Raw genomic sequence first — 72089 nt, 5'->3', positions numbered from 1 at the left:
AAGTCTCACAACTCTTTAATTTTTCGTTTCATAGTTTCCTTCTTTTCAGAATTTATTCACATGTTTCAGTAGTTTTCATGGGCGATGTAACCTAACTGCTAACTTGGATCCGCATGGTGATCCGGAAAACTTACAAGCACGTGCGCATGGCCGAAAGTTGCCGGGCTGGAGCTTTTCCGCTGGCCTCTCGGTTTTTTTCTTTTCTCCCTTCCTTTCTTTTGGACCCTTTTAAATTGACCGACCCGATTCCACACACTCACTCTTGTTCTCGTTTTTTGTCCTTGTCTCTGGTTTCCCCTTGGGCTTCCTTTTTCCTCGTCTGGGTAGTACTGGGTCGGGAAATTCTGGGTTTGCTGGCTCTGGTCCTGGGTCTTGGGTTTTTCCCGAGTCAATAGACCTTAGTTTCACTTCACGGCTCGCTCTATCTTGTCTTCTGCTCCTGGCTTGTTTTTCTGGCCTTCGTGTAAAGCGTCTGTATCACTATGTTGGTCTATGCTTATTACATGGTTATTATAGGGTTTTTGAATAATTGTTATACACTTAAGTACGTTGTTAGGAACGCTTCCTCACACTCCCTCTCTACTTCAGGGAGAGTTGTGAAATCGTAATCTCCTCCCATTTGTTAATGTGGAGGTCCACTCCGCTGGACCCGGACTAGAAACTTACGGCCCGCCCGTCGACCTGTCCGCTTCTGGGGGTGACATGATCTACCGAGGTATGGGGGAACCCGTTCTTACAGCAGCAAAGGTGTTCCGGGATCGCCTACCGATAGTGGTACTCCGGGTTCCTCCATTTCGAGGGTTAGGATGGCCAGCGCCGCGTGACTGGTGGCTGGGGTTGTGGCGTTCGCGACTCCTACGTCGCACTCCATCAAGATCAGTCAGTTATCAAAGTCAACGAACGTGTCAAACAGCAGCAAGTAAGCAACCACAAGTCAAGTCGTCGAAAGCAGCGCCGTGGGAAGCCTACAAGAAGCCAAATCGATACGCCGAGACGTTCGGGATTGGGACATCAGGAATCTCCGATTTGAGACACATATAGCTCAGGTCCTGCGGCAGAGCATTAGAGTCCTTCGACGAGTAACCATGAGCTCGGGGGAAAGTTGTCTATACCCAGTGTGCCTTGGCCAATTGAGCAGCTCCTGGCGCTAAGGACGATCGGTCGATCGATTTGTGGTTCCAAGAGGGTTTGTCCCAGGGAGAGCCCAGCGGTTACCGTCGAAGTTCCAGAACAGCATCTGAGTAAAACCTCGAGTGCCAGAAAACCGCATTACCAGCCAGGAAGGACAAGCAGTCGACCTGTTGAGGCATTTAAGAGGCGTTGTCCTGGAGAAGCCCAACTGGTTAGCAAATCCCTGAACGGCGATCGTCCAAGACCTTAAGAGCCAGAGACCGCGATACATCCAGCCTCTCAGCAACCACGATACGGAGCAGAGCAGGGAACATCGGCAGCGACATACTATGCTGTGGGTGCTACTGAGCGCCTGGTACTGTTCCCAACTTGGCTACTGCATGATTTGTTGGGTGTGGTCATGTTGAGCACCTTTGGGTACGAACAACGAGCGTCAACCGAGACCAACCGAGCCACCACCCTGCTGTAATAAGTAATTCCAGAATATACCCACATTAAATCTTTGATTTCTGTGCTTTCTAACTGATCTACGGGGCAATCACGTCATATAAATTTGGTGGGACGAACACAGAATCTACTGAGCTAGCCGCACGAATTTCGTAGCAAGCATACCAACAAAATCAGTTCGTTAAATTTGGCGCCCAATGTTATTGTCCCAACAGTGAAACCAACAAAAATAGAATGAGAAAGAAGTGGATTTACCGCCTCAAGCAGCAGGACTTTGCCCAAGTCGTACAGAAGCTCAATATCGCCCAGGATGGCAGATTGGACGACATGAGGCATTGTCAGAATACTATTCATACAGAACTATCGTCGAGCAAGAAGCAGCATACCACGACCGAGCGGGCTCGAGCATCACTTTATCAAACGCCGAGAAGGACAGCCTAGTAGCAAGTCTGAACTTTGACAATCTGGAGAGAGGAGAGAGTTAAGCCAGGATAAAAAAACAGCAGCGCTGACCTCAAAACCCAGCCAGACAGACTATCCAAATGTCGCTAAACATATCCGCGAGTGGTCGTTCAGGTTCGACTGTGCGGAAAAACCATTACAATTCCTGGAGGAAGTAGAATGGTCGCCTAACACATACATGATATATGATTCCCCGAGCGATGCCGGAATTGCTTAAGGAAAGGGCTGTGAAGTGGTTTACTCCCAACAACAAGCAATAGAGGACCTGGGCAGAGGGCCTAGAAAGCTTCCATAACTATTTTGTGCCCAGAGACCTTATTACAAGGTTAGCGGACCAAGTCAGCGAGTCGTTCAAGGACTACATAATCGACATAAAGCCGAATGTAAGGATCTTCCTAGATATGTACAAGGTGTACCTGGACACGCTGATGATTTAAGCCGACGAGTACGAGGAACTGGAAAAAAAGAGCGTTCGCACAGGAGAACAAGTTCTCTAGCAACAAGTCGGCGGCCCCAACTCAAGCCACGTGCAGATGCTGTAAGGAAACCGGCAACCAAAAACAACGCGGAAATGACAAATGGTCGCCACCGCAATAAGGCCAACGGCAGCAGACCGTCGATAATTCAAAACTCAAGCGAAGCGCTTACACTAAAAATGCTGCTTTTAAACATTTGACAAGTGATAAAATAAAATACAAAGAATGAATTGATTTAAATGAGGGTTTTCTTTCAATCGACTTCGTAGAAAAATCCGCATCTGTAGGCGCCCCGCATGATTTTTGAATATTCGACAAAGGTGATAGTACCCTAAACACTTAAGATTAATTTTGCACCAAAGGGTGCTTACATGAATAGCTTAAATTAAAATCTTATACAACTATATATGTGTAATAGTAATATAAATAAATAAAAGTGACATAAGTGCATTGGAAAAACAACTGTTGAAGCGCAGAACGCTAATCATGAAGTTTACATTATGTTAGGCTACAAATAAGTAACAGCTTTAGAGAGCCCAACAGCGTTATGTTCACCGCTTACAGGCCCAGAACTATAATGTTAGATCTAGATCTTAGATCGGATTTAGCGGGCCTGCAAAGGCTCTCACAAAACTGCGCTGCTGGGCACAATATACCAGTTGAATTTTTTCGGACATTGCGAATTTCGACCTGGAATTTTTTGGACTTTCTTTCGGAAGTTCTTTAACTGGAGCTAACATTATGGACCGTACGTTATCGTCTCCCATTTCTTTTGCTACGCCAAATGCTTTACACTTAAACAAATTTGTTCGAGCCACCTAGAAACATAACTACATAAATACACAAAAAAAAAAAGAAAACTACTGGCTTTATAGTAGTAAATTAAATAATCTTTAATTAAAATGGCACCTACAAAAACCAAAAAGAATGATAGCGCATCGGAGACAGAAGGGGAGATGGAAGATAGCTGCTTCTCGGTGCAATTAATGAAATTATTTTCACAGGTAGATAGTGTTGGTGAAGATATTACAAGAATGAGGAAAGCTTTCGCGGAGAATACACTTTCGTTTAATCCCCTTCAAATTCAATGTCGACTGGAAATTTTAAATGCATATATTGCAAAAGCCATGGCATTGCAGTCAGAAATTTCCCCAGTCAATTTTGTTCACTTGTCGGTAAGTAAATGTTAAAATGCCGAAAAGCATTGTATTTGTTGTATTTGTAGATTTTTGCTTGTTGTAAGCCCGTCAATATGTTCCCTGTACACTGTTAATTTAATCATTAAATTTTTTTATTGTCTTAATTTCAAGTTTCAGACGCAAAGCGGTTTCCGGCCTAACAATGAAAATCTGAAAATAACGAAATCATCTCTACTCTTGTAGCTCACAATATACTCAATGTAGCCTATCATTTATATGGGAAAATGAAAGGGTGGCATTCTAGCTCTACACTAAAACATATATAACCTGTATGGGTAAAACGCAACTCGAGATATAAGTAAAAACACAGATATACCAAAAAAAGTTCTTAGGAAAATTTAAAAAGAACGTGTCCAGAAAATATTTTTTTTATTTAAAGGTCCAACTCTACCAGGAACTTCTTCTTGGAGCATTTTTAAAGTGTTTCAAAGTGGCTTTTTCAAAAAGTGTTAAAGCTAGGGTTTCTTGTATCGCTATTGAAAACCATTAAAGAATGAAAAACAAAACAACACTTTCAATTTATACAGTCCTCTAAAATCTTGGTTTTAAAGTAACTTTTAAAAGGAGCATCGCTTTACGTCAATTTTTCATTCGATGAGTATTTGTCCCAAAAATACAACTAGGCTATTAAACTTCTTACTTAATCATACCATCCCCAACAGCTTTAATTTTATACATTTTCCTCATACACTTTCAGCACTCTTTCCCCCAATTCATTGGATATTTTTAAAGTCTTGAAATGCAATCCTTCAAGTTTTCGGATGTCTTTCGATTGGTGTAGACCTCGTTATGGTCGTACCATCAAACCAGATTTTTAACTCTGCGGCTATATGTTCGCGCTTCGTCACAAAATGAACTTAAATTTACACTAAGAGAAAATCTTTAAAAATTGTAAGGTTGTTCTATGGTTGGCTGTCAAGCAAGGATCACTTTACAGCAAAATGTATAAAGTTTGGGGTGTCAGCCACTGCTTTTATTCACATGTATTATTTCAGAAAACACAACATATTTGTCGCTGAGGCCTAGGTCGAGACTCGCTGCGTCTTAAAATCTATAAGTATATCATTCACTCGCCTTGCTGCTGGCAAGGTTCCCTGGAGTCGGCCAAAATGTTGGCCAGTGCTCGCTACGGCACAGGTGCCAATAAGTTGCCCTGATGACGGCAATTTCTTATTGCAGTCGACGTGTGCCGCCCTAAGCAACCCAGTACAAAGGGTGGTATAGATTGCCAATTCTAGAAGTCTCACAACTCTTTAATTTTTCGTTTCATAGTTTCCTTCTTTTCAGAATTTATTCACATGTTTCAGTAGTTTTCATGGGCGATGTAACCTAACTGCTAACTTGGAGCCGCATGGTGATCCGGAAAACTTACAAGCACGTGCGCATGGCCGAAAGTTGCCGGGCTGGAGCTTTTCCGCTGGCCTCTCGGTTTTTTTCTTTTCTCCCTTCCTTTCTTTTGGACCCTTTTAAATTGACCGACCCGATTCCACACACTCACTCTTGTTCTCGTTTTTTGTCCTTGTCTCTGGTTTCTCCTTGGGCTTCCTTTTTCCTCGTCTGGGTAGTACTGGGTCGGGAAATTCTGGGTTTGCTGGCTCTGGTCCTGGGTCTTGGGTTTTTCCCGAGTCAATAGACCTTAGTTTCACTTCACGGCTCGCTCTATCTTGTCTTCTGCTCCTGGCTTGTTTTTCTGGCCTTCGTGTAAAGCGTCTGTATCACTATGTTGGTCTATGCTTATTACATGGTTATTATAGGGTTTTTGAATAATTGTTATACACTTAAGTACGTTGTTAGGAACGCTTCCTCACACTCCCTCTCTACTTCAGGGAGAGTTGTGAAATCGTAATCTCCTCCCATTTGTTAATGTGGAGGTCCACTCCGCTGGACCCGGACTAGAAACTTACGGCCCGCCCGTCGACCTGTCCGCTTCTGGGGGTGACATGATCTACCGAGGTATGGGGGAACCCGTTCTTACAGCAGCAAAGGTGTTCCGGGATCGCCTACCGATAGTGGTACTCCGGGTTCCTCCATTTCGAGGGTTAGGATGGCCAGCGCCGCGTGACTGGTGGCTGGGGTTGGGGCGTTCGCGACTCCTACGTCGCACTCCATCAAGATCAGTCAGTTATCAAAGTCAACGAACGTGTCAAACAGCAGCAAGTAAGCAACCACAAGTCAAGTCGTCGAAAGCAGCGCCGTGGGAAGCCTACAAGAAGCCAAATCGATACGCCGAGACGTTCGGGATTGGGACATCAGGAATCTCCGATTTGAGACACATATAGCTCAGGTCCTGCGGCAGAGCATTAGAGTCCTTCGACGAGTAACCATGAGCTCGGGGGAAAGTTGTCTATACCCAGTGTGCCTTGGCCAATTGAGCAGCTCCTGGCGCTAAGGACGATCGGTCGATCGATTTGTGGTTCCAAGAGGGTTTGTCCCAGGGAGAGCCCAGCGGTTACCGTCGAAGTTCCAGAACAGCATCTGAGTAAAACCTCGAGTGCCAGAAAACCGCATTACCAGCCAGGAAGGACAAGCAGTCGACCTGTTGAGGCATTTAAGAGGCGTTGTCCTGGAGAAGCCCAACTGGTTAGCAAATCCCTGAACGGCGATCGTCCAAGACCTTAAGAGCCAGAGACCGCGATACATCCAGCCTCTCAGCAACCACGATACGGAGCAGAGCAGGGAACATCGGCAGCGACATACTATGCTGTGGGTGCTACTGAGCGCCTGGTACTGTTCCCAACTTGGCTACTGCATGATTTGTTGGGTGTGGTCATGTTGAGCACCTTTGGGTACGAACAACGAGCGTCAACCGAGACCAACCGAGCCACCACCCTGCTGTAATAAGTAATTCCAGAATATACCCACATTAAATCTTTGATTTCTGTGCTTTCTAACTGATCTACGGGGCAATCACGTCATATAAATTTGGTGGGACGAACACAGAATCTACTGAGCTAGCCGCACGAATTTCGTAGCAAGCATACCAACAAAATCAGTTCGTTAAATTTGGCGCCCAATGTTATTGTCCCAACAGTGAAACCAACAAAAATAGAATGAGAAAGAAGTGGATTTACCGCCTCAAGCAGCAGGACTTTGCCCAAGTCGTACAGAAGCTCAATATCGCCCAGGATGGCAGATTGGACGACATGAGGCATTGTCAGAATACTATTCATACAGAACTATCGTCGAGCAAGAAGCAGCATACCACGACCGAGCGGGCTCGAGCATCACTTTATCAAACGCCGAGAAGGACAGCCTAGTAGCAAGTCTGAACTTTGACAATCTGGAGAGAGGAGAGAGTTAAGCCAGGATAAAAAAACAGCAGCGCTGACCTCAAAACCCAGCCAGACAGACTATCCAAATGTCGCTAAACATGTCCGCGAGTGGTCGTTCAGGTTCGACTGTGCGGAAAAACCATTACAATTCCTGGAGGAAGTAGAATGGTCGCCTAACACATACATGATATATGATTCCCCGAGCGATGCCGGAATTGCTTAAGGAAAGGGCTGTGAAGTGGTTTACTCCCAACAACAAGCAATAGAGGACCTGGGCAGAGGGCCTAGAAAGCTTCCATAACTATTTTGTGCCCAGAGACCTTATTACAAGGTTAGCGGACCAAGTCAGCGAGTCGTTCAAGGACTACATAATCGACATAAAGCCGAATGTAAGGATCTTCCTAGATATGTACAAGGTGTACCTGGACACGCTGATGATTTAAGCCGACGAGTACGAGGAACTGGAAAAAAAGAGCGTTCGCACAGGAGAACAAGTTCTCTAGCAACAAGTCGGCGGCCCCAACTCAAGCCACGTGCAGATGCTGTAAGGAAACCGGCAACCAAAAACAACGCGGAAATGACAAATGGTCGCCACCGCAATAAGGCCAACGGCAGCAGACCGTCGATAATTCAAAACTCAAGCGAAGCGCTTACACTAAAAATGCTGCTTTTAAACATTTGACAAGTGATAAAATAAAATACAAAGAATGAATTGATTTAAATGAGGGTTTTCTTTCAATCGACTTCGTAGAAAAATCCGCATCTGTAGGCGCCCCGCATGATTTTTGAATATTCGACAAAGGTGATAGTACCCTAAACACTTAAGATTAATTTTGCACCAAAGGGTGCTTACATGAATAGCTTAAATTAAAATCTTATACAACTATATATGTGTAATAGTAATATAAATAAATAAAAGTGACATAAGTGCATTGGAAAAACAACTGTTGAAGCGCAGAACGCTAATCATGAAGTTTACATTATGTTAGGCTACAAATAAGTAACAGCTTTAGAGAGCCCAACAGCGTTATGTTCACCGCTTACAGGCCCAGAACTATAATGTTAGATCTATGCTTAGATCGGATTTAGCGGGCCTGCAAAGGCTCTCACAAAACTGCGCTGCTGGGCACAATATACCAGTTGAATTTTTTCGGACATTGCGAATTTCGACCTGGAATTTTTTGGACTTTCTTTCGGAAGTTCTTTAACTGGAGCTAACATTATGGACTGTACGTTATCGTCTCCCATTTCTTTTGCTACGCCAAATGCTTTACACTTAAACAAATTTGTTCGAGCCACCTAGAAACATAACTACATAAATACACAAAAAAAAAAAGAAAACTACTGGCTTTATAGTAGTAAATTAAATAATCTTTAATTAAAATGGCACCTACAAAAACCAAAAAGAATGATAGCGCATCGGTGACAGAAGGGGAGATGGAAGATAGCTGCTTCTCGGTGCAATTAATGAAATTATTTTCACAGGTAGATAGTGTTGGTGAAGATATTACAAGAATGAGGAAAGCTTTCGTTTAATCCCCTTCAAATTCAATGTCGACTGGAAATTTTAAATGCATATATTGCAAAAGCCATGGCATTGCAGTCAGAAATTGATATAATAGATCCAGATAACCGGAATAAGTCGGCATTAGAAGAAAATGGCGTAATTACCAAGGCATTATATATGTCATCTGCTGGTACAGGTGAAAATCATAAACAGCAGGCTTTAGTCACGGGCAGTTCACATTCAAATCTGCCAAAAATGAAGTTACCAAAATTTAGTGGCAAACATTCAGAGTATAAACATTTTATTGGAATTTTTGAGCAACTGGTTGACTCCGATAATTCGTTATCTTACATCGAAAAATTTAACCATTTGTTAGCCTGCCTTTCTGACGAGGAATTGGGAACAATAAAAGCTGTTCAAGTCTCAGGTGCAAATTATAAAAAGGCATTAGCGAGTTTAAAGAGAGTCGATGAAGGCGTCTGCCTTGAGGTTAATTATTGATACAGTAAGTGCAATTTTCGGACGAAAAAGATATTGTCAATGCGGTGATTATACATATAGTTCTTTCAAAGGTAGATCCGTACACCAAATCCAAGTATGAGGAACAGCTTAATTATGATGAACTGCTTAAATGGTCTGATTGCGTAAAGGTTTTAGATCGACGATATCAACATGTGTCAGCCGAGGAAGCGTCGATGGTAAAGGGAAAAAGTTTTTCGGAAACGCCCCCTGGAAGCAAGAAAATTACTAGGAATTGATATACTTGCTCCAGGGTCAATAACACAAGTGATCCAAAATGTTTATATTGCAGTTCTAATCATTTTATAGGTAATTGCCAGGGATTTAGCGGAATGCCAGTTTTAGATCGTTTTAACTTTGCCAAAATGAAGCAATTATGTATTAATTGTCTAAATGAGGGACATAGAGTATTTAAATGCGCATCATCCAAGTGTCGGGTATGCTCACACGCACATCATACTCCACTGCATCGATACCAAAACTTGAGTGAGCCACATCAAGGTAGAAGCTGGCAGGACCAGCAAGGGCAAGGTACTAATACTTCCCATGCTTCTACCCATTCGGCTCAGGTTCTTCAAGACACTTCGGAAATTAACCAAGTAATTCTAGCAGCAGGCGTTGTTAATGTTCGCGATCGATTTGGTCAGCTCCATCGAGCCAGGGCTCTATCAGATTCAGGGTCGCAAGTTAACTTCATGACAGAAAGCCTTGCTCAGCTTTTAAGATTGTCAAGAACAAATAAATGTCTTACTATCACATCAGTGGGAGAATCAAATTCCATTGCCAGAAGCAAAGTCACAACTACGTTATATTCGCGGCTCAATGGACACATATTTACGTCTGAATTTTGGGTACTGGGAACCATAACTAGCAATCATAACCGGCAATTCCGGCCGGCGTAGACTTAGCTGATCCAGAGTTCCACAAGCCGCAAAGAACTGATGTTTTGCTCGGAGCAGACTCTTTCTTTGATTTGTTGTGCAGTGCTCAAATCAAACTCACCAATAAAGGTCCATTGCTACATAAAACACTATTGGGATGGGTTGTTTCTGGACGGTGTAAGCAACAACAAAAAGAAGCTACTTCTTGTATCGCCTTGTCGAAGGAAGACATGGATTTAGGAGGACTTGTTGAAAGGCTTTGGGAGTTAGATACCGTCCCAGAAAATAAAGAACTTATTAAGTTTTCACCAGAACAAATTGCCTGCGAGGATCACTTCGCGTGGTCAATTTAAATTTTGAGCGTAGAAGCCTAAAGGACAACTCAATTCGAGAAATGTACATCGCTTTTATGAGAGAATATTTGGAGCTGGGTCATATGTCTCCAACATGCAGTAAGATTCCACCAGGACCGCTCTACTTCATACCACATCAATGCGTTCTGAGGCCTGATAGTACCTCAACCAAACTTCGAGTCGTGTTTGATGCGTCTGCTAAGACAACTTCAGCGCAGTCATTAAATGACATTTTAATGGTGGGGCCCACTATTCAGAGGGAACTGTTATTATCACTTGTTAGATTTCGTTTAAATCGATTCGCTTTAACAGCAGATATATCGAAAATGTATAGGCAAGTAAGTTTCGCAGAAGTAGATCGTAACTATCAACTGATAGTATGGCGCGAGAATCCATCTGATGAGCTACAAATATTTCGTCTTAATACAGTCACCTACGGAACGTCTTCAGCTCCATTTTTAGCCATCCGTTGCTTACAAGAACTTGGAGTTCGTAATAGGGATAAGCATGAAATTGGTTCATACATAATTTGCAACGACTTTTATGTGGATGACATGCTTACTGGAGCCGATGATATTGACACCTTGAACGTGATGTGTAATCAAGTTTTAGAAAAATTCAGTGGTGGCGGTTTCCAGCTGTCTAAATGGTTTTCAAACCATCTGTTCGGACCAGATCGCCAGCGCCTAGTCATGCGCGCATAGGTGTACGCTGCAGCGCTCTCTGCTTATCTTGGTCGCCTTCTTTCTTATACCACTAAAGCTGACGCTTATCTAGGTTAGGTTAGGGCGGCTGTCGGACTATAGTCCGACACACTTAGACCTCAATGGGTCCATTGTGATACCGCATGATCTCGTTTTTTCCTTCTCTAGTGTCCCGTTTCTAGTAGTTTTAGCCTGTGTTAAGCTGATCAGCATGTCTTCCACCCGGAAGATTTAATAAAGGCACTTATGTTTTTGAGATTATTTTTCCTATATAACGCCAGGATGGATTGGAAGATTTTTTTCAACCAGTTTATGGCTACTTGTCCTGCTTGTTGGATGTGAGACGGTGTTATCCCGTCCAGTCCCGGCGATTTGTATGGTTTGAAACTATGAATGGACCATTTCATGTTGCGGTCTGATAGGAGTGGATCTTATTCGATTCCCTCTCCTGCTCCTCTTTCAGGAGGATGAGCTGTTTGTTGGCTCCCCGGGAAGTGAGCGTCTAGGAGCAGGTCCGAGGGCTCTTTACTGGAGTCTGACCAAGATCCGTTTGCTTTCTGAAGATAGCCCAAAGACGCGGCTGTCTTAGAGACTAATTTCCTGAGCCTTGCAGAATCAGTTGTTTTTTCTATGTCAGAGCAGAAGGCCTGCCATGCAGTTCGTTTTGCTCTTCTAATGGCCTTTTTGTAAGAGGCTAGTTCATACTTGTAGTTCTGCCAGTTGGTGTCCTTATTTCCCGCCATTGCTCTGTTAAAAAGTCATCTGCAGTTGGATCTGAGGATTGATAGTTGTTGAGTCCACCGTGGGGGTTTTTTCCTTCCCCTTGGTTTCCCTGTGGGGCATGCACATTTGAAGGCAGTGTTGCATGCCTCTGTCAATTTATTTACTGTTCCGTCCAGCTCCTGTGGGTTTGTGATGCTTTCTGACGGTTCCATGGGGAGGATATTCGTCAGAGCTTCTTTGTACCTGTTCCAATCGGCTCGTCTGGGGTTAGCGAAACTGACCGGCAAGGGCGAACAAGGGACAATACGGTTTCTATGAATCTATGGTCCGAAAAGGAGTGCTCGTCAGATACTGCCTAGTTTTTGACTGCGCCTACGAGTGAGTCTGACACCAAAGTTAGATCTATGATCGTTTGGCACGTTTTAGTTATGAATGTAGGGACATTGCCCTTATTGCATAAGAATAGGTTTGAATTTAGAATAAAATCAAATACAGACTCACCTCTCTCGTTATTGTTTGGGCAACTCCACTGGTTGTGATGGGCGTTAGCGTCACAGCCTATTACCAAACCTTTCCTGAGCTTTTCGCATTCCTCTGCCAGTCCTGTGACCAGCGCATCTGGGGGGTTTTCCTTTTCAAAGGCCAAGTAGGCCGATAGAACCCTTATAGAGCCACTTTGCAGCTCCAGACTTACTGCGGTGTTGTCTCCGTTGCTGTAATTGCGAAGTAGAAATATACTAAGGTGCCTTTTGGCTAATATACAGGTTCGAATTGTACCTTCTTTGGGGTCAAGCATAAGCTTGTATTCCTTTGTTCCTAGTCCAGCAACCTTGCCTCCTACTACCCAAGGTTCCTGTACGAGGACTAGGTCGGCTCCGCCTTCGGTCAGGCGAAGCAGAAGTGCAGCAGACGCTGCTTTACTGTGGTGAAGGTTTATTTGTAGAAGTCTTAGTGACATCTACAGCTTCAGCCTCCACCACAGTGACGTCGGCCTCCTCTGTGTCGCTGAGGTCTACGTCCTCGATTGCCGGTCCGAGCGCTCGCATCTCTCTGCTTAGCGACGAATCGGTAGTGTAGCCGTCCTCCGGCCCACCAGGTGCCTCCAACTCCTCAGCAAGCACCTGCTCGGCTGGGTTGCCGGCAGAGCTGCTAGCGGCGTTGGAGTCGCCCTTATACACCTTGATGTGTATCGCACTGAACCCGAAGTTCAGCACTCCTCGAGCAGTCTCGATCGGAGCAACTGACTCCTTGTTCAGGACCAAAACCGCCTGGTTGACATCCCCTTCATGCTCCTCCACCTTGACGACTTTCCAGTCCTTCGTGGGGAGGTGCGGGTTGCATTCTTGCAACATGAAGAGGATGTCCTCCGGAGCCTTGATCGCTGCTGGAAGCCAGATCCTGGCTCGGGGTCTACTGGGGACATCGCACCAGTCAAGCGCAACGATGTTCGCCCCTTCGTATACCTCGCCGAGCTTGCTCGTCGCCTGTTTATACATGTCAGCCGACCGCTGACTGTCGCAGGCCACCACCTTGACGCTGCCCTGGTACCAGCCCGCGTCCATGCAGCAGGGCGAGGTGCCTGGCTTCTCCCGTACCATGCGCAGGCAAATGAGGGAAAGGTGGGACTTCCACTTGTTTCTGGGGATCCTGCCCTACGGATTTCCCCTGTCAATCAGGCCGAGTAGTACACGGTTCTTCCTGATTTCGGCGAAAGAGACCGATGGCTGGATCTAAGATCTCTTCGCAGATGGCCCGGGTAGTTCGAGGGATCGCTGCCTTTTCGCCTTGAGTGGGCTTATCCTGCCCGTAGTTTGGAAGCACCTTCCTTGCCCACTCTACCTTCTTTAGGCATTCAGGCGACGGTGTGGCAACGGTGCTCCTAGTGTGTGAGCGCTGAGTCTGGGCGGCAGTCCGCCTTTCTGCGTATGTGTATTTAGCACCAGCGGGTGGCCCGAGCGCCTTGGCAGTGCCTACCGCTGCTTTCGGCGCAGATGCGCACGTGGCGGAGGCGTTTGCGGCTGGCTTTCTGCCACCCATCATCACCAGTTTGGGATGCGGGCCTTTCTGGACCGTGCTGGTATGGATGGTGGAACCAGTGTTCAGCTTATCCATGGGTTTTTTTTAGAGAACCCGTCTCTGTGTTTTGTGTTGTGTTGTTTGTTTTCTTGATATGTTCCATAATTTGGTCCCACAAGTTGCGGAGAAGGAGAAAAGTACGCCCGGGTAGAAATCCGCGGTGCCCGGGTAAGGCGATAGTTAGAACAGGGGGTCGTCATGTCCCTGAGCACACCGTTTGAGACTGGGCTAGTTTTTGATCCGGGCCCCCAGCCACGCTGACTCTTGACACGGTCCGTATTACACCGTAGTGAGATGTTGTTTGGGAGGGGAGATGGGTAGGTGTTGTGTTGGGAGTGGGTTTGTGTAAAGCAACAATTTAGATGCGGCTGAACAACTCCGATCGTCGGTATTGCTTCGTTTGCAAAATACCCGCTGGCTGTCCGGGACTGTTTATTTACTGGAGTTTCCGTCCATGATTCTGTGTTTGACTTCCCCCACCAGCTTATTCACAGTTGACCTCGAGAGAGGTCGTCCGCTATCCGCAACCTGCTACCCGCTCGGTTGCCCCAGCTAGGCGACTTTGGTACCATCTCACAAGTTCCTCAGCCGAGGTCGCTTATCTATTCAGCAACTACTTTGTAAGCCTGCAAATGTCTATATGAAGTTCTTGGAGCCGAGCTTTTACATAGTCCGTCTGCCGCTCTGAATAAACGCTATACATTTTAATATAACCTATTCGTGCGTTAATAATTATAACTATAAGGGTGATTATTTGTTGTCTTCCCCATAAACATATATCCGCTGTTGCTAGGCAGGAAATTTATCGGCAAGAACAACAACAACCAAGTTAAAGGTTCCGTTGCATCTCGCCGACGCTTGTTATCCTACCTTTCTTTCTTTTCGATCTAGGAAGCCTCGGTTGCCAATATTTGGAAATTGCTCGTTTTCATGGATCCTACTCTGAGTGGCCGGATTTCCTTGCGACTTTCACTACGGTCATCGGAAATGATGAGTATTACAGTATTTGCGTTCGAGTTTGGGCGGCGTGGCTCTGGAAACCATACGCTCGCTTGAACCCTCGAATGTCAATTATAAAAAGGCTATGAATTTGCTGGTTAATCGATTTGATAATAAAGTTTTACACTTTCCGGCACACGATCAGGCAACATTCGGTTTAAAGGGTGTCGAGAAGGGATCTTCGAAGGGTCTTCGCATCTGCGAGCAATTCGCTGGCCAATACGCAATTCCCTGGCCAATAAGCAACAAATTTTGGATGGACTTTTAATTCACATCGTCACTCGGAAACTGGATCAGAGGACGCGGGAAAAATGGGAAGAGGATTTGTCAATCACTGAGCTGTCTACCTGGGATGCTATGGAGTCGTTTTTGGAAAAGAGGTGCAGGATGATGGAAAATTTGGATCAAGCCTTGATAACTCAAACACCAGGCCAGCAGGTGGGAAAAAACTTGCACAAATGTAACCAAAACACACTTATTGCTTCTGCTACTAACTCAAATCATTTGATATGTTTATTTGAGCACCATTCATTATTAAACATGAACCATGACCCATCCGCAACATCCACCTCATTTTCATCTCCATCATGCGATCCATCCTCGAGCTCTCAGCCATTACCATCTACTTCATCAGCATTTGTATCATGTTCGCATACATCATCGCATCCTGATCATCATTTACTAAGCTCAAAATCTTAAATATTTTGCCGATCGACTACGTGTTGCTTCCAACTGTTATTATCTACGTTAGAAATAGAATTGGAGCATTTATACCTTGCCGAGCAATTTTAGATTCGGCCTCCCAGCTAAACTTCATAACCTCTCGCTTAGCTAGCCAACTAAACTTGAATCATAGAAGATCGCAAACTTCGATTTCTGGGATAGGAGAATCTTCCATGATCTCTGATAAGACTGTCGATATTCTTGTGCAATCACGGGATGCAAGCTATCGTGCGGCATTCACAACGGTTGTGACTCACAGTATTACTGATTATCAGACCTATTTCAATATAAATGCAACATCATGGAGGATACCGCAAAAAATTTCGCTCGCTGATCCTCATTTCAATCAATCACAACGAATTGACCTTTTACTCGGCGCTGGGTTGTTTTTCGAAATAATTTCTATGGGACAAATTCATTTGGATAGGGCTTTTCTTCAGAACACCAAACTTGGTTGGATAATCTCTGGAGGGTTATCATCGAACATGCCAACTCATAAATCGGTTTTACAAGCCAGCATCAAGGACCCAGCTGATCATTCCGATGACACACTTTCCGCCATAGTAAAGCGATTTTGGGAAATTGAGGACTTCACTTCTAAGCCATCTTTATTGCCGGAAGACTTGCGATGTGAGCAACTTTTTACTGAAAATTGCACTAGACTTGAAAACGGCCAATACTCTGTTCGTGTCTTGTCCACTTCCGGATTCGAATCTCTAGGTGATTCTTATTGCCTGGCTCTTCGTCGTTTCAAGAGTTTGGAAGCTAAACTAGATAGAAACCCAGCCCTGAAAGCTCAGTATTCAGCATTTTTGAGTGAGTATATCGATCTAGGTCACATGTCTCTTGTAACTAAGGAACTGTCAGAAACACAATTCTTTTTGCCCCACCATTGTCTACATAAGCAAAAGAGCACGAGTACGAAGCCTCGTGTCTTTTTTGATGGATCTGCTAAAACAACTTCTGGTAGCTCTCTGAACGACTTACTTCTGGCAGGACCAACAATTCAACAAAAAATCTTCAATATACTGCTTCGCTTTCGATTTTTTAAAGTTGCCCTTTGTAGAGATATATGCAAGATGTACCGTTGCGTGCGTGTTTCGTCCCCAGATGATTTTTTGCAATGCATCGTTTGAAGAGAGAGCTCCACGGAAGAGTTGAGTGTTTTTAAATTGAACACGGTGACTTATGGAACCAAGCCAGCTGCCTTCTTGGCTATAAGGGCCATGCATCAACTCTCTTAGGATGAGAAGGATTCCTTTCCTATTGCAGCACAAATTGTTCGTAGAGATTTCTATGTGGATGATTTAATATCTGGTGGGGACTCAGTTGAGGAGGTGAGAAAAACAACAAATGCTTTCGGTGTTTTCGAATGAAGCCTGTTACTTGGAAGCACGTCATGGGTAGCCTGCCAGCAAATAGAGTGCAGCCCAATCCAGCTTTTCATACCACAGGAGTGGACTATTGTGGGCCATTCTATCATAAGGCAAAGGCCAGAAATAAGGCACCCCACAAGTGCTATATCGCCGTCTTTGTCTGCTTTTCCACGAAGGCTGCTCATTTAGAAGTGGTCCAGGATCTCACGACGGATTCTTTCATCGCAGCGCTGAGGAGATTCATCAGCCTTAGAGGCAGTCCGCGTACCATTTGGAGCGACAATGCTACAAACTTTGTCGGTGCAAAGAGCGAGCTTGCCAGGCTGAAAGAGCTCTTTTTGAGCGAGCAGCACACATCATCGATATCTTCCGTCTGTTTAGCTGATAAGATCGATTGGAAGTTCATCCCTCCGCGTGCCCCGCACTTCGGTGTTTTATGGGAGGCTGCTGTGAAGTCAGCTAAATTTCACTTCTACAGAGCCGTCGGTGCATTCATCTGAGACATCGATGAATTAAGAACTCTTTCATATGAGATTTCTGCTATCCTTAACTCTCGTCCACTCTGTCCAATTTCAGAAAATGATGTGAACGGGTGTTTCTGTCGATTTGGAGAAGCTGGACAGCTTTTTTCTGGCGACTCTGAGAAGCAGTGGACAACAGCAGTTTTAACAGCGAATGTTAGATTTCTGCTGCTAATGTTAGCAGCACCACACTACGAAGAAGACATAAGGAGAAGCTGGTCGCGTATATAACCGAGCTTTTATATTTCCTAATTTGTAAATCAAAGTTAGCAATAAGTCAAAGATTGAAAGTATACAAATGAATATAGCTAGTGAAGTTCAACATATTTCTGAGTTTTTATTACAAAGTGTGTGAAAGACCCCCAGAGTAGAATTCTGCTCAACTTTGACGATCGGGTGCGAATCGTCACAACATTTTGGTGGCCCATGAGGGGAACATACACTCATAACTTCATCAGCTTCCAATATTTGTAAACATACTTCAATCTTTGTGCTTACTTGTTTGCAAATCTATTATTAATTTAAACCAGCAAAGTTACGCAACCTTTGCCACGTACATCGCCATAACGGAGCCTCGAATAACGGAGGAATCAAGAAGTCGAGGAGAATAGCGGATTTAACCCATGCCTATTGCCATCTCATGCGACACACTAGTCTCGTGAAGTTTGCCGTCCCCTTCCTTCAAAGCTTGATCGCAACACGAGCGGAACGACTGAAACAGGTGAGTGTGTTTGTGAGAGTATTTGTGCGTGGTTTCTGAAAGCAGAGTGCAATAGGAAAACATTAAAATGGGTAAAAATGAAAGTAATGGTAGTGATTTGGCGCAACAGAGTTCGGCACCTTTGGCTGTGGTCGAGCCTTTTGCAGACATGTACGCAATGCAGATGGACTTATCTTCCAGGTTGACCCAACTAATTAAAAATGCTAAAAAGGACGGTCAAATAAAGAAAACTAAATCCTACTATGAGTTTCGCCTCAACAAGCTCAACGAGCTTTCAAAACTCAAAACTCAAGCGCTCATTTTACAGCAATGTCCACGATCGCATCCATATTTTGCGGATGCTGTTGAAGACAATTTTGAGCAGGCATACAGCCACATTTATTGTTCTTTCGCCGATGAATACGAAACCAAGTTTCCAGTCCCAATACAGGTGATCAATCCATAAACAACACCCTTGTGCCCATTCCTGTTTCCACAATTCAGCTGCCCAAATTGCCCGTACCCCACTTTTCAGGAAATTTTGCGGATTGGCCATCTTTTTATGACAGCTTTACGCAGCTAATACATGAAAATCAATCTCTTTCAAACATTCAAAAATTTCATTTCTTGAAGCAAGCACTACCGCACGGACGAGACCAGGATATAAACCATATGGCATTAACAGAAACCAACTATTCAGTGGCATGGAACCTTGTGGTAAAACGATACAACAACCCTTGACTGCAGTTCATGTACAATATGAATGCACTGTACGGAATCGAGCCACTGTCCAAGGAGATCGCGGTGGACATTAGGAATTTGTTAAACTTGGCAAATGTATGTATTAGTGAATTCCGACGACTACACATTGCCATTGATTCCTGTGATCATTGGTTGGTACATCACTTACTCACAAAGCTGCCTATCAGCACAACACAGGCCTGGGAACATTCCCTGGGCAACAACGTGGAAATCCCCACCTTCACAAAGCTGAAGGTGTTTCTTCACAATCGATTGGTCAGCATCGACCTAATCGAGAGTAGGAAACCAGCCGTTCCAGTTAAATCATCTATACAATCGACCAACCATCGCCAGACAACCAGACCATCGGAAAACTCCACTGTTAGGGGACACAGTTTCCACAGTACTCTTGAGTCTGGATCCATCAGGTGCTCGCTCTGCCAACAGAATCACGTTCTAAGACGGTGCCCGGACTTCCTTGCCAAGGATTGTTTCGCGCGAAAGGTTATAGTCGACCGCTCGAAGGCATGCATCAACTGCCTTAGTGCTTCCCATTCTCTCAGTCAATGCAGCAGCAACCGAAACTGCTCGCAATGTGGTCAACGGCACCACACTTTGTTACATTTCCCGAATGCTCAACAAAGTCCTTTATTGACTCCTGGAGTATCCCGACAGCATACTTCAGACTCTGGTCGGAGCGCAGACGCAATACAAAATGCACCATCAACGCAACTCTTCAGCGCAACTCTACTGCACTGGTTCGGATCGTTAATAACTCCACCGGGCAGTCAGCTTTAGTTCGAGCTCTCATCGACCATGGCTCGGAAGGCACCCTCATCACGGAAAACATCGTTCAAGCGCTTAGACTCAAACGGCATCCTGTTCGAGCTGAGATCACGGGAATTGGTAATACGTCGCATAATCAGTGCAGGCACAGCACCGACTTCACCATAATCTCATGCTCAGGATCGGATTTTAATGCCTACGTATCCTCAGCCTTCAACCTTCGGTCACTAACAGGTCATTTACCAAAACAAAATGTAAACATTAAGTCCTGTAAACATCTCCAAGGGTTATCATTTGCAGATCCTAATTTCATCAAGTCGGGTCGCATTGACCTACTTATCGGTGTCGACATTATCCCGCAATTAATGCTTCCGGACATACGCAAAGAGACGGTTGCAGAACCAATTGCACAAAACACACAACTGGGCTGGATAGTTTTTGGACCAGCTGAAGCAGCCCAGACGACATCAATCTCCATTCGTTGTAATTTGGCAAACCTAAACAACATGGTACAGAGGTTTTTCGAATTGGATCAGGTCTCCACAACACGACAACTCAACGCAGAGGAAAAATGGTGTGAAGACCATTTTCAACAAACTCATATCCGTCAGCCGAATGGGAAATATCTAGTTCGTTTGCCTTTAAAAACGTTGTTTGACCCCACACAGGTGATCGGCCGGTCAAGGCAAATCGCATTAAACCGTTTCCACGCTCTGGAAAGGAAACTTAATCATCGGCCAGATTTCAGTCAACAGTATGCCAGCACTATTCAAGAGTACTTTGATCTAAAGCAGATAAAAGAGGTAAAAGGTAGTGAGGAAGAACACACTAGGATCAACGCTCAAAGGCAACTCTCAATCTCTGCGTGCACCGTTCCACATCATGCGGTGATCAAAGACGACAGTTTAACTACAAAGATGCGCGTCGTATACGACGATTCATGCAAAACGTCTAACGGGAGGTCTTTGAATGATATTTTATGCACGGGTCCCGCCCTACAAAACGATCTTGGAGGAGTTATACTCAACTGGCGTCTCCATCGGTATGTCTTCGTGGCCGATATAACGAAAATGTATCGCTGCATAGATATGCATGAAGAAGATGCCCAGTATTAGCGAATTTTCTGGCGCGATGAAAAGGGACTCATCAAGGAATATTTTTTGACTACAGTAACGTTTGGCACTGCCTCGGCACCCTTCAGATTGCGTCCGACGAGCGCAAACGCTATCCTCTGGCCGAGCATGTCCTTAAAAAAGAAATCTATGTGGACGATGTTCAAACAGGACACGAGACCATCGACGGAGCTCTAAAAATTCGCAATGATGTCATCGCAGCTCTGCAATCAGCAGGCATGGAGCTCAAGAAGTGGGCATCCAACCATCCAGATATCTTAGAAAGCATCCCAACTACAGATCTCTCTAACAGTAGCATTTTTGAGATAGACAATAAGGACTCCATTAAAACTTTAGGGTTATATTGACATCCAAACAAAGATGGTTTTGGTTTTAATCTTAAGTTTTCTCTCAATCCTATATTCACCAAACGTTCTATACTATCCACAGTAGCACGCTTATTCGATCCGTTGGGATATCTGGCACCAGTGATCATCGCTGCGAAAATCCTGTTGAAGGAAGTTTGGAGTTTTCGTATCGAGCGCAAGGATGAGCCCCCCGCATCATTAGATTGGGACGACCCATTGCCAGATCAACTCGCCGAGCGGTGGCGACAGCTCATTAAAGAGCTCCCCGACATTGAAGAGATCCACATCCCTCTGTGGTTAGGCTTCGATTTAAGGCATGTCTCGACGTTGCAACTACACATGTTTTGTGACGGATCATCCATGGCGTATGCAGCATGTGCTTATCTTCGAGCTAGTTGTATGGATGGTTCCGTGCAGGTTAACTTATTAGCCGCCCGCAGTCGAGTCACACCTGTTAAACCGCTAACAATTCCGAGAGTTGAGTTATCCGGAGCCCTGCTGTGTACACAATTAGCCGACTGGATTGTCAATCAACGTCAAGCATCACATCACACCATATCAGTACACTACTGGTCGGATGCAATGATAGTACTGTATTGGATCAGCGGTGACCTTAGGCGTTGGAAGACATTTGTGTCGAATAGAATTGGAGCAATCCTGGAGGCAAGCTCGCCATCACAGTGGAGACATGTTCTTACGCAAGAAAACCCAGCAAATTGTGCCACACGCGGACTCACCCCTTCCCAGCTGAAACACCACACACTTTGGTGGAACGGACCACATTGGCTGCATCTTTCAGAGGAGCGTTGGCCAGTCAATCCAGTTCAGTCCCCAAAATCAGAACTTATTTCAGGAGAGCAATCCTTAAAGCACATCGGAGCCCACATTTGTATAGAAGTGCAACCATTTATCGAATCATATTCCTCCTATAATAACCTCTTATTCGTTACAGCCTACGTCAAACGATTCATTTATAATACTCGTCACAAAAAAGCGGATAGACTCACCGGCCCTATTCAGGTATCTGAATTTCAACAGGCTTTGTTCGCACTGGTGCGGATGGTTCAACAAGAAGTCTATTCGGAAGAATTATCAAGACTACGATCCAACAAATTTCTATCCAAACACAACAAACTCAGCCAGCTATCACCGTTTCTCGACGATGAGGGGCTCATGAGAGCACTTAAGAATGCTTTGCAGCTCTCCATGTCTCAACGCACACCAATAATCCTTCCAAAGGCCCACCACCTGACGATTTTGGTTATAAGGAACGCTCATCACAACACCTTACATGGCGGTGTGCAACTAACTTTATCTACAATTCATCAAGTTTTCTGGATCGTCAACGGTAAACAGGCAGTAAAAAGGATTCTGCGACAGTGCGTAACCTGTTTCAAACACCGGCCGTCACCATCAAGCCAACTGATGGGAGATTTACCAGCGCACCGTGTCAATCCGCCCAAACGGGCGTTCGAAGCAACTGGAGTTGATTACACTGGTGCGATTGAGATAAAGTCATCCAGATTCAGAGGTCACACTTGCTATAAAGCATACATTGCAGTTTTCATTTGCTTAGCGAGCAAAGCGATTCATTTGGAAGCAGTCACGGGAATGTCGGCACAGCATTTTCTGTGGGCGCTGCAGCGCTTTATCGGACATAGGGGTTTTTGTCAACATATATACAGCGACTGTGGAACCAACTTGATCTCATCCGACAAGTCTCTAAAGCTGTGGACCAATGAATTCTATAAAGGAATTGAAGAGACAGTAGTTCCTGAACTTACTCGTCGAAACATTCAATGGCATTTCAATCCTCCACATAGTCCAAATTTTGGAGGACTCTGGGAATCCAACGTAAAAGCTGTTAAAACCCATCTTTATCGATCGTTTAATGGGATTCGAATGACGTACGAGCAGCTGTCTACCATTCTTGTCCAGATAGAAGCGTGCTTGAACTCTCGGCCATTATGCCCCTTAACGTCTGACTTAGATGATTTGCAAGCTCTCACCCCTGCACATTTTTTAATCGGGGGTTCGATTATGTCACTCCCTGAGCCTAGTCTTAAGGATTCTTCATTAAACACAGAGTTCCTGAATGGTCAAAGGATGTTTCGCCTCTTTTGGAGAAAATGGAGTGCAGATTGGCTATCTCATCTACAGGCGCGCCCCAAGTGGCGCCACGAAACTGACAATCTTCAGCGTAACGACATGATCATCATCAAGGATGATCGAACTGGTCCTTCTGACTGGAAATTAGGGCGAATCATCGACTTACCTCCTGGGGCCGATGGGCTCGTTCGAGTAGCTACAATTAAGACCTCAACGGGTATTTACAAGAGGTCTGTGTCAAAGATTTGTCGTTTGCCCTTGCCAAGATTTACTGAAGAGTCTAGCCCAAGTACACAACCCATGCACCTTTGAATATACCCGCATTCACTCCATAACACACTTCAACCTTTTCAGAGTTAAGCATGGTCTAAGGCTTTGAATACTGGGTCCAGTATTGGGGGCGGCATGAACGGGTGTTTCTGTCGATTAGGAGAAGCTGGACAGCTGTTTTCTGGCGACTCTGAGAAGCAGTGGACAACAGCAGTTTTAACAGCGAATGTTAGATTTCTGCTGCTAATGTTAGCAGCACCACACTACGAAGAAGACATAAGGAGAAGCTGGTCGCGTTTATAACCGAGCTTTTATATTTCCTAATTTGTAAATCAAAGTTAGCAATAAGTCAAAGATTGAAAGTATACAAATGAATATAGCTAGTGAAGTTCAACATATTTCTGAGTTTTTATTACAAAGTGTGTGAAAGACCCCCAGAGTAGACTTCTGCTCAACTTTGACGATCGGGTGCGAATCGTCACAACATGATGAAACCCTTGAGGTGCTAACACCGGCGCATTTCCTGAAGGGTTCCAGCTACACTAAGTTTCCTGAACCTGACATTACTCATCTTCGCGAAGGCCGCCTCAGCAGATGGCAGCGGGTTACCCAGATGCAGCAACATTTCTGGAAAAGGTGGAGCAGCGAGTATTTGTCCCTACTTCAAGAGAGGAGCAAGTGGCGCGTCGAAACGTCTAACATCAAGGTCGGAAGCATAGTTTTGCTGAAGGAGGACAACGTTCCACCCTTGAAATGGTAGCCTGGGTGCATCCAGGAAGTCATACCCGGTGGGGGCGGAGTCATCCAAGTAGCTATGGACCGTACAGCAACGGGTCTGATCAAGAGAGCCGTCGCCAAACTAGCCGTTCTGCCCATCGATTCCGAGATTGTTGGAACCTTACCACTTCCAACGGGGGTAGTATGTTTTGAGCAGATCGCCAGCGCCTAGTCATGCGCGCATAGGTGTACGACGGCACCTGCAGCGCTCTCTGCTTATCTTTGTCGCCTTCTTTCTTATACCACTAAAGCTGTCGCTTATCTATTCAGCAACTACTCTGTAAGCCTTGTAACAGCGCCTGAAGCGTTTGTGCGAGTACGTATGCAAATAGTCAGCCTTAAAGTAGGCTCTATAAATACATAGGTACATATGCTTTTAGCTTTGCGTTACCAAATCAGTGGACCACAGCTGCAGTTGCATTAGATCAGCTGGCATAAATCAGCTGTAACAGAGTCGCAATACAAAGCTCGGCTTTCGCACCGCGGCCAACTTTACAGACCCACATCCGAATTCCGGACACGTTCTTTTCTTTCATAGTATTCAAAGCGATCACACGCGTATAATTCGATTGTGGCACACTAAGTCCGAAAAACCATACAAATAGGTGTTCTAAAAATCGAGTTGAATATTTATGCATGTTGGCGGTTGCCTAGGTAAGCTGGAAAATGATAACCGAGCTTAAGCGGGTTTCTGACGGCGTTCGTCTCGCAGATTTTCTCCAATCCTAGTGGACTAGCGAGCCACATCGTTCACCCGCAGCTGCCGCAAGTGCTGGGCAGCACGGGCATCGAGGGAAGCGCCCTGAAAAGTCGCCGGAAGATCGACGGATCCCCGTAGTGTCCACGGGAGCACCCCTTGGCAGCCGTGTTTGAAGCCACGCGGCCGCCCACCGCGTCCACGGGAGCACCCCCTGGCAGCCGTGTTTGAAGCTACGCGGCCGCCCACCGCGTCCACGGGAGCACCCCCTGGCAGCCGTGTTTGGAGTCACGCGGCCGCCCACCGCGTCCACAGGAGCACCCTCCATAGTCAACCAAGCACCAGCAGTTTCCCATCGCGATCTAAGGCCTGGAGTCCCCACAGCGTTCATTTAATCTTAGCGGACAGAAAAGCAGCTCCGTTTGTAACCGCTTCAGCGGCTCTTCCTCGGCGGTTAACTGAGCAGCAGGCATTAAATAGGCAACAACCGAGAGCAGCCATAGCTCGATAGAGCAAAATGTAGTCCCTCAGGATTCCAGACAGGTCGTCAGTGTTTAAATTGGCCAAAACACTAATTTTTGGGTTCGATCACGTGCACATTGAAAATTTTCCAACGGGGTTCGGGAGAGCCAGAAAGTAAATCCGCAGCGAGGTTTGCCCATCGTCGATACACTAGTGAATGGAGAACAGCCGCGCTTCGACGCTTAATTCCTTGACTCGATTTTTTTATAATTAATGTAAGGGCATACAAATTCGCACAAAGTTAGAATTTCCTTAACATTTAACCCACCCCAAATAAGTGCTAGATCGGCCAGAGTCACCAAATATGCACAGAATGACGCACTGAGAGAAAAGTTGGAAATTGAATAAAAATAGACTATTAAGTAAGACAAAATTATTATAGGAACATAAAATATAGGCGTAGGTAGAACCGAACGTAAAAAAACAAAAAAAAACATAATCATGTACGGGTTCGGTTTTAGGAATTATTAGTAAAAAAAATTGGTGGTTGACTAAAACATATGAATGCTCTGTATTTATTTAACCCTTTGCGAACCAGAGTCGCTATTCTTTTACAGTCACCGCTCGGGAGATCGATCTTTCGTAATGGGGAATACACCAAGTGAGTTAATACAAAATTTTATATTTCTGGTTAATTTATACTCGGCATTCGAATCCAAGGTTTAATAAAAATGGTCAGACAAAAGTAAATGTTCTCTTCACACCCTTAAAAGCTGATTAAATTGGAGATTTATATGAACAATAGTAGTCCTAAAGCCGAACGCGATTCCTTTGTAGAAGTACTGAAAAAAAATATAAATAAATAAATAATAATAATTTTAATAATAATAGAGAAAGAAAAAATTAAATTAAGCTGTGAACACACTGAGGAAAAACAGGATCAACATTTAGAACCAAACAATAGAAGATATTTCCTTTGTAGAGTAAAAACTTATCTATGGAATCAACAATGAAATTTCTCTACATTTTATATATATTAAGACCCCTTATTAAAACTTAAGATTACCTCATACTATCCGTACCTAGAAATTATATCTGTTTATGGAGAACAAACTGTTGGATTTTTTTTAGGGTAATTAGACAACAATATATACAATTGTATTCCACTGTGCCCCATTGGCCTTACATCGAAAATTCTTCTTCAAAGCCTTTGGCAACTTCAACTGGAATAGAATAAATCCATTCCGATGTCGTTACATACGAGTTTTGAAAGGGTAAAGAAGAATCTACTTAATCTTCACGCAGTCACCATTCCTAGGTGCACGTTTGCCAGTGGGTGCTCAGCCGTTCAAGTTCACGGTTTCGCAGATGCTTACAGCCAAGCTTACGGATGTTGCATTACATTCGAGCAATAGAAAACGGTCAGGCTCATTGTCGATTGCTAGCAGCGAAATCGAGAGTGGCTCCACTAAAAACGAAAACCATACCAAGGCTTGAATTATGCGACCCCACACTTTTGGCACAACTTTGGTCCTACGTCGAACAAGTTCTTGACAAATGTGAAATCGACAGTGTTTATTTCTGGACAGACTCAAAAATAACATTACTTTGGATAAAGTCTCAACCTTCGTCACTTTCAGTTTTTGTTTCAAACAGGGTAGCCAGAATTCAAGAGCTATCAGAAAATATATATATCCTGGCGACATGTCCCTTCGCAGTTTAATCCAGCAGACATTGCGTCCCGTGGCTGCGATGTAAGTGAATTGACTGAGTCCATCTGGTTCGAAGGTCCGAAATTTCTGTATGAAAATGAGTCATCATGGCCAGAAAACTCGCATTTTTTTATACCTTCCGAATTAAAAAACTCAGAGTTAAAAAGAGCTGCCCAAGTGTGTATAGCCGTCGAGCTATCAACTCCGTTTGAATTTATTACTCGTATGTCATCCTTTCCCAAACTCATTAGAATTCTGGGATAGGTTTACAGATTTTTAAACCTAGCTAAATCACGAGAAAGATCAGTAAGTCTGACTGCTAGAGAGTTACAACTATCATTTTTTAAGCTGATGGAAATCATCCATAAAAATGTCTTTGTAGAAGGGTACAAGAAAATTGAAAAAGGACATGTTTTACAACCAAGTTTGCAGATGATGACGCCCTTCATACAAAAGTTTTCTGAAGCTGGTAGAAGATTTTCGTTAATTCGGGTGTGAGGTAGACTTTTGCATGCACCTATTTAAGAAAATGATAAATTTCCGATATTACTCCCTTGTAAAAACAAAATTGTTGATTTGTATCTCCGAAATTTGCATTTGAAAAATTGTCACGCAAATGCAAAAACGATGATCGGTCTTCTTCGACAAGAAATCTGGTTAATAAATGCTCGCAGAGAATGCACTCGGGTGGTTTGAACATGCATTCATTGTTTTAGATATATGCCTGTTCTGATGAACGAAATTATGGGAAATCTGCCTGCCATTTCATATTTGTTGCGTTGATTTGTTTGGTTCTATCAATGTCTCGTTGCGTATTCGAGGACGGCCCCCCATTAAAATGTATATTGCTGTATTTGTCTGTTTTGCTTCCAAGGCAGTTCATCTGGAACTCGTTACAAATTTGTCGACTGACTATTTTCTTTTGGCCTTTAAAAGCTTCACCGCAAGACGTAGCGTACCGCATCGAGTACGTTCCGACAACGCGACGAACTTCGTGGGAGCCAGGGACGAGCTGAGAAGTCTTCAGAGTGCCTTTGAGGATCAGCAGTCGCAGTTTCAACTGTTCGTCGTGGAGAAGGGTATCGAGTGGAGGTTCATCCCACCACGAGCACCGCACTTCGGCGGTTTGTGGGAGGCGGCCGTGAAGTCATCGAAGGAAATTCTCGTGCGTCAAGTCGCAGACGCGTCCCTAACCGAAGCCGATTATCTGGCGGACACCGAGGCCGTGCTCAATTCTCGGCCTCTAACTCCAACCAGCACCGATCTCAACGAGGTGGATGCGCTCACTCCAGGGCACCTGCTAATCGGGCAGGCCCTTCGTTCGCCGCCGCAAGGACTAGAGCCAGACGCACCAACCACAGGTTTGAGATACTCAAAGAGGTGGCAACTGCTATCCACGCTCAGACAGCGGTTCTGGCAGGCGTGGTCCAAGGAATACGTCTACAGCCTTCAGCGCAAAACCAAGTGGCAAACTACATCGCCCAATCTGGAGGTCGGAGCCTTGGTAATCATCCACGAGGACAACACTCCAGCCCAGCGTTGGATTACCGGCAGGGTCATCAGCGTGGTGGCAGGGGCCGATGGTATTGAGGTAAGAGGGCCCGAAAGTCATTGCTTGGTTGGGAGGTCGTTGCTTTGTAGGCTGGATCTGCTGGAAACCCAAGTCAAGCCTCTTGCGAGACTATTGGGGTGCACAGAGAGTTTTTCATTGTAGGACGCTTTTTGTTTGTCTATTTCATTTTTTACGGCAAGAATGCCGAGGTCCCTGTGGAGGTTTTGGTTGCGAATTTACCATGGTGCCTCAGTGATAGTTTGCAGGATATTCGATTGAGCGCGCTGTATAATGTCTATGTTTCTGCTGCTAGCGTTCCCCCATAGCTGGGAGCCATATGTCCAGATGGGCTCAAGAGTGGAGTTGCCTTGTAGTGCAGACGCAGGGGCGAACGAGCGTTAATGATCCAGTCGAAGCTGCTGGCTTTTAGTTTTAGATCTACTTTCTTGCGTTCGATGCGTCTTCTCTAGGTTAGTCGTTTGTCAAAGTGGACGTCGAGATACGTTACTTTGTTGACTTGGGGAATCTGCGTACTATTCAATGATAGCATGTTTGCCTGTTGAGAGTAAACGTTATGTGTTTACATTTTTGTTCATTTATTTTAATACGCCACTCACATAACCTCCTCTACGAGGAGGTGATTGGCTAGCTGTGTTGTTTCTCGGCCTGGGCACCTCGAGGGACTTAGGATTGCAGTGTCGTCAGAGAACGTAGATGTTGTTAGCTGCTCGTTCGTAGGGATATCCGCTGTATATAGGAGGAACGGAGTATATCCTAGTGCGCTTCCTTGCGGGACTCTATATTCGATAATGTAGTCGTCAGATGTTGTTGTGTTGCACCTTACTGCGAAGATTTTGTTGTATACATACGACTCAAGTAACATGTGAGTGTAATCAGGCAAGTGTGTTTTGATTTTGCGCGCGAGGCAATCGAGCCATACTCGATCGAAGGCTTAAGATAAATCGAGGAGTATTGCGCTTCAGTATTCCCGATGCTCAAAGGCTGTGCGTATTTCTGATGTTATTCTGTTAACTTCTTGATTGTTCCATGGTTTTGATGGAAGCCAAATTGATAAGCAGGGATAACATTGTGTGCTCCTAGAAGGCATTGCGAGTAAGAAGGCATTTTTCGAACAACTTAGACAGACACGATAATAAACTTATTGGTCTGTAGAATGACGGAATTGTGCGATCTTTTCCGGGCTTCGGTATCATTGTGATAACAGGTATTTTCCATTTATTCGGATAGTAGCCGAGACTTATGATCCAATTGAAGAGCTTACAAATAACCTCAATAGCAGAGTTTGGAAGTTCAATTAACATTAAGTCACCGCTCGGGGCCTTTTTCGGTTTCAGTTCCCCAATGACTTTCACGGTCTCCTTTGGCCGAAACAATGTTGGTAGGGAAATAGATTCAGATTCGATTTTTGGTAGGACAAATGAACCAATGGCAGGGTTCGGCTGATGTGAAGCAAGAGATGTGAAGCAAGAGATTCGGCTCTATCTTAGACGCTGCGGACCCAGCTCCCTGAAGAGTTTCTTATCGGAGTGACTGCTTCGATTGGAGAGCTCAGATTTGGGTGAACCCTCCACAGAGGATATGCTCGGCTTAGTGTGCGAGTGACTTCCTTAAGACGTTGTTTAGATGATGGCGATCAGTTGGTTTGCCAGGCACGTCGCAGGCGCTTCTTTTCCAGGACACGCCGTTCAATTTGCAGATTAGTTTTAAAGAAGTTGCCTTGCACGTGCCTTCCTTGTGGTATTGAGATTGTGGCTGCCTCCACGAGTACATCTTCAAAAGCATCAATAAAGCAGTCGATGTCCACTTCGATGTGGAACTGCGGGGTTAATTTAATGTATGAACTTTCATAGTTTTTATATTTTATCCAGAAGAAGCTCTGGCGAATGGTCAGATGAGAGGTCCTTTGGCGTTTACTATATTGCGTGGAATATTTTTTTTGTTACCGCAATGTCTATTAAGTCTGGAACTTTCCTGTGGGCTGTTGGCCAGTATGTGGGGCTTCCAAGGGAAACGTGGTCAAATTTGTTGCTCGGTTTTATAATTGAATTATATAATTGCCTTCCTTTGGGAGTCACAAGGCATGATCCCCAGTGCGTGTGTTTGGCATTGTAGTCCCATGCAGCTTTAAAGCGATTTCCAAGTAAGTTGTAAAGGTCCATGAATTATCCTTCAGAAAATGTAAAGCAAGGCGGGCAGTAGACAGCGGCTATTGAGAGGGTTTCATTTCCTGACTGCACTTCGATAGACCTGGCCTGCAAGTAATTAGTGGCAAACCTTTGGTAAAAGTGGTGCTTTATGCGTTCCCTGATTAAGATGCCGGTTCCGCCGTAGGCTGTACCATCTGGATGTTCTGTGCGGTTGAAAGTGTAGCCTCTTATTTGGAAGTTATATTTGCTTGTAGGATGGTTCTCTACCAGTAGCATAATGTCAATATGATTTTTATTCAGGAACTGTGTTTCTTCAAGTTGGTGCCGTGAAACGCCAATTGCGTTCCACATTGTTATTCGTAGATTTGCCATCGATTATTTGGACTGCAAGCAGCTGTAACACCAGTAATTCAGGTTATAAATGGGGTGCACTTCATTTTTCTTCAAGACTCTGCCTTCTGGCTCCAGCTCGACACTGAAGAATGGTTGCGGCTCTTTTTTCCTGTTGATAATGTTACTGACGTTCATTGCAGAAAACCCGTTTTCTTTGAGAGCATCGATAACGTCCTCGATTCCTTTTAGTACCCTCTTGAAGGCCCTTCCTGTTTTTTAGTTGGTACGTGTAGTAGTTTTTCCTAGCTTCCTCCAGTTATGTGGACACAGTTCGTTAATGTTCTTCAGATGTGGTTTGAAGCTTAGTTTCATGTATATCCTCTTTTGTGACCGGAACAACATGAATGTTTCAATCCCCAGTCAGCTCAAGAATTTTGTTGACCAGGGTTTCGAGATTTTCTCCCTAATGTAAATTGGAGGGGTCTTAGGTTTCGGTTGGGTCTCTTGAGCCTGTTCTGGTTCATTTTCTGCTAGAAGCGCAAGTCTATAACTGTTGGATCTTCCGGGTAATATATTGTCTATTTGGATACGGTTTATTTTTGGCTTGTTACCTTCCGCGGTGTTCTGCGGGCTAAGCTTACGCATGATATCGATGCTGCGATCTAACCCGGTCTGTATGGCCGGGCACGCTTGCTGAATTTGGTTTTGGTTTTGATTTGTTGTCGTTGTTTTTGTTGCCGTTGTATTTAGAGCTGCGGTCGCAATCGATTCCGAAAGAATAGCCGTAGCTGTCGTTGTTGTTGGTTTTGTTGCCGTAGTTTTGTTTCAGAAGTTTTACCGCTGCATGTTGTTTGTGCGCCTGGGGTCGAAACTGATGGTGGGGGGTTTTGCACTGATAACTCCACGCCGTCGGAGTAGGATTAGCAGTAGGTAGGCATGGTAAGCAAGATCGTGCTCTTTGACTATTGACCTTCAGTTGGGTCGTTTTTTGCAGAAGTAACCGTCTCTTCTGCTCACGGAGCTTAGTCGCTCTTTATTTTTTCGTTGTTCATTGAGCTTTTTTAGCGTAGCACTTATTTATTACAATAAAATAAAATAATTACAAAAAAAAATTACAACAAATAAAATAATAATATAAGTCACGAAAAGTGAACAACAAAATAAAAAAAACATCAATAAAATTGTTAAAAATGCCTTCATGCCAACTGAGTAATTAGTTTATGTATATCGAACCAAATGCAATATTTAGAAGAAAACACAATAAGCAATCGGTCAAAATGTTGGAATATTCTTAACTCATGCCTGAAATACGATAGCATAGAAAACACTTTTTCTAGGTACACGCTTAAATTAAGTTCATATAAGCCACAAATCACTGACCACAGGCCAGCGAAAATTCTTATTACAATTGTATAATAAAAGTGAATAAAGCAAATAAATAAAATATTTATAATTGTTGGATGTATTTCCATTTTTATTGCAAATTTAAATTAATGAACCATATCATACACAGGCGCACCAGAAAGCAAGTTTTGTCATTTAGGCCTAGTGCTTACTTCGGCTGTACTTCCGAAAGGACCCGACCTCCATTCGCGTTAATTCTTCAGGATCCACATATTTCTTGGGTCCTGATAACAAGACATCGGATTATATGTTTTTGCTGCCACAGCTTAAGCCGATCCACAGGGGAAATTGGGGTTCAATTCAACTTCTAAGTTAAAAATTGTTCAAACATTTTAAAATAGTTAGCAATATAAAACAACTGGGACTCTCCAATGCACCATAAAAATTCATTAAAACAAAACAAAAAGTACACATTTTCAATATGACTACAGTTAGAGTTATAGTTGTAATTTAGCTTGCAATTTGTGACCGATTTTTTTTTCCATACTTTCTACAGTTAATTTTGTTTATTAGTCTGTGAGTAAATGATCATATGCCGAAAAGCAAGACGATAATGGAGCGTAGTTGTATTTGTACATTTAGGCTTGTTGTAATCCGTCAATATGTTCCGTGTACACTGTTAATTTAATCATTAAGTTTTTTTTATTGTTTTAAATTCAAGTTTCGGACGAAAAGCGGTTTCCGGCCTAACAATGAAAATCTGAAAAGAACGAAATCATCTCTACTCTTGTAGCTCACAATATACTCAATGTAGCCTATAACTTATATGGGAAAATTAAAAAAATTAGATTGTAGCTCTAAAATAAAACATATATAACCTATATGGGTAAAACGCAACTCGAGATGTAATTTAAAAAAAAAGTTCTTAGGAAAATTTAAAAAGATCGTGTCCAGAAAATATTTTTTTTTGTGATTTAAATGTCCAACTCTACCAGGAACTACCATCATCCTTCTTGGAGCATTTTCAAAGTGTTATTTAGTAAGCTCGTGTTTCTTACATAACTAGTGGCTTTTTCCAAGAGTGGTAAAACTAAGGTTTCTTGTATCGTGCTATTTAAAAACATTAAAGAATGAAAATCAAAACAACATTTTCAATTTATAAAGTCCTCTAAAATCTTGGTTTTGGGGTAACTTTTTAAAAGAGCATCGCTTTACGCAAGTGTTTCATGCGACGAGTATTTGTCGCAAAAGTACAACTAGGGGATAAAACTTCTTACTTAATCACACCACCCCAAACCGCTCCAAATTTATACACTTCACTTTTACACTTTCAGCACTCTTTCCCCCAACTAATTGGATATTTTGAAAGTCTTGAAATGCAAGCCTTCAAGTTTTGCGATACCTTTCGATTGGTGTACACCTCGTTATGGTCGAACCATCGAAAAAGATTTTTATTTCTGCGGCTATATGTGTGCGCTTCGTCACAAAATGAACTTTAATATACACTAAGGGAAAATCTTTAAAAATTGTAAGGTAGTTCTATGGCTAAGGTTGGCTGTCAAGCAAGGATCACTTTGCAGCAAAATGTATAAAGTTTGAGGTGGAAGTTGTCAGCTACTCCAAGAGTGAAAGCTTTTATTCAGGTACTATTTCAGAAGCTGCGTCTTAGAATGTATAAATATATCTCTCACTCGCCTTGCTGCTGACAAGTTTCCCTGCTGGCCACTGCTCGCTACGGAGAGCGCTGCACTATGCACTATGAACTCCTGAACTACACAAGGTATTTAGATTATTTTTTTCTAGTGGTAGGCACACCATCAGATTCAACTTGGAAAAGTGGGCGTGCAGCGGACTTACCCCATGTTTTAAATTGCCCAAAATAGATGCGAATTGAAACCATTTAATATTTTTGTTCATCAGAAAATCTTTTGGTGTCGCATTGCAAATGGGGCAAGCTTGGAATGATTTTGTGTTCGTTAATGCATAAGGTACTTTGCCGTCAATCAGACAGACTAAAAATTACATAAATGATTTGCTTGTCATTAAGGATTATCTTGCATGGTAATAAATATTTTATTTTCTTTTGTATATGGATTCTTTTGATTCTTTCAAAAACTACAGTTTTAAGGGTCGACAAAATCGTATGCTTTGCGGAGTACGATTATTCTACAAAACAGTGTTAGCCGAATCTATAAGGCGAAGAGGAGTAACAGTCGAAGCAAACAGCGATGAATCGTCGGTATTAGGCTGGCAGTTACCGTATGCCTGGTTGTAACTTGCTTGTCCCGTGCTGCCATCAAGCCCATAGCTCAATATTATTTCGGCCGATAAGAGGGTTGTTTGCTGGTTTTTCATAGACGGTACAATAGTCTCCTCTTGATGAGCCAATATCCTCGCCGTGGTATGATCTAAATGATCTTGAAGGGCAACTTTAGCAACGGTGTCTGTTGCTTTTTCTTTTCCGCTATAAGATGGTTATAGTGTGGATAAATATCAGCATTCCTGGTCTTTGCGTCCTCTCGAATTACACAATATTGATCTTTTGTAAAAATTTGATCAAGAGTAAGAGCCAAAGCCTCCTTAGCGGTAGAACGGACATAGTTTTTAACGGGGTTGCTTAAAAATGTCCTAATAGTTTTGGCTTTTGTTGAACTAAAGGCAAGTACTTTTAGTATGGCAGCTAGATCGAAGAGCCCCCGTCTGCGAGAAGCTATGTTTGCCGCTTGAATCAGTAATTTTGAATTATGTTTCTGCGCCGTTGAGGGGGCTGCTGTATCCTTCCTCTGGCCTTTTGTACCTTTTAAAGAGAATGCCATTTTTGGGCGTCCAGCTAATTTTCTTTTCGGCTTTGCTATGCTTTCCAATTAAATTTAAGCTTAGATTGCCTTCCATCCAATTTGAATATTTCACTGTGAACTTGTCAATTTTTCTTTCTTTCGTGCTTTCTCCTTCAGACGAGTTTTATTCATTTGAAGGAAACTGTCGTTGATGTGCTCACAAATAAATGAGAATACGGCACTCTGTTTGTCACCGTTGGACTTTTGCTTGCGCCAAACATCTAACAGGGCCGCATTGCCAATCGAGAGGTTATTACCTTCGAAAGGCGTTGTCCTGGAGAGCGGGCCATCTGTTCACACTAGTCTGAACACGGGTCGCTTCCCTAAGCCCGCACGACCGAACTCTCTTAGAGTCCAAGGAGGGACAGGCGGCCTCGAGACAACACGTCGGTGAGCGAACGAGCGGAGTTACCTTGGGAGCATCTCGAGTTACACGACGGAGCGAGGAGTCGGCGATCACCAAGTCAACGCATGGACGAGTCGAGTCGAGCGTCAACCGAGACCAACCTAGCCACCATCCCGCTGTAATAAGTAAGTCCAGAATAAATCCACGTTAAACCTTTGAATTCTGTGCTTTCTAACTGATCTACTTGGTAGTCACGTCATATGTATAAATTTGGTGGGACGAACGCAGAATCTACTGAACTAGCCGCACGAGGCCCCAGGAGGCCTGTCGAAAATGTGGCGAAAGCGGACACTGGGACGTCTGTTATTCTGATGTGTATGCGGCAATGTGAGTGACAGGAGCGTCGAGTGAGCGGAAATCCTCTCCAAACTAACTGGCAAGCTGGTTGAAGAGGAGCAGCAGTTGTCCACAGTGATGATGATTGGTGGGAATACTTACACACCCATAATCGACACCGGGGCAACGGAAAAGAAAAACACTCTTGCTGCTCTTCGAATAGTTACAAGGCAAGTTGCTTGGCAGTCAGAAGATGCGCCAAAATAAATAAACAGCTCGAGGTGAAGGTTAAATTCGGCAACAAACAACAGTCCATGAGTCTGTTTATCTTACCAGGAGTGGTGGATTCGTTGGTGTTGGGATGGAATTTCCATACATAAGTCGGAACAGAAAAAAGTGTGCTGGACATGGGATTATAATAACAGCCAGGAACTGACACAATGAATGGCTCGAGGAGAAGCTATCGGTGACAGTCATTCAATGGAGATGCGAGGAAAACGATACTACGAAACTCCTGGAGACAGAGCTAGCAGACTTACAGAACGTCGAACATGGCAGAGCACCAGATCAAAATGAAGGATGACAAGCCAATCAAGCAAAGACACTACCCCAAGAACCCAAAAATCCAAGGGGAGATCAATGCAAAGGTAGACGAGCTTCTCCAAATAGGGTTCACAGAGCATTCAAAGAGCCTTTACAGCTCTCTCATTGTGATGGTGAAATAGGAAACAGGCAAGTGGTGACACATCAACGCAAAGTCTGTAAAGGATGACACCACAGCACCAGATGGCGTTTGAGAAAGTGAACGCAACACTCGTAGCAGACCCGGTACTAGCATGCCCGGACTTCATCAGAACTTTTATCCTACAAACAGACACCAGCGGCTACGGCATTGGAGCAATACTGACCCAGGATACCAACAGATACGAAAATGAAATCTCCTACTCAAGCCGAACGCTGAATGGCACTGAGAAAAACTATTCAACAACGGAGAAGAAGTGCTTGGCAATTGCTTGGGTGATCCGAAAGCTCAATCCGTATCTGGAAGGTTACCACTTTGAAGTAGTAACCGACCATATGGCTCCGAAGTGGCTCAACAACATCGAATGCCCTTCAGGAAGGATCGTCAGATGGGCTCGGGAGTTACAACAGTACGACTTCGAGATAGCGTACAGATCGGGTCAGCTAAACGTGGTGGCTGACGCTTTATCAGGACAACTCATACCAAAGACGCTACGAGGCTTTAAGGAGACAATGGCGCCAATGGCTTCAGGAGGTTGCATCTAAACCAAGGACATGTACGAAAAGATATGGACCCATTCACCAGTACCCGGACTATGGAAGGCTAGACTCTGTATAGAAATATACTACACAGAGCGGGCAGCGAAGACCTCGCAGCATGGAAGATGTGGGTCTTAAAGTCGCTTTGGGAAACAGTGTTGAGGGAAAACCACGACGCACCATCGGCGGGACACGTAGGAAGCCGAAGGACAATTGCACGGTTGGCAGCCCGATACTACTGGCCAGGTATGCATAGAGAAGCTTGGGTCCATGTGAGGAAAAGCCAGACATGCATGAGATTTAAACCAAATCAAATGAAGGCGGCTGGCAAATTGGTAACCCAAGTGCCAGAGGAACCGTGGGCCACTTTATGAGCAGATTTCGTCGGACCTTTACCGTGATCTAAGCACGGTGACAAAATGCTGTTGGTCCTGATTGAAGGATTCTCTAAATGGATGGACCTAGTGCCGCTGAGCAGTGCGACAGCCGAGTCGCTTAAAAAGCTTTTAGGGAGCGCATGATCAGAAGGTACGGGGTCCCGAAGGTGGTCATAACGGACAACGGAGTGCAGTTTGCAAGCCGCATTTTTAAAAGTTTTGGGGCTTAGATAGGTATCAGTCAGCAATTCACCGCACCCTACACATCACAAGAGAATCCGACAGAGCGAGCAAATAGAACGGGCAAGACTATAATAGCGCAGTTTGCAGGGCAGGAACAGAAAAACTGGAAGGATAAGTTCCCGGTAATTATGCTAGCAGTGAGCACAGGGATATCGGAGTCCACTGGCTATACCCCGGCGTTTCTTACCCAAGGCTGGGAGCCGCTACTCCCCAGCAGCCTATATGATAGGGAGACCCTAGGCACTGGAGGAGCTAAGCAGACCCTGGAGGAAAACGTCAACAAACTGAGATAGATCTTTGAGATCGTACTGCGAAATCTGGAAAAGGCATCCCAGGACCAAGCCAGACACTATAATCTGAGGAGGAGGCAATGGACACCAGCGGTGGGCGACTTAGTGTGGGCCAAGGGGCACCACCTATCAAAAGCTGCCGAAGGATTCGTCGCGAAACTGGCCCCGAGGTATGATGGCCCTTACCAGATCGTAGATTTTGTCTCTCCGGTAATCTGCAAAATACGCCACATAAACACAAAGAAAGAGCGGACTACCCACGTTAGTGAGCTTAAGCCACAACAAATAAAAAACGAATAGCTACGCCAGGCAGAGCGGATATGTACTGAACACGGCACAAGGACAACAGCAATGGCGTACATCAACCAGAACACCGTACAAGGAAAGACTCCAAGGATACTCTCAAAGGATACCACACAAGGATACCCCGAGGATGTCCTCCTTGGATACTCACCAAGGGTAAGACACGTTGGTCAAACAACATTTCACATGCAAGGACCCAAACAAAAGATGTTTAGGAACTCGGAGGAGCAATGGACCGCAGCGTCCAAAGTACCACTACGGTCTGATAGCGATTAAAGTTGATGGGTTTCACGAAGGAAGGAAGAAGGCGGCACAGCAAAGAGAGCTGCACCGTAAGAAAGCAGGAGGCCCAGGATGGACATAACGGTAACAAGCAAAGAGCAAGGCTCGCAAACGAGGTTTCGTGTAAGGGGAGCCCAGCGACAGTCCGACACAAAAGGAATTTTAGTCAATATGAGCACCCGAGTCATCAGGTTGGAAGTGCTCAGGAGGATGACTGCCCAACAGGAATCCAAGGGATCCAGCCCGGTTCAAGGGTGGTCGAAGGTCGCTGAGGACTCTACAGCCGAACCTGGGGTCAGCTCCGACAGCGACGTGGAGATGCTGGACGACCCCGGTGTTGAGCGGAGGGAGTGGCGGCTCCGGAAGACGGTGGATCCCACTGGCGACCGCTTAACACCCGGTCAGTGGTGGTCAGGAAAGCGACACCGGAATCCCGGGACGCCACCGACGATGGAGCTGATCCGCCGATGGGGGACGCCGAGGTGGTCGACCGGGCCGCGATGGAGAGCCGGAGGAGGTACCCGGAGTGATATGCGACGAAGGTCGAGCAACGGCGGCAGGAAGAGGAAGCGCCTCGGTGGCAGGCCAAGGTGCGCACAGCCCATGAACGAGAGGCACAGGAGGTGGAACGGCGACTATGGGAGGACCCGGTGGATGACTCGTTGAAGATCCCGCCGACTCCCAGGTACGCGACCGACGAGCACAGTCCGGTTAGGCAGGAGCTGGAAGTGTCTCCTCGGCGGTGGTTGCCGGACGTGCCACCCACTCCCCGATACGAGGCGGAATGGATCGTCGAGGGAGGCGGAGAAAGGGAAATCCGCTCTGCGCTCACGATCATACTGCCAGCTCAGCGGAGAAGTGGTTGAACCGGCCAAGGGAACCTGAAGGGCCAGTTTTGGTGCTGGATGGCCTGGGACGATTGTGTCGCTGGCAGCAAGTTTTAAATTTGCTAGACTGGAGGTTCTTCGTGCCTTGCTTCGCATGTTTTGTGGTCGTACAATTGTGGTAGAAATAAACTCGATCACATGGTATAGTCCGCCGTTCTTTGGTGCCGGCTTGGCCTTAAAGTTATCCGCGGCTTTAAACGATTGATGATCTCTCCAAGCAAGTTGGCGAGGGTCGTCTCCTGTACTACTTCGAACAATTCCCGCGGCTGCTTTCGCCGAGATTGACCGGGGAGCATGCGCTGGCCCTGGCGTGACGGGGCTTCTGGGGAGACAAGGCTCCCTTCCTTGTAAGATAAAGGTCGGGCTTAGCCCGATGGAGTCTGGAATACTGCTGTTGATGGCGACTTTTAATTACGGCAGGAGTTTGTCCCAGGTCTTTTGATTTTCCTTGATGTACTAGGCCACCATGTATTTAATGATGTGGTTGGTCCATTCCGTTGGTTTTCTGTTGAAGAGTGTACTGGTTCGTATACTGTATCTCCATTCCCTCATGCTTACAAAATGCTTTAAATGAGTGGCTCGTAAATTGTGTCCCATTGTCGCAGACAAAGACTCGTGGGACTTCAAAATGGTTCAGGATCCGTTCGCGAAGGGCGCGTTAAATCTGGGCTGTCGTGGCTCGTTTCTACGGGTGTAACTTCACCAATTTATAGATTACGTCGAAGAATACGAGGAGTATGCGTTTCCCGCTCTAAGATCGGGGCAGGGGACCGATAAAGTCCTCTCAGAGGGTATCCAAAGGCTCTCTGACTTGTCGCGTTAACATTTTCCCGGCTGGCTTACTCTGTCTTACATTAAATCGTTGGCAGGTGTCACACTGGCGAACATACTTGGCTACCCCGCGGAAAAGACCAGGCCAATGGTACCAGCTGTGTGATGGTCATGGCATTTAGACAGCACAGAGACGTAATCCCCCTCGACCCGACATGCCAATAATGCTGCCCGTTCTAACAAATGTAATATGGAAAGTCTTCATGGGTATCCTGAAAGTGTTTCAGTGCTAAGTGATTAGTAATTACCTCGAATCGGTAACCCTCAGGGTAGCATCGGCGCATCCGGACGACCTAAATAGTAGCCAGACACTTCTTTTCGGTTGCAAAGTAATTCAGCTCCGCTACTATGACGTGCAGGCTTGCACCGAGTCCGATATAGGTGGCATCCGTCCGAATATCTCGCTAAAGTCAGGACAGGCAAGGGCGGGTGCTTCAGTGATATACCTTTTCAGCTCCTCGAATGCATCTTGCTGTTCCTTTTGCCAGTCCCAATTCCGCCCATTCTTGAGTAATACTGACACAGGTTGAACGATCGTCGCAAAATTGTGTACGATCCGCCTGTTCCAGTATGCTATCTTGAGGCAGCGCAGTTCCTTGCATGGTGACCGGGGACTTAGTTGACGTAAGAAGCTCAGGAATCTGCATGCCAAGTCTCAATAGCTAAGCGCTTATAGTTTCCGAGATCTCAGCGTTCATCCGGACGGACGGATAGACGGACATGGGTAGATCGACTCGGACGGTGATCCTGATCAAGAATATATATACTTTATGGGGTCGGAAACGCCCACTTTAACAAAAAAAAGAGGGAAAAACAGCATTTGCACTGATTTCCTGTCAGTAGTGGAAGGCATAAAAAACATAAAAAAATTTATATATCTAATCTCCAAAATTCGAAGTCTCATAATCGACCACTTCCCAAGAAAAAAAGTTTTTTGGGTACCAAGGTATAGCTGGTGATGAATTCGCCGATGATGCTGCCAAAGCAGCTACAATCTCCCCCTTAATAGCTTCAACAAACATAAATAAATTAGATAGGAATAGATAATTAAAATAAACACTGCTTAATTATGATCCACTCCTGATTAATAAAACCTCCACTTGGTATCAAACAACGAATGTCAGCCATCTTAACAATGCCCACTACACTAAAAACTCTGTCCTTACTAAACTATCCAGAATTGATTAAACCAAGTTTATACGGTTACACCTTGGGCACGCAAGACTTACCCATGCAAATAGATTTGTTCAACTTCCATCGAACCAAGGCAAATTTTTCAATGCCCATCCTTCCACAATATTAGACCCAAAACCTCAAACTCCGATCTTATCCCTTTCTTAACTAATCCAAAACCTAAAAACGTACTTATTTGTCTTACATTTCTAAAAACAGCCAACTTCATGAATGAATTATAAGGCTACAAGAAGTAAATTAAAATCTACTTTCTAATTTCAAGTATTAAAATTAAGATTTCTATGTTCTATAATTAATAAGTAATAGATGATAATATAATCAGCCGAAAGCTTCAGCAGCTATGGCTGTCATCCCTTCCTGTACCTTAATTTTCAAAAGTAAGCATACAGTGTACAAGTAAAAAAATTTGTTAAAGTACAGTGTGCCCTAGTATTTTGAATAAGAGTTATGAATGAATACAAGACTTTGGGCATAATATATGTCAATAAGCAAACGTTCACCTTCACTTTCCGAAACAAGTGCCTCACCGATTGAAAATTGTACTGGGTGTCGGTTATGTTTGTTTTTATTTCAGATAGTGCAATTGTTATGCTCCTTAAGTTAAGAGGATCATGATCTGTGTAGATCTCGATGTTGTTAGTCCCATATAAGTAATTCCGCAGATTTTTAAAAGCCCATACTATGGCTAAAAGTTTCTTCTTATTTGAAGCGTATAATTGTTTGGATTTGGTTAAAGTTTTTGACAAAAGTTTAACTAGTTTTTCTTCCTGAGAAAGAACAGCACAAGAGCTAAACCAGACGCTTTTGAAGCGAAATCGTTCAATTGTATTGAAGTTTAACGTGATGCTTTTTTAGATACTTTGTCAGTTTGGCTTTCTAAATATTTTGTTAAAGGTTTCGCAAAATTTGAGTAATTTTGCAAAAATTTCCTCAATATCCTGTAAGTTTAAAAAAGCTTCTAGGCTCTCAAACTTTTTTAGGAACTGAATATTTTATAATTTTAGAAATTTTTTCCAAATCTATTTTGATCACATTGTGATTATCAACGTAACCGAGAAAGTGAGTTTCTTATTTAAAGATCTTTGATTTTTCAACAGATATTTTCATGTTGGGCTCACCAATATATTAATTATAACAATTAAATCTTTGTTATTTGTTCAATCGTTTTTGAAAATATAATAATGTCATCCATATAATCAAGACACGTTTTACCCACTTGTTCGTTTGTTAGCCCAAAAGGGATTCTTAGGAATTCGTATTTCCCATTGTTTATTGAGAATGAGGTTTTCTGAATGTCTGTTTTATTCATGAGAATCTGACGAAATCCAGATTCCAAATCAATTGTGGAAAAGTATTTAGTTTTACCAAGATTTGACAAAATCACCGGAGGAATTGGATATCTATCAGGTATAGTATTTTAATTGAGTTTTTTATAATTTATTACGTGTCTGAGTTTTTGAGTTCCATTTTCGTTGAAACCCTTTTTTGGTACCACTAGTACAGGGGAATTATAAGGACTCCTACTTGGCCTTATAATTTCTTCTTTTAGCACTCGACTAGTTTCAGAGTTTACAAAATCTGAAGCTGATAGAGCATAAGGGTATAGTTTGCTGTAAATAACTCTATCATTTTCGGTATTTATTTCAACGCGTATATCTGTCCTAAAAGAGATCTGCGTATTTATTTTTGAATGCTTCTCATTGACAGTATTCAATATTTCATTCTCCAAATCTTTTCTTTGATGTGCAGATGATATTTTTAAAATGCTTTTTTTTTTGGTTGTCGGATAATTCATCGACGGCATGTTCAGAATTTTTAATTCCCAACCTTTTATTTTTGTCGGATAATTCAACGACGGCCTGTTTAGGATTTTTTATTCCAAAACTTTTACTTTTGTTGATTAATTCAACGACGGCGTGTCCAACAGTTTCATATCCCAAACTAAGTTCGCTTTGATTACACACTTTAGAATCAAACCTGATTTGATCCTTATTATCGAAATATTTTTTATACCCGTTACATGTCGAGTTAAGGGGTATACTAGATTCGTCGGAAGGTATGTTATATGTAGAAGAAAGCTTTCCCAACACCATAAAGTATTTATATTGATCAGGATCACTAGCCGATTTAGCCATATCCCTGTCCATATCCCGCCTGTCCGTCTGCCTATCCGTCCGTGTAAGCGTTGAGATCGCGGAAACTACAAAAGTTAGAAAGTTTGGACTTGGCATGCAGATTCCTGAGATTCCTGCGCAGCGAAAGTTTATTTCGTCAGTATGCAACGCCCACTCTAACGCCCACAAACCGACCAAAATTGTAGCTCCTGAAATTTATTGTTCGATCAATACATATCGATGGACCCAAAAAAAGTTTGCTTCGCCCACTTTAACGCCCATAAATTGCCCAAAAACTTTAAGTCTGTCAAAAAACATTGTGTTCTGGCTGATATGAGTTGCCACCGTTTTAGGTGCTGAAAGTCGTCGTCCGGATGAGGAGATACGGATCCTGGGGGTAAAGCAGCGAGCGTTGTCCCTCACTCAAACTGGGTTGCACAATCAAGTTGTTCGAACGGGCCACGCCGCTTAACAAATCTGATGAGACAGAGAGTAAACGAGTTAGGTATGAGTTACTTCAGCAGTTCTTTGTTGAATAATATGTAAGTTCTGCGGCATACATTTTAAGAGCTGCCCTGCCACGCACTCCTAGCGACAATCAGTTTGGACCGAACAGATCGACTCCGCTTGTTCTAAAGGTTCGACTGACTCTGACACGGTCAAATGGTATGGTTCACAATATTTGGGACAATAACTGTGGTTTACATTGAAAACAGTGCGTGCATCGTTGAACAACAGTACTGCGCTCGCGTAGTGCATGGATCAACCAAATTGTCTGCCGAAGCAAGCCGACTAGCGCGCGAATTAAAGTATATATGTGTGGGATTCCAATAAATAATTGCCGTTTAAATAAAAAAAAAAGAACCTTGTTCGTTGACAGTCAAAATTATAATACCCCTTTATTCTTTCGTAAACTTAGAACTAACTTATGGAATCAGGTGGAATGTATGAGAATGAAATGGAATGTGGAATGGGAACTGCATAGCTGGCAAATTTGAGTGGGGAATGGAAATCTGCAAAGTTGGGAGATTTCGTGTAGCTTTCAATGCGGCTGACTCCGTTCTCTGCTGAGGCGGCTGGCTCCGTTCTGCTGAGGCGGCTGGCTCTGTTCACTGCTGAGGCGGTTGGCTCTGCTCACTTCCGCAGGTTTCCAAGCTCAGCGTTTATGCACCCAGTGTATGCGTTAATGACCATTTGGCTGTCGCTGAGGTTTGGGGGCGGCTGTAAGTCCGCAACGACGTTTGCGGTAACTCCTCCCCCCCTAGAGTGAAGAGAGGGCCATAACGAAGGAATAGCCGGCTTCACAAAGGTAGGCATAGTCGTGGTGTGTGCAAGGAAGATGGTCTTCGGCTTATGGCATATTCGGAGGGTGGCGATGAGGATTAGGATCAATGATATTGCCAAATATGTGCCCGTAAATTTGTAGTGCGTTGCATTGTCCATGTTGATGATTTTCCCAGCTGTTGATAGGACCTCTAGGTGTAATTTCTATAGCAATATTGCCTTGGTAGTTTGATTTTTGTTATCTTATCAACTAGTAGGTGAAATTATCGTGTTCCACCAATTCTTTGTCGCTATTCCACGTCGTTTATTCATACGGTACAATTCTTGTACCGTACTATGAAGTAACCATCCAGCTGTGTTTCATCGTAGCAGGTTGATTTAAGGGTGACGTTTTGTCCGTTGAAGATGAAGATGAATCCTTTTTCTGCTTCAAATGTGTTCATTTCGTATCCTGTATCCATCACGTCGCATTTTGTTTCCTTTGCGTTCTTGACGATGTCCGATAGGCATCTCCTATTTTTAGTTGTCATGTCCATGTGGACCTTTTGACAGAATAACTCCTGCTCCACTTTGAGACAGCTTTCACAAATTTGGTATAGGGTGTTGTTGGCATGTGCCAGGAATTCCGGGGAAATTATGAAATGTGAGATGTTTAATGGTAAGGGTACGATATGGGTGAACATGTAAATTTTTGTATCAAATATTTGTATCTTAACGTTAAACAATAGTTTGGTGTTGAAGGTAAAACATGATGGTATAACAATATTATATATGTGTTCATCTAATTGTAAATAAATGTTTTTAATGCTTAACATATTCCTAATAGTATTTATTTGCTTTTTGTTGAATAAGAATTTTTGGTGGTGCTGGCCAAAAGGCTTTCAGCTGCATTATTAATGTGTTCCATTGGGGTGTCAATGTTAAAATTTATTCGATTAATGTATTGGAGTGTATAAATGTTTTACCCATCTTCTCTGAGTTCTTTAAAAATTGTGATTTGTGCTACGTCTAAAAAATGTTGTAGCTTGGTATGTTCGCTATTAATGTGTTCTTTAATGTTATTGAACCTAATAATAACATGCCAATCGATTTTTTTTTCTTGATTTTCTTGAGCATTTCTTAGAACATGGGAGACATCCTTCAGGGTCTTAATATTGGAAAGGATGATCTGGCCATCGTTATCGTCTAAGTTTCCTGATACTGATTTTAAAATGGTTCCTAGGCCATTGATTAATCCCCATTTAATCATTACTTGTGGGAGTACGGTGTCTATTCTGTCTTCTAACTCTTGTAGTTTTCTCTGTATAACTTCTAGCGAAATTTTGAATGTTAGATCTAATCTAAGGGCTTTTATGTATCCCTTATTTTGGAAACGCATACTTTGAAATCTTGGACATCTTAAATATTGGCTAAAATTGTATGGTTCTGTGTTGTATGAGCGGCTCCCAGATGAATGAGTGCAAGAGCTGAGGATCCGTTGAGTCTTCCCATTCCACCGAACAGTCCTTCTCTTGACTGTTCGGAGGAATGAGAAGACTCAATGGAATGGGTTGTTCTGGAATGAAGCAGGTTACTGGGTGTTACTGTTTTTCCTGTTTATTTTTTTTCTATTTTTATACCCGTTACTCGTAGATAAAAGGGTATACTAGATTCGTCGGAAAGTATGTAACAGGCAGAAGGAAGCGTTTCCGACCCCATAAAGTATATATATCCTTGATCAGGATCACTAGCCGAGTCGATCTAGCCATATCCGTCTGTCCGTCTGTCTGTCCGGATGAACGCTGAGATCTCGGAAACTATGGGAGCTAGGCTATTGAGATTTGGCGTGCAGATTCCTGAGCTTCTTACGCAGCGCAAGTTTGTTTCAGTAGAGTGCCACGCTCACTCTAACGCCCACAAACCGCCCAAAACTGTGGCTCCTACAGTTTTGATGCTAGAATAAAAATTTTAACTGAAATGTAATGTTCTTATCAATACCTATCGATTGACCCACGCCCACCCTAACGCCCATAAACCGCCCACAAACTTCAAAAAATCGTAAATATGAACGTGGATATCTCGGAAACTATCAAAGATAGAGAATTGGGATTTCAGATTTAGATTTCGTAGCCTTATACGCAGCGCAAGTTTGTTACGCGAATATGCCACGCCCGCTCTAACGCCCACAAACCGCGAAAACTTGTGACGCCCATAATTTTTATGCTAGATAAAAAATTATACGTATCGATTGGTCCAAAAAAAAATTTGACACGCCCACTATAACGCCCATAACGCTTAAATCTGTATACCGCCGGTAGGTGGCGCATTTTAATCTCGCTTTGCTACTTGCATATCTCTATTTAGCTGAGTAACGGGTATCTGATAGTCGAGGTACTCGACTATAGCGATCTTCCTTGTTTGTTTGTGTAATTTCTGCTGTCTAGTTGTTATAAGTGTAACTCCTTTATCAGCCCTGACTTTGTTTAAAGAAAATCTAGGTGTTAGTTTGTTCCTCCTATTCTCCTTTTTTAATACCACATCGTCACTTTCGACTTGGACTGGTGGTTCTCTTTCTTGGTTTAACTTGGATAATCTTCGTTCTGCTTTGTTAGTTAGTTGTTCTTTTTCCCGTGTCGTGTTTAGTGTTGACTGTAATATGTATATATGTGGGATTAGTAAGTTGTTTTAACTTGGTAATATATATAATTATAGGCAAGTGAACAAATGGTGACTACAAGAAAGACATTTTTAATAAAATAAAATATGACGTAATTACTTGGGTTCAATTTTTCTTTTGCATAGTGTACAGTGATATTTATCTTCTATTTTTTCTAAGCTTGAATTGCTGTGACAAGTTTTTCGCTCGTTGTGTCGTTTATGCCCAACATTGTGTTTTTTTAAAGCAAGAAAAAATTTTTTTTCTGGTTTTATATTCCGATGTGCGAGTAGCAAAGTTAGTATCTTTTGTATCTCTTTTCTATACCCGTTACTCGTGGAGTTAAAGGGCATACTAGATTCGTCGGAAGGTATGTAACAGGCAGAAAAAAGCGTTTCCGACCCCATAAAGTATATACAAGGGTGGTCAAAAGTATTTTCACAAAAAAAAGTTAAATATATTCATAATTTGAACTTACATCTTGTTGACTTTGGCATCAATGGAAAGGTAATTTAAATGCCGTTTGAATGATACAATACATTTCTTAACACATTCAGTACTTATTGAAAAGGACGAATTTGTGTGAAAATGTCCTTTTTGAACTTTTTTCCTCGACTTGAAATCTTAAATTTTTTGATGCAAAAAGTTTCTTCAAACAAAAATAATAGTAACTGCAAAAAGAATTTTTCAAAAATCATTTTGCTTATATTTTTTATGGTTTTTTAAAGGTGACACTGTCGGAAAAAATTTGTATGAAAAAGAGAAAAATATGCCTAAAATGCATGTTTCTAAGCATTTTCAAAAAATCATAAAAAATATAAGCAAAATGATTTTTGAAAAATTCTTTTTGCAGTTACTATTATTTTTGTTTGAAGAAACTTTTTTCATCAAAAAATTTAAGTTTTCAAGTCGAGGAAAAAAGTTCAAAAAGGACATTTTCACACAAATTCGTCCTTTTCAATAAGTACTGAATGTGTTAAGAAATGTATTGTATCATTCAAACGGCATTTAAATTACCTTTCCATTGATGCCAAAGTTAACAAGATGTAAGTTCAAATTATGAATATATTTAACTTTTTTTTTGTGAAAATACTTTTGACCACCCTTGTATATTCTTGACCAGGATCACTAGCCGAGTTGACCTAAACATGTCCGTCTGTCCGTCTGTCCGTATGAACGCTGAGATCTCGGAAACTATAAGAGCTACAATACTTTCAATTTGCAAATGCAAAATTTGCATTTTTGATTACGATGTCTTGGTGCCTTGTCAGTGTTTGATGTGCAAATTATTTAACCCGTGAAACGGTTCCATTTAAGGAATTTATAAGCAAATTGTTGAATTCAATCTCTGCTATGTTGCCCTTGCCTTCAGCGACATTGCCTTTGTTTAAGATTCTGCCTTTGCCTTTTCCATTTACTTCGAGGGCCGCTCTTGACCGTAAAGTGAACACAAGCTTCTGTTCGAAGACCAAACTTTTTAGTTCGAATCCTACAGTATTGGGTTCTAAGTTCAGATCATATTGCGTTTCAGTTTTCTATCAAATTGCATAGGTCAGCATAGTTTCTCTTTACAACGAGATGCGACAGTCTTAGCATAAGCTTTTATTGTAAACAAAAATTAAAGTTCTGGAAGCATAAGAAAGAAAAGCTTCTGGCCCAGGTTCGTTGAATAAAATTTTAGAATTTAGAAGTCAGCCTTTTTCGGATTGATGCCGCGATCGGTCATACCTAATATTTAAAAGTAAATGTGTCTAGATGTATAAGTGAGTTTGTGAATTAAGGTCAATCACCAATAGAATAAAATTAAAAAATAAAAATTATATTTTTTAAGTCAACAACAACGAATAAAATTAAATTAAAGTTCTAAAAAAAAAACAATTTAATGAAAAATAAAAATTAAATTTAAAAACGGAACTCGCACAGCCAAGAACGGAAATTTTTTGTGGAAAAATTAAAGCATCCACCAACGACACAAAACCAAGATACAGTGATTGTAATAAATTTTATATGGAAAACAATAAATGAAATAATCAATTTAAAATAAACATTAAGTTGTTTAAATGGTCGACTGAAGATCAAACTCATAAACATCAAGAACACTATTAAAACAAAATAAATTCGAAACAGTAAAAAATTATTTTAAAAAATTCAAAAACCAACCAAACATTTAACAACTATAAAATTCCCAAAAAATTCTCTCGCCAACACTGGAAAAAATTTTCACTGTTAAGAAGGAAGATCATCGCACAAACTGATGGAAGACCCCATCGGAGAATATCGTGAGGAAAATTAAAATTTTATTTTAAGTAAGGTCTTTAAAAAATAATAAATTCAAGACAAACTAACTTGAAAATTAAAGAGAACAATCTGGAAAATTTAGATAGTTTCGGTTAATTAAATTTAACAATGGCAACATGAGGTTCAGCCAATTTTTCTGCAGGCGGCTTAGCCACAGCCAGTAACTTAACTGTGGAATTAATTAATAGAATAACTAATATTCAATTGAGCTAAGTAAGCAAAAAAATAGATGGCTTAGAAGAAAAGTTAGCTACAGAAGCAAACATAGTAGAGGACTAATAAATTCAAGACGTTGACCCAATTGTAAAATGTGAAACCACTCTTGAAGTAATAAAATCATTACCGAAGTTCACCAGGGAACCAACACAATACGCAGGCTGCAGAAACTGCAATGAGCCTTTATAACATTCAGAGTCAGCAATGTTTTATCGCGTTAACAATTTTACGAAAGCAGATCATGGGAGCAGCTCACGACGTTCTAACCAAGCATGGTACTGTTCTAAATTTTCAAGCAATCTTATCTAGATTGGTCTTTGACAAACGACCAATCTACGTTCTTGAGCCGGATTAAGTAACCTTAGACAGGGTAGAATGACGGTTACTGAATACTATAATGAAGTTAATAAAAAAATGACTTTACTATTAAACAAAACTATAATGACATACGGAAAGGACAACGTAATTTCCAAGGAAACAAACAAATCAATATGGAGCAATGTTCAATATCAGAAACTCTTTTCTTATTAAGTCCACCGGACTTGCGAAATGCTTTGGCAAAGGTCCAGGAACTGGAACTAAACAATTTCCATGCTCAAATTGCAAACAGGAATTATGGTTTTAAAAATAAAAATAAAAATCAGGGAAATAATTTAAGATTTAATCCAATAAATTCCAAACAAAATACTAAAACGAAGGGAACTGAAAATAATTGGAAATATAACCAAAATAATAATTGGCCACAAAATAGGAACTTTTGGCAAAACAATAATTATTGATTATAATCAGAATATCAATCAAAAAGAGCAAACTGTCGAGCCAATGGACGTTGATCCATCTCTCCAAATTCAAAATAAACCTAGTAATAATTGGTAGACAAATACTAATCGAGAAAGATATAAAATAACACCAGTTTACAAAAAAAAAATTGGTGAAATACGCCTTCAAGAAAACATTTTTTATCCGGTAAGGTACATATCCCTGATTAAGAAAAGGGCACTTAAAATTTTTTCTACGGTACCAATTTTTTTAAGTGTAAAAAACGTCTTTCGCACTTTTTTATTTTCTAACAATATTCTAAAAGCAATTTTTTTCAAATAAGTTGATTATAAGAATCTAAACAGATAATAAGAAGAACAAATAGAAAATTTTGTTAGGTCGATTATTAAATAAACGTTTAAGTGGGAGCCTCCGAAAGTAGCAATTTTTAACGGTTCATAAATCTCAAACGACATCATATGGTGTTAATGTGGTAATTTTTTTTAATTTGTTTTCTTTTATACTTAATCGTGTATGAAAATGGATTGAGTGCGTCTTCTAGTTCTTTTTTTTAAAATAAAAAACCAAAAAGTATGTAAAATTTTCCGATTTGGGTTTGGATTATCTATACCATATAAAATTCCAATAAATGTTACTTTTAGTCCGTTGAAAAGTTCAATCTTTTATGAGAGAAATGCAAAAAACTGCATCCTTCTAACTGTCCCAGGAAAGAAATTACAGATTTTTGGCCAAAAAAATTGACTTTCTGGCCCAGTGTGCTATGCATAATTGCATAAAAATTGTGGGCGTCACAAGTTTTTGCGGTTTGTGGGCGTTAGAGTGGGCGTGGCATATTCGCGTAACAAACTTGCTCTGCGTATAAGGCTACGAAATCTAAATCTGAAATCCCCATTCCTATGATAGTTTTCGAGATATCCACGTTCATACTTACGATTTTTTGAAGTTTGTGGGCGGTTTATGGGCGTTAGGGTGGGCGTGGCAAACTTTTTTGGGTCAATCGATAGGTATTGATGAGAACATTACATTTCAGTTAAAATTTTTATTCTAGCATCAAAACTGTAGGAGCCACAGTTTTGGGCGGCTTGTGGGCGTTAGAGTGGGCGTGGCACTCTACTGAAACAAACCTGCGTAAGAAGCTCAGGAATCTGCACACCAAATCTCAATAGCCTAGCTCCCATAGTTTCCAAGATCCCTGCGTTCATCCGGGCAGACAGACGGACAGACGGTCAGACGGACATGGCTAGATCGACTCGGCTAGTGATCCTGACCAAGAATATATATACTTTATGGGGTCGGAAACGCTTCCTTCTGCCTGTTACATACTTTCCGACGAATCTAGTATACCCTTTTACTCTACGAGTAACGGGTATAAAAATGAAAAAATGGTATTCTTTCATTGAAAGTTTTACCCCGAAAATAATATACAAGCCCGGGACAACAAATGTTGTCGCCGATGCATTATCACGGATACAGATAAATTATATTACAAACAGCGATATAAACGTTTCTGAACAGTCAAACTCAGATCAAGAGACACAGCATTCTGCTGAAAGTAGTTTTGAAAATGTACTGCAAGAGACCAGTAAACCGTTAAATCAATTAAAACAAGACTTGTTATTAACAACGGGGATGTATACAATACATGAGTCACTGAAAATTTTTGACAAGACGAGACACATAATCGAATATGGTACTGTTGAGAACTTAGTAACCATATTAAGAGAGTATCTTCCACCTAACATAACGGTTGGAATTCTCTGTAGTTTAGAAGATTTATACCATATTCAAGTACCTCTAAAAAATAACTTTACTAATAAATTTCTTTTTACGCGAATATTTCTACAAGACGTTGAAAACGCCGAAGATAGAGCTATAATGATAGAGGAAACACACAATCGAGCTCATACGGCACTAGACGAAAATTATAAACAAATCAGTAGACAATACTATTGGCCCAATCTATATACAAAAAAATTAAAGAATACATACATGCGCAAAGTATCACTTTTATAACTTGTATTGACGCGTTCTGTAAATTTCTAGTAAAAGAAATTCAAAATAAATTAAATATCGAAAATAAAGTAATGGAACTACTTCAAAATTTTCCCAAAGCCAAAGTACTTATGACAGATAATGAACAGAGCTTTACATCGGCTCAATTTAAATCTTTTGCACAAAGGTGCGGATTAACTTTACACTACGCAGATCCGAGGCACAGTACCTCAAACGGACAGGTTGATAGGGCACATTCGACACTAACAGATTTAGCACGCTGCATAAAAAAAGAATTTAATCTAACCGACTTTTCTGAAATTTTAATTAGAGCAGCTCAGGAATATAATATAATTCCACAACAAACCAAAAACCTTTTTACATTCTTTATAATAAAATCGAACACGAAAATATTCCTCAAATACTAAAAGAACTCAAGAGAAATGCTAGAAACACATAATGACAACAGAAAAGCCAAACAATATCATGTAAGTCAAGTTGTTTATGAAAAGAAATAAGGATATAGAAATAAGCTTAAACCAAGGTATAAAAAGCAAATAAATAAGGAATTAATGCCTAATAAAATAATAATTAACAGTAGAAACAAAATCATACATAAAGATAATATAAAGAATTAATAAACTATTTTTTTTTAACTTACAGAAAATGCATTCCTTAATACCTATTTTATCATTCATAATACTGGCCTGTTCAGAAATAAATTATTACTCCAACCATGAATTTTTTCTTTTCAAAGACAACAAGGATGTTCTTACCTATGATTCGTACAACAATTTATTCCACATTACTAATTTAAGTTTTTATAAAGAAATAATAAATATAGCTTTAGAGGTAATCGATTTAATTTTATCCCAGTTAATATCAGCTAGATTAAAAATGGGAATAAATGAGTTAGGCACCGTATGAAAATGGTTGGCTGGAACTCCGGATCATAACGATTTAATTGAAGTACAAAATAAAATCAATGAATTAATTAAAAATAATAATAAACAATCTATTATCAATTCTAAATTGTTCAAAGAAATAGAATCTATTTTCGAATACTTAAAAAAGGCTTTTATTGATCAAGATTTACCACTAAGAAAACATCGCTTACGATTGTTAGCATTTGACCTACAAAATTTAATTGATATTATCGCCCTTGCAAAAATTAATGTTTTTAATAAAAAAATTTTAAATAATGAAGACATTAATGAAATATTAAAACACGAATAAAAGCCAGTAATTATCGCTGCCTTAGAACTACATAAATAACTTTTTTTTACATATTTAAAACATTTTAATACTAACATTTTTAAAGCTTCATATTGTGTTTTTACTTAAGAAGTAATAATTGTATAGTCGGATATGTTTCGCTTTAGAAAGGGTATAGGAGCAGTGGCACAAACAAGAGAAATCATGTAAAGGGGCGAGAAGCTGCTATTTAAACTGTGCGCAGCTAAACACATTTGTTTTGTTATTAAGTAATATTTTTTGAAAATAATAAAGTTAGGTAAGAGTTCCATTAGGTTTAAGATGTTGTGCATTGATCTCAGTTTAAAGTACATCCATTTTAAAATTCTTGTTCCGTTAGCCGAAAATAGCTCGATAAAATGTTTTGTGTCAATAAACACCCCGCAAGGGGCTATACACAGCTCTTAAATGTAAATCCAAATATACAAGTAAAAAGCAGGCGATGTCGAAAGTTAAATGTATTAATGTATAAATAAAAAAAAAAAAGTATTAAATGTAAAATTGTAGTTAAAAATTGGCCAACAGTTTAAAGTTGGTTAGCTGAGTAAACTATAAGAGCTAGGCTATTGGGATTTGGCTTACAGATTCCTAAGCTTCTTGTGCAGCGCAAGTTTGTTTCAGCAGGGTGCCACGCCCACTTTAACGCCCACAAATTGCCCAAAACTGTGACTCCTGCAGTTATGATGCTAGAATAAAAATTAAAACTGAAATGTATTTTTACCCGTTACTCGTAGAGTAAAAGGGTGTACTAGATTCGTCGGAAAGTATGTAACAGGCAAAAGGAAGCGTTTCCGACCCCATAAATTATATATATTCTTGATCAGGATCACCAGCCGAGTCGATCTAGCCATGTCCGTCTGTCCGTCTGTCTGTCCGGATAAACGCTGAGATCTCGGAAACTATGGGAGCTAGGCTATTGAGATTTGGTGTGCAGATTCCTGAGCTTCTTACGCAGCGCAAGTTTGTTTCAGCAGAGTGCCACGCCCACTCTAACGCCCAAAAACCGCCCAAAACTACAGGCTGCTACAGTTTTGCTGCTAGAATAAAAATTTTAACTAAAACGTATTGTTCTAGTCAATACCTATCAATTGACCCAAAAAAAATTTGCCACGCCCACTCTAACGCCCATAACACTTAAATCTTGCATATCTCCATTTCCCTTTGGTCCCATTAGCTGAGTAACGGGTATCTGATAGCCGAGGTACTCGACCTTGTTTTATGCCAGAAACAAATTTTAACTGAAATGTATTAGTCTCGTCAATAGCTATCGATATACCGAAAGAAAAGTTTGCACCCTTACTCTAACGCCCATAACGCTTAAATCTGTCTACCGCCCACATAACCATATATTGAGATCACGGGTAGGTGGCGCATTTCAATCTCGCTTTGCTGCTTGCATATCTCCATTTCCCTTTGGTCCCTTAAGCTGAGTAACGGGTATCTGATAGTCGATAGTTTTTGTATTTGTTGACATTATATTGTTATTTCTTTCTTTTCCACAACCAATAATTAAAGAAATATAATATTTTTTTGTTGAATTTTGTGACTTATTTTGTTCAATTTAAACAAAGAACTGAAGCAGTTATTTTTTTGGTGTACTCCATAAGTTGTATTAAGTGTATTCCATTATTGTACCTTTTCAACTTTACTTGAAGAAATAATAAATCACAAATAAATCTGCTTAGAGTTTTAGTGTGTATTTATCAGTTCGTAACCTTACCCTAAAACTTTTAAAAGTGAAAAAAATATTGGTTCACACAGCTGTAGTATTCAACTCCGCTAGAACTTCACCATCGATCTTTTACAGGAATGTGAAACTTTCTCCTTTTTAACCTTTGAAAAGTATCTATTTTTGGAAAATAGGCATTCAAAAAACGAATCGTTTTTCACCGCAATTACATCCAAAATGTAGAAAAAATGTACTAATAAATTCTTGAGTGTAAACACTGCAAAAAACACAAATTACTTGTGAAACCAAACAAATTCCCTGATAAAAACATTTATACTAAACTGTGAAAAAGGAATACAAATTGTGAAACCACAATTACCACCAGCGTGATTGATTTTAATCTTAAGTTTTGCAATTCAATGAGTATTTTTACTGAAATAAATGAACAAATGTATGAAGGAAGAAAAAATATGGACAGTAGTGATGAAGATCTTTTATAAAGCTTAAGGAATCTCTGTATAAAGAAGTCAAATCAAAGTTCAGACAGTGAGTTAAATGTTGGCAGAGAAAATCTAGCAGGTTACATAGAAAACAGCACAAGCATGTCGAACAGTGACCTTTCAGAAATTATACGAGCTGCCATCCCGTCAGCTCTAAACACCAAGCCCAAGCCTTTGAGCGGAAATTCCAGGAAATAGAGGGAAAACTTCGCTCTATCTCCATAACTAACACAGAGGTCAAGGCCTACAAAGCAATTACAATTAATGCTAGTGTAAAATGTGAGGAAGCCTTAGATGTTGTAAAATCCATTTTCGAATTCGACGGGAAACAAGAAAGCTATGTCTCTTGGAGACAAGCAGCTAACGCTTCATATATAGTTTTCAAACCCTTAATCGGTAGCTCCAGGCATTATCAAGCAGTAGCAATAATCCGTAATAAAATAAGAGGCAACGCCGACGCCGTGTTGCCCTCCTTTAATACAGTTTTAAATTTCGAAGCTATTTTAGCGCGGCTTAGTTTCACATATGCCGATAAGATACCAGTGCGTGTGATTCAGCAAGAGCTGGACACAATGAGACAGGGAGAACTTTCTCTAAAAAAATACTACGATGAAATAGAGAAGAAACTTACGCTTCTTACACGAGCCCGCAGCTGCCGCCGTGTTGAATGAAAAATTCAGAAATGATGCTTTGCACACTTTTGTTTCTGGGCAAAGAGAACCCTTGAGATTGGCGGTATCCCCGCGGAACCCACAGACATGCCAGCTGCGATAGCCCTCGCACAAGAAGCAGAGGCCGCTAATGACAGGTGTGCCTATGCCGCAAGCCTGGTCAAATTTACAAGCGAAAAAGAAAGCCGCCAGAAAATTGGCAGTCAACCCAGCCAGAAATCGGGCAACGGTCAATAGAACTCGTATTATGTTAAGACAGGGAATGACAAGGCTCATAGTTTTAGGGACCCCGGCCCCGGTAGTTCGAGACAACGATAGTTTGGCCAAAAGAGCCAACATCAAGAGGCCGAGGCTGTGTATGTGGAACCAACTTTTCGTTCTTGATTACAGACTAATACAAGGAAAATAAAAGGGGATGTCTCAACCCAAAAAATGAATGAGTATGAGTATAAGGAATTTGAGAAAAAATAAATAAATGTCTCATCCACCTTTTTTATAAAAAGAACACTTTCTTCATTCTGAATTGCCTAACGGAATTCGGCCTTGATTTCCTAAAGGTGCTTAACGCAATAATAAATCTGATAAACTATGCTATACGATATGAAGGGGGCACGAACCCTTTAATTTGCAGATTTTAAGGATGTAAGTTATAAAAAACTCCTTTCAAAAAATGATCAAATCAAGATCAAGGGCTTTTGCGGACCCTAACGAGTCCCTGCCTTACAAGATTAAAACGGTTGCAACAATCCCAACAGATGAGGAACCTAGTTATTTTTTTTCGAAAATGTACCCCTATCCTCAAGGGGTAGCGGACTTTGTTAATGCGGAAGTTAAACAACTTCTTGCTGATGGCATAATTCGACCGTCAGAATCACCCTATAACAACCCAATTTGGATCGTAGACAAAAAGGGTGTTGACAAAGATGGCCACAACAAAAAGCGGTTATTGATTTTAGGGAACTAAATAAATATTCCCAATATATCGGTAAAATTATCAAATTTAGGTAAAACCAAATTTTTCACAACATTGGACTTCAAATCGGGATTACACCAGATTGAGGTGGCGGAAAAAGATGGGAAAAAAACAGCCTTTCAATTAACAATGAGATGTATGAATTTTGTAGGCTCCCTTTTGGATTGAAAAACGCTCCGAGTATTTTTCAAAGGGCTATTGATGATGTATTAAGGGACGTCATAGGGAAGATTTATTACGTCTATATAGATGACGTAATAATTTTTTCCAAAACAAAGGAAGATCACATTAAACATTTCAATGAGATCCGCGCTACCGGTATGCGCTTATCCAAAAAGTCAAAATTCTTCAAGGAAAGTGTGGAGTACCTTGGATTCGAAGTATCGCGAGGGGGATAAAGAACCTACCCAGAAAAGTGCAAGCGACAAACAATTTTCGGCCACTGAGAACATTCTTCAATCTTAGATCATTCTTGGGATTAGCTAGCTACTATAGATGTTTATTAAAAGGGTTTACTACCATTGCGCGACCGCTCACAAATGGGAAAGTGGGTGCGAACCAGTCGAGAAAAATTGAGATATATCTAAACGAAGCTCAGAAAGAGGTCTTCGATCGGCTAAAGAATATTTTAGCATCGGTGGAAGTAACACTCATATACTTCGCCTTTAGTAAACCTTTCGACCTCACTACAGATTCTCCACAACACCGCATTGGGGCCGTATTATAACAGGGCAAGCGACCAATTACCATGATTTAACGCGCTATTCGCAGTGACGAGGGACATCTGGCGGCAAATGTAAAAGAACTCTTAGCCATTGTATGGGCATTAAAGAGTTTAAGAAATAATTTATATGAGGTAAAAAATGTAACGATTCATACAGATCATAAGCCCCTTACTGCTGTCGTATCTCCAAAAAACGAAACAAACGACAAAAAAATACATTGGAAAACGTTCGTTGATGAGCACAATGCCACGGTCGTATATACCCCTGCCAAGCAGAATCAAGTGACGGATGCTCTTTCCCGCCAAAACGTAAACGCACTAGAAGACAGTAGTGATTCCGACCTCGCTACTACTCACAGCGAGGAATCTCTGACCTATACCATAGAATCAACAGACAGACCATTAAGCTGCTTCGCAACGCAATACATTGCGAGCTCCCTGTTCTTGCATTTATGCAACATACCCTAATTAAAGAATTCCCCTTAACAGCCTTTAGACATTCTAAATTGTTTGTAGTCGATGTAACGGACAAATCGGAACAACTCGAGAAAGCTGCCGCCGAACACAGTAGGGCACATCGCGCAGCTCAAGAAAATGTGAAGCAAATAATGCTAGATTATTTTTTTCCAAAAAGGACCAGAATTGTGACGGAAGTCGTAACAAGTGGCGGGGTGTGCATAAAGGAAAAATGTAATCGGCATCCATAAAAACAGACCACTGCAAAACCACCCATCCCAACATACGTAGGGGAAATTTAACACATTGACATTTTTTCTACAGGCGGAAAATATTTTTTGACTGCTGTGGATAAACGCATTTTTTATTCCACAGTTTAGCGAAGGCGACCTCACCACGGTCAGACTAGAGCTAAACGAAAACACTCATCACACCATAGCATCATTCTATCTGGCTCACGACTACGACGGGCCATTACCAAACACCAATACACAACAACTCATACATACGCACTCATCTAAGGAACTCATCCTGGGTGGGGACGCTAACTCACACCTCACGCAATGGGGAAGAACAAACACAAACGAAAGGGGTGAGTTACTCTACGACTATCTCCTTCAATCAAATCTATTCATCTGCAACAAAGGTAATGACCCAACTTTCATCACTAGGAATAGGAGGGAAGTCTTAGACATTACACTAATATCTGATCCCCTACTTAACCAGCTAGAAGCATGGAAGGTGTGGATCGAACACTCAATCTCAATCTCAATAACTCTAGACTGTCCTCCCGCCGAGAACATTACTAATCTAAGATTAACCAACTGGGGATACTACAAAAATCTCCTCAATAGGAACCTACTCGCTCCACCGACGCACGTACGCAACGGTGGGTGTGTTCCACCACCCTGGCGAACCTTAAAAGAGAGTGTAGAACTTACTTCAATAGAGCTTAATACAATAATAGCGAATTTACCTGGAACTTATACCACACCAAACTGAGCCTATACAAAAAGAAAATTAGAATATCAAAACGAAGAGCATGGGCTAATTTCTGTACTAGAAAGAAGAAGAATTTTAGCAAAATCTCCAGCAACAAATGGCTACCTGAGAACCAATGCTGACAGCTGGACGGAAAACAGTCAGGAAATCCTTGAACTACTGTTAGACACCCACTTCGCTAAAAACACCCAAGTAGTGGAGGAACTCTACATAGAGGAGAACCTTGACGACCAGAGTATAGACAACATCTCGAACCCTGACCGCATTAAGTGGGCTATTAATTTTTTTAAGCCCTTCAAATCCCCCGGTTCAGACGGGTTCTTTCCGGCCCAGCTACAACGGACACTAGATATATCCCTACCCTGGCTGACAGCCATCTTCCACGGCTGCCTTGCTCTAAACCATATCCCAACAAGGTGGCTGGACGTTAAAGTAATTTTTATACCGAAAGTCGGCAAACCTTCCCACACCAACCCAAGGGACTTCCGCCCGATTAGTCTCTCTATCTTCCAGTTGAAGACCCTGGAAAGGCTAATTGACATCCATATTAGGCTAACCATCAACACAAGCCTACTCTCTGACGCACAGCACGCGTGACGTAAGGGCAGATCAGCAGATACCGCCCTCCACTCTCTAATATCTAGTATAAAGAGAGGTTTCCGCAATAAGGAATACTCTCTGGCAGCATTTCAAGACATAGAAGGCGCCGTCACCCCAACGGCGATTACTGGTGCTCTGACTAAACTGGGCATTGAGCGGCCCATAGTGGGACTCATACACACCATGCTTACCAGCAGAGTAGTGTACTCCGCTACGGGATCAGCCCACTCGACCAGGAATGTCAGCAGAGGAACCCCACAAGGGGTGTACTCTCTCCTCTTCTACAGGTTATAGTTGTCAACAAACTTCTATCACTTCTAGAAGAGGCGGGCACTAAAGTGGTAGCCTACGCGGATGGCGTGTTTATCCTACTGCAGGGCAAATTCCCGCAAACTCTTTGCAATCTAATGGAGACAGCCTTATCCACCCTTTTTAGGTGAACGGCTGTCTGTGGACTGGGAGTAACCCAGAAAAGACCGAACTAGTTCTTTTAACAAGGAAGTATAAGGTACCAAAGCTAATTCTCCCAAAACTACACCAAACGCGCCTAACCCTTAGCCATCAAGCAAAGTACTTAGGTGTCATTCTTGACAAAAAGCTCCACTGGACAGACAACTTCCTAGATCGCACACGCAAAGCGGTCATAGCTCTCTTCGCTTGTAAAAAAGCCATAGGGAGGAAGTGGGGTTTCTCCCCCAGGATAGTTCACTGGCTGTACACTACAATAGTCAGGCCCATTTTCCTCTACGGAAACATCGTATAGTGGCCTTCCCTAGAAAAGTAACCTCCGGATCCTTCACAAGATCCAAGGTAGCGCAGAAATCTGCATCAGTGGGGCGCTCCGCACCACCGCCATTGAAGCACTAAGCACAATTCTCGACCTCCAACACCTGGACCTACTTGCCAAAAGCTGGGCATCTGCAACAGCGCTGAGGCTCCGCGAAGCAGCGGCATGGTCGGATAGTCAAGCAGCTCTCAGGGCCCTCGACTATTACACAACAAACTCAAAAACAATCTCTGAATGCCTCAAATCTCTTAACGAGATGGCCACTCATCTGAGAACCAACCTCATCTGGGTGCCTGGATAACTGCATAGCAGACGAGCTAGCAAGACAAGGGACAACCGCCGACATCCTTCGCGATAACTTACAACTCAAAAAGAACAAAGACTACAATGTAGTAGGGAGGACATCTCCACTCTCCTCTAGCTGCAAACAGATAGACGAAGAGGAGGGCATCGAACACCTCCTATGCTTCTGCCCAGCGCATAACCTAAAGCGCTTTCAAACCCTAGGTAGCTACACACTTCCAAACCTTGCGGCCATTCAAGGCGTAAGCATTCAAAAACTCTTATGTTTCCTTAGAAGAAAGCAAATAACCCATGAGGTAGGGAAAAGGATCTGCTCAGAGATCACGTGGTATCACAAGGGGCCCAATGTGGCCTAAGTGTTGGGATTAATGTCTAATCTCAGTCACCGACTAACTCTCTTCGAGCGCAGACGTCAGTGCCTAATCTTGTGTCTTATCTCTTCTTTTCGTGGATTGATCCACACTAGACATATACGCCGCCGAGCCACGCCGCCGCCGCCGCCGATTTTTTGCTTTTTTGACGCGCCGCCGCCGAGTCACGTAAAAACCGGCGCGGCGGCGGCGGCGGCGGCGTTCGGCGTCATACAAATTTTTATTCATTTTATAAATAAAAAAGGTTATTATTAATATATCCTAAAAAAATTTTCGACAATAATCGCTTTCAGTTATCGATTAAATGTAAGGAAAGTTTTTCTTAAGAATTTTTTTTTAATAGTTTAATAATGAAGACAATGAATTTCAATTTCAATCAATTTCAATGAATCTCAAAACTGTCAAGTCAAGAAAAGACAATGAATCTCAAAACTGTCAAATCAAGAAAAGACTGTTATTTTGTTTTAGTTTTAGTTTAAGTTGTTATTTCGCTTTACTTACTTATTAATTATGAAGTCAATAATTTCAGTTTAATTTGTTATTTCGCTTAACTTACTTATTAATTATCAAGTCAAGAAAAGACTCTTATTTAGTTTTAGTTTAATTTGTTATTTCGCTTGACTCACTTATTAATAAAAGGAAAAAAAAAATCAGTTTATTAAATGCTTACGCCGCCAGCCGCCGACAATTTCACCGGCGGCGTACCCGCCGCCGCCTCCGGTTCTTTCTAACGGCTACGCCGCCGCCGCTGGGTAATTTAGAACTCTACGCCGCCGCCGCTGCTGAAACCATCGGCGTAAACCTCTAATCCACACCGTTCTTCGCTTATATACGGTCATTTATTTGTTCACGTGCAAGTGCCTTCGATCACAAATCTAAGGTTAAAGGTATTGTGTCATGGCCTTAGGGCCTCCCAAATTCGGGGACAATCGCTTTGCTATGCTTAGCGACAGCCCCAAAAAAAAAAAAGAAAAGACCTTTTGTTAAACTTCAAGAAGAGTTCCCCGAACTTCCTGAAAAAACAAAAGAAAACCCCAAATTCATCATTATATCTTCCAAAGATCCCAAGAAGAAAATTTCAGAATACTCCTGCTTCGCTGTTTACCGCGCGTTGAATATTATAAGCAAAGAAATAGTATCCATCTCCATAAAAACCAAAAATGTGGCAGAAAAATTCTTAAAATCAAAAAATTTTGCTGGTATATGCGAAATTGAATGCAAACTCCATGAGTCCCTTAACTTTGTCAAGGGTACTATATATGCCCCCTTCTTCGTAAATGTCCCCGATGACGAGATTGTGAAAGAACTGGCCGACCAAAATGTACACTCCGTATTCAAATTTTCTAGGAAAGTAGATGGCAAACTAAAGCCCTCGGGTGTTCGACCTGTACAACTTGCCTAGCAAACTAAACGTCTCCTGGCACACTATCAAGGTAAGGGAATACATTCCCAACTCTATGAGGTGTAAATCTTGCCAAATTATAGGTCATACAGCCAAATTTTGCAAAAACACGCCCACGTGCGAAATATGTAATTGCTCTAGCAATCATGCTTCCTCGTCCCCCTCATGCCCAAGATACCAACAACAAAAAGAACTTATAAAAATCAAAACTACACGCAAGTGCAGTATAAGGGAAGCTAGGCTGATTCTCAAACAACAATCTACAACAACAATACATTCATCACCCAATTATGCACAAGCTGTGTCCAAATCAAACTCTTTACCTAACACAATCAGTAATACTCAAAAAGAAAATACTATAAACGAAAACATCGACGAACACTCCAAAGAGCCTGCCAAAGCAGACTCACAACCCCAACCTCTCTCAATTACTCCATCCTCAAGCAATTCCATTACACGCTCCGAGCTTCGCCCTCCAAGTCAAACATCACCCAAACAAAAGCTGCAAATAAGCCCCACGACATGCACTGTCAATATGAAAACGATCGAAGACTTCGAACACCTAAATCTCTCACCAAACTCTTTCTCTCCCTCCTCAAGCGTACACAGTGAACGCTCAGAGCTTTCCCCTCTCTCTTTAAATTATCCCGACATTCAAGAGCGCTTAAAGAGCAGCCGCTCTCTTAGATCTGGAGGTGATAAACTCTTAAGCGAAATGAAATCTAATTCTAACTCATCTGATTCAGATACAGCTATGGATGTAGCTGACTCTGCGTCAGCTCCCCTTGATTCCCTTTAAGATACTTTAGAATGGTTATCAACATTTTACAGTGGAACAAAAAAGGAATCTTTAAAACCTACCACGAATTAAAACTACTTATAACCGAACTCTGCGTCAGCTCCCCTTGATTCCCTTTAAGATACTTTAGAATGGTTATCAACATTTTACAGTGGAACAAAAAAGGAATCTTTAAAACCTACCACGAATTAAAACTACTTATAACCGAACGCTCTCCTGACATTTTATGCCTTCAGGAGACACACTTACCTCATAACTTTAATAACTTTAGGTGCCCGCCGGGTTATGTGGGGTATTTTTGGAACCATAATAATAATACCTCTGCAAAACAGGGCGTGGCTATACTTATAAAACAGCAAATTCCTTACTCCCAAATGTCCATAAGCTTACTCACCCCATTTTTATAGTAAACATGTACATTCCACCATGTCAAGGCTTTTCAAGTACGGATCTTTCTCACGCTCTAAATCAACTTCCTGGACCTATATTGTTAGTCGGGGACTTTAATTCTTGGAGCCCTATGTGGGGTTCACCTTATCCTAATTCCCGCGGTAAAAAAGTTGAGCGAGTCATTTCATCGTTTAACTTGATTGTCCTAAACGACGGGTCTGGAACCCATCTCTCCACCCACAACACCATAATGTTTCCCTAATTTCACCCAGAAAAGCCCACCGTAGCAGTTGGTCTATATGTGATCAATTGCATGGAAGCGATCATTTCCCCATTTTTGTTTCCTTAGAATTCCCTTTTTTCCCCAGACAAAACCCTACCAATTCCAAAATATAAAACTGATCTCGCTGACTAGAATAGGTTCGGCCAAATCGGCATCAAACTTGAATCCAGGTGGGTACCCGGGTGCTTAAATCATCAGGTTGCTCTTCTTACAAAATACATCAGAACGTCCGCTAACTCCTCCATCCCCCAAACAAAACGAATTCCACATAAATCAAAAGTCCCATGGTGGAGCCCGCAACTTCAACAGCTCAGGGAAACAAAGCAAAAACTGTTCCACACATTTAAATCTCAGATGTCATCCATAAACCTTATCAATTATAAAAGAGCCAATGCCATTTTTAAAAAAACTGTCCTTTCTGAAAAACGGAAGTCCCTTGAAAATTTTACGTCACGTATTTCCTCCCTTTCGACCACCAAAAGGATATGGTTTGACATTAATTGTCTGGCAGGCTCTCCGAAGATCCCAATAAAATGCATCAAAACAGCAAACGCACTTATAACAGACTCCAGTAGCATATCAGAACAATTCAAGGAAATCTGGGCCAAATACGGAGCGGATGAAAACTTCAGCAACACTTTCATAGGTCTTAAAGAATCCTACCTATCCTCATCATACAATCCTACCACAATATCCCCAACAGCTCGGAGTTTGGACACTCTATTTAGACTGCACGAAATCGAGGCAGCTCTTCAAACCGCCAAAGGCAAATGCCCTGGCGCTGATAAAATATCCTATACCATCCTAAAACAGATACCTCCATGTCTTAAGCAGAGACTTCTTGACATTTACAACTCCATGCTATCCACCGGCAATTACCACCACACCTGGCGATCTTCCATTGTCATTCCCATCCCTAAACCCAAAACCAACTCCTCAGAAATTAATGGCTATCGCCCAATATCTCTAATACCCTGTCTTAGCAAAATAATTGAGAAAATGATTGCACTCCGACTTATGTAGTTCATCAACCGCCACAATCTGATCAACGGAAACCAAGTTGCATTTAAAAGGAACCACAGCACTATGGACGCACGATCTGAAGATCGAATGCCATTTCGACCAGGAATCACGTCTCCATCCTGGCGACGGATTTCGAAAAGGCCTTCGATCGCGTGTGGCCACATGCAGTTCTCTCTCGACTACAGCTTTGGGGCATTGGTCCAAGGCTTTACAACCTGGTTAAAGCCTTTATGACGAATAGGACCTTTAAAGTCAGAGTCAACGACAAGACTTCAAGCTCCGCCAACTTGCTTAACGGAATCCCACAAGGCTCCCCTCTGTCGGTAGTCCTGTTCATCATAGCTTTTGACCACGTAAACCTTCGTTTAGCAAGGTACAAGAAAATAAACCTTTCCTTATATGCAGATGACGTAATAATTTTCACAAAAGAAAAGAACCTCAGGACGGTAAAAAATACATTTTTAAATATTCTCCAGGGATTAGAGTCTTGGGGAATATCCTCAGGCGCTTCTCTTGCCATAGAAAAATGCCACACGCTTCCCAACTTTGGAGTTTGGAAATAAAACCATCCAAACAGTTAAAAATTTAAAAATACTTGGCATTATATTTGATTCTAGGTTTAGTTTTAAGGAGCACTGTATAACTTTAAGAAAACAACTTAAAGTCCGTGCCAACATTATAAAATTCTTAAGTTCTAAGTTTTCACACATCCATCCCAACATCCTAACTAATATAACCCGTGCCCTTATCCTCTCCAAAATCGAATACGGACTCCCAATCTACGGTTGGTGTGCAGCAACCCACCTTAGGAAACTTCAATCACCTTACAATACCTCAGTTCGCAGATCAATAAATGCATTCCCAACATCGCCAATACGATGCATTCTGGCCGAAGCAGGGTTACCAACCATAATGGGAAGACTAAACGAAGTCACCATGAATTTAATACCGAAGTTATTCACAAGCCCAAATCACTCGCTGGTCAAGGCTTTTAAAGCCTGCTTCAGAAAAACACGCACGCCCAGGGTTCCTTCAACCCTTTACAGATGCGCCAAGCAAGCTGCCCAGATAGGCCTTGCAGCTCCTAAGCGGAGAATTATAGTTAGTTCTATTCCACCCTGGAAAGTTACATCGCACTATATAAAAAAGGATCTTCACTTCTTCGCCAGAAGTGACACACCCAGCAGAGTTTTCCAAGCACAATTTGGACTTCAAAGAAGTCAACTAGAGGCAAGGAACTGGCTATATACGGATGGTTCTAAAACGGATTCATCGTCTACATTCGCAGTCGTCAACGAGGACAACGACATCATCGCGGCAGGAACCCTTCCAAACTTTAGCTCCATATTTACCATCGAAGCTTTTGCAGTCCTACAGGCCTGCCAATATGCCAACAAAAATAAAGGGAAATTCGCAATTTGCACCGACATCCTATCCACCATTTCTGCTCTGGAAAACACCGGACAATCAGATCCCACAATATGCCAGATAAGGAATATTATTTGCTTTAAGGCACCGAAAATAACCATCGTTTGGGTCCCCAGCCATCAAGGAATTCTTGGAAACGAGCAAGTTGACGCAGCTGCCCGATTTATGAGCACCGCACCAACCCTTCTATTTACACCCACCAGTGCCAAAGACATCTTCAGACTTATTACATCCACCAACAAAGAAAAGCTAAAATCTGACTGGGAAGGTATCATCCATAGATATAACACACTAAACCCAGCCCGCGAAAAAACAACGTTTCCTACCGACCTCAATAAACATGATCGCAGAATTTACACCCGACTTCGCATCGGACACACACAGGAAACCCACGAACATCTTCTTCAAGGATTGGCTCCCCCGCCTTGCCGCTTCTGCGGAGGCATTATTTCTTCGATCGAACATTTTCTCGATACCTGCCAGGCTTTAAATCATACACGATTTTCCATTTTTGGATCCGTCACCGTTCCATCCTCCCTTCTCACATCCCCCTCCATACCAAACATTAAAAAATTGAAAGAATTCATTACTACAGTTCATCTCCGAATTTAGATATCGTAATTTAGCTTAAACAGCCGGGCCGAAGGACTTTAGCTTCCAGCGCCCCTTCTTTCTTATTAAATATTAATTTTAGTATTATACACTAGCTTTAATTTGTCAAAATAAAATAAATAAATAAATATCTAATCTCCAACCACTCCTACCTAACCTACCTAACCTAACATACTAGGGTCTGCATTAAAAGGAATAGGAGGGACTCCAGATTTTGAGGATTGGGAGCAAATAAAATTAAGACAATTACAATTAATACAGACTGAGAAAAATCAGATAGATATCAATGGCAAAATCCAAACTCAATTTAACCTTTTGTCACATCGAATAAACTCCTTTAGCAAGTCGGGTGAAACGGACTTAGATCATCTATACGAGACAGTTCTTGAAAAAAATAGGGCAGTGATAACGGAATTGGAAAATTTGATTAAAGCCATAGCTTTGGCAAAACTAAATTTATTGAGCCCAGTTATTTTAGATAACATTGATGTCGGAGAGATATGCAATGAGCACCTTACAAAAGTCAGTGTGGCTGATGTGCTGGCGATACCCGATACGGCCCATGCTAGCGCTGCGTGCTTAAGTCGCGAGGCGGTGCGTTAACAGATATTCGGCCAAGGCCGTCAGCAGCGGCTGCCCGAAATATGAGGGATCAGCATCTCAGCCGCACTATGGAGTAGCAAGCCGCAGCCTTCATTCCAGTTTCAATTGTACTTACAGTTCAGTTTCTAAACAGAGCTCGACCAGCCCAAACGGGCACTCAATAAATATTAAATATTAGTATCCGATCTGCCCAAACGGGCATTCAATAAAATACAAATTACAAATATTAATCTGACCTAACACACTACACATTTATATAAATATGAAATATTGAATTTGCTTTATTCCAGCTGTAGCTGGATAGCTCGCGGTTTTCGTAGATGTAAGTACTAGGGTTTAAAGCATATGACTATAGCAATAGCAGAGAGTGACAGGCGGCTAACGCTTTTCGTCGGGTCCTCGACTATTAGATACCCTTTATTCAGCTTAAGGAAGTGCGAGATGGAGATATGCTTAAAGCAAGCTTTTTTCACTAGCACACCTAGCAAGTAGCGTCACCTATCTGGTGCCACTTGCCTTACAGCGCCAACTAGCTTATAGCGCCCCTAGTGGCTTGGTAGCGTATTAGTGAGAACAGTTTATTTGCTGCATGTCGTGTGCAAAATCGATTGAATTGCAAATTGTTGATTATTATTTATTTATAACTGTTTAATGAATGGTCCGATTTCAAAAATTGTTGGCATGTAGATTGGTCTCGATAATAAAAATAAACTCGCATTTAAATTATACATACTAAAACATATTTAAACAATACTTATCGAGCCGGGATAAAATACCTATTAAAGCGAGAGGAGCTTTATAGGTTATACCAGCTCGGGATTGAATCAGCTGTTCCAGGATAGCACCGAAAAGCTTCATCTAAGCCGACATGGCGAACTTTTCAGCTGTCTAAAATTACCGCCATAGGCCGATACCAACCCCATCTATTTTCTTTGGAACAGAACAAAAACAAGGAAGAATGCTATAGTCGAGTACCCCGACTATCAGGTACCCGTTACTCAGCTAAAGGGACCAAAGGGAAATGGAGATATGCAAGCAGCAAAGCGAGATTAAAATGCGCCACCTACAGGCGGTAGACAGATTTAAGCGTTAGGGGCGTTAGAGTGGGCTTGGCAAATTTTTTTTTGGATCAATGTTTCCAAACCTGAAAAAGTCACTCGCTGGACAGAAATTTTGCGTCGAATGAGGAGGTCTATTTTGCAGACCTCGAGAAAACGTATTTTTCAGACGGGTTAAGGAAGTTGGAGCATCGCTGGGTCAAGTGTATCGAGCTATGCCTGCATTTTTGTTCGTTCACTTTAATTTGCCAGTCTGATTCGCGTGGCATATTCGCGTAACAAACTAGCTCTGCGAACAGGGCTATGGAATCTAAATCTGAAGTCCCAGTTATCCATCTTTGATAGTTTCCGAGGTATACGCGTTCATATTAACAACTTTTTGAAGTTTGTGGGGGTGGCAAACTTTGTTTGGGGCAATCGATAGATATTAACGAAAACAATACATTTCAATTAAAATTTATATTCTAGCATTAAAACTGTAGGTGCCACAGTTTTGTGCGGTTTGTGGGCGTTAAAGAAACAAACAAACTTGCATTGCGCAGGATCTGCATGCCTAGATCACAGCGTTCATATGGACAGACGGACAGACGGACATGGCTAGATCGACTCGGCTAGTGATCCTGATAAGGAATATACGAGTATATACTTTATAGGATCGGAAGCGCTTCTTTGATGAAATGAAGCCGCTTTAGATATCCAAAAAGTCGGAGGTTAATAATACAACACTTACTTACTTATTCCAAGGCCTCATGATGACTTATCGCCCTGAGTACTGACTGAAACTGGTGGTGCAGCCATTAATGCTGTAGTACCAAAACCTGTCACATGCTTGTTACCAAAACCGGTTACCTGTGTACTGCATGGAAAACAATTATTTGTTTCACGGGTGAATCGTTCGTTCAAAGGATGTTGGAAATCCCTCTAATGAGCCGCACACTGCGCTCTCTACTTTTTTCCTACTGCATTTTTCAGAATACAAGAGGCTTATTAAGTAAGCTGACTAATTTGTACACTAATAGATTTTCTTTGTCTTCCCACGTTGTTCTCTTTACAGAAACCTGGTTGAAACTTGATATTCTTAGCTCCGAAGTTTTGCCAAGTAAGTACACAACTTACAGGCTTGATTGTCCGACTCGACATGTAGGTAGAGTTTTAACTGCAGTTGACTCAAAGTTAACATCTGAAGAATTAAATTTCGAGGAAAGAAACGACATCGAATTTCTGGGTACAAAACTAGCCCTATATACATAGCATGTTCCTATATTTCACCGTCATCTGAATTCCCAATGTATGCGATTCACCTGTCCGCTATCCAGACTATCTCAAATAAACTTTCAGAAAGGGATCAGTTAATACTTTTAGGTGGCTGTAATATACATACAGCAACATGGTATACCTTAGACACATCCATTTTATTATTACCTTCGGCGCAGCATGATTTCCATGACGGTTTTCTTGATATTTCGTTATCTTAAGTAAACCATGTTTGAAATATGTAAGGACGTTTACTGAATTTGTGCTTTGTTTTCCCACATAGAAGTAAGGAGTCGTTTGTTACCTCACTTCATAAAAAGGGCAGCAAATTGAACGCATGTAACTACCGAGGTATCATAAGCTATCAGCAATACCGAAACTGTTTGAAAACATTATTACACTTCATTTGCAACATAGTTCTAGGTCTTCTATTTCCTCATGCCAACACGTGTTTAAAAAACGTAGGTAAACGACATCGAACCTTTTGCAGTTTGTGAAAAATAGTTTCAAGAAAATTTTTCAGACTGACGTGGCTTACACTGATTTCAGTAAAGCGTTTCTGTAAATTATCCGCTTCTAGTTCTGAAATTGGACCTATTATCGTTTCCATGTTGTCCCTTAAGTAGATCTCAAATTATTTGAATGACAGGACACAAAGACTCAGTTCTAAAAACTCTTTTTCATCCCTAATCCGAGTTACTTCAGGTGTACCACTAGGAAGTCACCTTGGTCTGCTCCTTTTTACATTATTCATTAATGATCTTCGTCAAGCCTTAACAATGTCACGTGTACTTGTGCATGCTGATAATGTTAAGCTGTACCAGCAATATAATGATCTTGATACATTTCTAACTTGGTGCATGATAATAAATGAAACTTAAATGGCTCGAAATGCAAAATA

General features: G+C 42.0%; 2 protein-coding genes across 2 annotated transcripts; both read left to right on the top strand.

Moving 5' to 3' along the window:
* Positions 1-18828: 18828 nt before the first annotated feature.
* Positions 18829-25070, top strand: LOC139355149 (uncharacterized). Its single transcript, XM_070999484.1, has 10 exons — positions 18829-19314; positions 19374-19830; positions 19897-20704; positions 20767-21020; positions 21159-21965; positions 22029-22574; positions 23163-23415; positions 23894-24161; positions 24231-24374; positions 24993-25070. The coding sequence occupies exons 1-10, from the start codon at positions 18829-18831 to the stop codon at positions 25068-25070; spliced, it is 4101 nt and encodes a 1366-aa protein (XP_070855585.1).
* A 2025-nt stretch (positions 25071-27095) lies between these two features.
* Positions 27096-28693, top strand: LOC139355148 (uncharacterized). Its single transcript, XM_070999483.1, has 3 exons — positions 27096-27145; positions 28040-28595; positions 28658-28693. Exons 1-3 carry the CDS (start codon positions 27096-27098, stop codon positions 28691-28693), a joined length of 642 nt encoding a protein of 213 aa, XP_070855584.1.
* The last annotated feature ends 43396 nt before the right edge of the window (positions 28694-72089 follow it).

This window comes from Drosophila suzukii, unplaced genomic scaffold (assembly GCF_043229965.1).
Source record: "Drosophila suzukii unplaced genomic scaffold, CBGP_Dsuzu_IsoJpt1.0 scf_9, whole genome shotgun sequence".
NCBI classification, from domain to species: Eukaryota; Metazoa; Arthropoda; class Insecta; order Diptera; family Drosophilidae; genus Drosophila; species Drosophila suzukii.
Note: the sequence above shows the minus strand (reverse complement) of the source record. Positions and strands in the feature narration are given on the sequence as shown.

Coding starts and splice junctions, on each gene's coding strand:
- LOC139355149 (XM_070999484.1), top strand. CDS start 18,829: ATGAATGCACTGTACGGAATCGAGCCACTGTCCAAGGAGATCGCGGTG. Junction 19,315..19,373: donor AGGATTGTTTCGCGCGAAAG/GTTATAGTCGAC, acceptor CCATTCTCTCAG/TCAATGCAGCAGCAACCGAA. Junction 24,162..24,230: donor TCGAAACGTCTAACATCAAG/GTCGGAAGCATA, acceptor GGGTGCATCCAG/GAAGTCATACCCGGTGGGGG.
- LOC139355148 (XM_070999483.1), top strand. CDS start 27,096: ATGTCCCTTCGCAGTTTAATCCAGCAGACATTGCGTCCCGTGGCTGCG. Junction 27,146..28,039: donor TTGCGTCCCGTGGCTGCGAT/GTAAGTGAATTG, acceptor GGCCTTTAAAAG/CTTCACCGCAAGACGTAGCG. Junction 28,596..28,657: donor CTACATCGCCCAATCTGGAG/GTCGGAGCCTTG, acceptor GATTACCGGCAG/GGTCATCAGCGTGGTGGCAG.